At 37.0% G+C, this 72,089-nt stretch overlaps 1 protein-coding gene and 1 pseudogene across 1 annotated transcript; both read right to left on the bottom strand.

Annotated features, from left to right (window-relative positions):
* Positions 1 to 21,442: 21,442 nt before the first annotated feature.
* Positions 21,443 to 22,084, bottom strand: LOC149153894 (cysteine-rich receptor-like protein kinase 10 pseudogene; annotated as a pseudogene).
* A 7,600-nt stretch (positions 22,085 to 29,684) lies between these two features.
* Positions 29,685 to 31,592, bottom strand: LOC149153893 (antimicrobial ginkbilobin-2-like protein). The gene is made up of 4 exons (XM_089443966.1): positions 30,929 to 31,592; positions 30,335 to 30,441; positions 30,036 to 30,164; positions 29,685 to 29,759 (listed from the first exon to the last, which is right to left on the bottom strand). The coding sequence occupies exons 1-4, from the start codon at positions 31,590 to 31,592 to the stop codon at positions 29,685 to 29,687; spliced, it is 975 nt and encodes a 324-aa protein (XP_089300092.1).
* Positions 31,593 to 72,089: the final 40,497 nt, after the last annotated feature.

Below are 72,089 nucleotides of genomic sequence, written 5' to 3'. Positions count from 1 at the left end.
GATAGGGATCACTAGAGAGGGTTGGGCACTCAGCCATAGCCTCAGTCATGTCCACCACCATGTGATTAACGATGAGGAGCAGAAAGCGGAGCATGACGGGGACCAACCCTTGGTCACCATGAATACCATATGCCCATGGTGAGGGCTCGGTGGAGAGGGCAGGTTTGCAGGCTCTGTCCCGTGATCGTAATGGTGACCATATGACCCTACGCGCAATTGGGAGGTGCTACCGAAGTGGGGCAAGGATTAATCCCCAACCCCCAGTGTTATGGTGTTGAAAATGCAACAAGATGATGGAGCTTAGTGGAAAGGAGTCACCTTCACTAAGTGGGTCCGCAGGCTATTTTTGGCGTAAAGTCTATTTTTAGACTATGTCTATTTTTAGACATATGGATCATGGTCTATGAGTTGTAGGATGTTGTTTATGGATGATTGGTCATGTTGGGAAAAATAGATGGACTTCTATTTTTTGGTTCACAGCGGAGTGATCAGAGTCTATTTTTAGACTACCAGGCTAAAAATAGAAATAGTCAAATATTATTAGCCCTTAGTAATATTTGGACTCTAAACAGTATCTTATTCTCTTGGAGCACTTTAGTTCGAGCTACGGATGTGGCACATGTAGTTGACAAAAGGAATCACGTGGTTTCTTATGTGTTAGTTGACTTATTGCATGGAGGACTTCAGTTAGAACTCATGCGTGTGAGTTCTGTGGAGTTGGATGTGGAGTTGATGGAGTTGTGTTCAGTTTGACTTAGTTGAACTAGTTGTATTTAGTCTAACTAAAGAATACACTAGTGATGAGTTGTGTGAATTAAATATTAATTAATTCACTAATTATTAACTCATAAAAAAACTAAAGAATACATCAGTTAACTTAGTGCATGGACAGTTCAACAGAGACAAGTGTTAGAGGTAAATGAAAGGGTGAGTTGTGACTATCAGTTGTGCATGAGATTTTGCACATGCATGGATTGAGTAATTCCAATGAGGATTGCGTAGTGTGGGCCAATATCAAGGCAATTGTAGCATGTGCTCACATGATTCTCTTGCAGGATTGTGCAGTGGAGGCAGGCAAAGCAGTGGAGGAGATTTGAACTGTGATTGATTAGATCTGAGCTAGTTTTGTGTGTAACATGTGGAGATAGTATTGAGTACTTGTGAAGAGTATTGTACTATGTATTGTTACATGTTCTCAATCATTATAATATACAGATAGTGTGGGGTTTTCAGCTGTATGCTTTCCCCGGGTTACATACTGTGTTAATGTGTGCATGGGATTGATGTTTCATTGTTTTTGATACTGCTAAATTGATGATCAACGTAGAGGAGATTATGTATTGTGCATGTATTCCGCAATAGTGTATAATCAAGATAATCTCTATGAATAAGTGTTTATTATTCAAAATCTCTACATGGTATCAGAGGTGTTGATCGTCAAATCTATTATTCAGAAAGTGTTTACATCTTATTTCTTCAAGCAAAGTCTGTAATCGGGCCAGGTAGCCTCTGGATTCATCCTTCCTTTGGAAGGTGAGATATCTGGTAAAAGCCCATATAGTCAATCTCTGTAAGAGAAATAATTTGTTCTCACAAATTCTAGATCAAAGCGGTTGAGTTGTTGAGCTGGTGGAATTCGAATTTGCAGCAGTGTTTTCTTGGTGTCAAAGTTGAAATGTCTTTCAACGGATTGTGATTGGAGTATGCTCTTGAGGGCAGCTCAAATTATATTGCATGGAAAGACAGGATGGAGGCGGTGTTAGATGATAATGGGCTGAAGGAGTTCATAGAGGCTGAGGTCCCAAAGCCTACTGATGCTGCTGAAGCTGTGGCTTGGCAAAAGAAGACAACAAAGTGTCGAAGGATTTTGTTGGAGGGTGTGAAGGATCACATTGTGTCCACCCTGCATGGAAAGGCTTCTCCATACTTGATGTGGAAAGTGTTGATAGATTTATTCCAAAGCAAGAGCGACCAGAGGAAGTTGGCGCTCAAGGATAAACTTAGAAACATTAAGTGTGAGAATGGAGACAGTATGCCCAAGTATCTCACGAAGTTCACCCAGTTTCGGGATGAGCTGGGAAGTGTGGGGGTGACTGTCGATGATGAGGACTTGGTGAGCTTGGATCTCCTTGGTATTCTGAAGAGTTGGCATTCCTATCAGGAATCTGTCAATGGTCGGCAGAAATTCCCAAGATGGGAGAGACTTTGGTCGGATCTTGTGCAAGAGGATATCAAATAGAGCACCATAGACAGTTCTTCATCCATGCATGATGAGGAGAATTGTGCCTTAGCGAGTAAGGTGAAGAAGGAGAAGGAGGAGGGTTCTCTTTCTGAATCCAGTTCTTCCAATGATGGGAAGAAGGTTGACAAGTCGAAGGCGAGATGCTTTCGTTGTCATGAGTTGGGCCATTATGCTACTAATTACCCAAAGAAGAAATCCAAGAAGGGATCTGGGGAAGGATCTGAAGGTGAGGCACTTGCTTCACAGTTCGAGTTGCATTTCACACTCTTCGCATGCATGGTTTCATCCATAGTGGGAAGTGGTTGGTTTCTTGATAGTGGAGCTTCTTTCCACATGACTGGTGACAAAATTTTGTTCAGTACTTTGGAGGAGAAAGATCTCCAAATACTTGTAGTGATGGGTAATGATGAGAAGTATAATGTCTCAGGTGTAGGCACCGTTATTTTTCAGAGGAAGCATGGAGCTCGCCTTACCTTGACCAATGTCAAGTATGTACCAGGACTGAAGAGAAACTTGGTGTCGAACGTAATGCTGGAAGACAGAGGCTATGACGTAGTCTTCAGTAAGGGAAAGGTTTTCCTTAGACACATCATCACCTAGACAGGTGAAGCAGATTGGTTCATGGGTCAAGAACCTGTATGCTCTTAAGGTTCAAGATGCATGCAAAGCCTTGATTAGCGAGGCAACTGATGGAGACTTGTTGGTTGAGAGGGAGTGTATATTACCTCCCAACATGCAGAGACAGAAGAAGTCTCAGACGATTGTGGAAGAGCCATGATTGGTGCAGCTGCTTCAGGAGGTTGTGGAGCAGCCACAACAAGGGAAGCTAAGAGGAGATCGAGTAGAGACATCTACTCATGCAGAGACCTCCAGTAGGGGGAAACTTCGAGCCAGGTGGGCAGAGGGATCGCATGCATCCATACCTCCAGGTAGGAGGTGGGGTGATGTGGATTGATCGTCCCAAGGAGGAGGGGCAGGATCCTTGAGGTACCCAACCTCTTGGATGTCGTAGCCTTGATGTGGGGTAGCAGGAAATGACTGATTGGGTAGAGACAGATGCGGATGGAGCGACAGAGAGATCGACAATGTAGAGAATCCCAGGACAGCACATAGCTAGCAAGCTACAACAATGCGAGAGTTACAAGTGTTTTGCACAGTGCTAGGTGGCACAGAGAAGTGTGCAATGGTGCGAGATGCATGGAGATGTTGCAGTAGCGCAGATGTCAGAGAGGGAGCACTTGTCAGCAACAAGTAGAGCTTCAGCATCAGAGTATGTTCCTAGCCCAACGGAGTGGTCAGTTGGGAGTGTTTTTGTTCCAAGTGTTGTTGGAGCAAGTGGACCGGGAAAATGTGTTGCATGCAGAACATTCCAGAGTTGCAGGATAGGGGTTGCAGATAATCCATATCTTGTTGAGAGGGAGTGTTGAAAACGCAACAAGATGATGGAGCTTAGTGGAAAGGAGTCACCTTCACTAAGTGGGTCCGCAGGCTATTTTTAGCGTAAAGTTTATTTTTAGACATATGGATCATGGTCTATGAGTTGCAGGATGCTGTTTATGGATGATTGGTCATGTTGGGAAAAATAGATGGACTTCTAATTTTTGGTTCATAGCGGAGTGATCAAAGTCTATTTTTAGAATGCCAGGCTAAAAATAGAAACAATCAAATATTATTAGCCCTTAGTAATATTTGGACTCTAAACATTATCTTATTCTCTTGGAGCACTTCAGTTCGAGCTATGGATGTGGCACATGCAACTAAAAAAAGGAATCACGTGGTTTCTTATGTGTTAGTTGAGCTATTGCATGGAGCACTTCAGTTAGAACTCATGCATGTGAGTTCTGTGGAGTTGGATGTGGAGTTGATGGAGTTGTGTTCAGTTTGACTTAGTTGAACTAGTTGTATTTAGTCTAACTAAAGAATACACTAGTGATGAGTTGTGTGAATTAAATATTAATTAATTCACTAATTATTAACTCATAAAGAAACTAAAGAATACATCAGTTAGCTTAGTGCATGGACAGTTCAACAGAGACAGGTGTTAGAGGTAAGTGAAAGGGTGAGTTGTGACTATCAGTTGTGCATGAGATTTTGCACATGCATGGATTGAGTAATGCCAATGAGGATTGCACAATGTGGGCCAATATCAAGGCAATTGTAGCTTGTGCTCACGTGATTGTCTTGCAGGATTGTGCAGTGGAGGCAGGCAAAGTAGTGGAGGAGATTTGAGCTGTGATTGATCAGATCTGAGCTAGTTTTGTGTGTAACAGGTGGAGATAGTACTGAGTACTTGTGAGGAGTATTGTACTATGTATTGTTACATGTTATCAATCATTATAATATACAGATAGTGTGGGGTTTTCAGCTGTATGCTTTCCCCGAGTTACATACTATGTTAATGTGTGCATGCGATTGATGTTTCATTGTTTTTGATACTGCTAAATTGATGATCAACGTAGAGGAGATTATGTATTGTGCATGTATTCCGCAATAGTATATAATCGGGATAATCTCTACGAATAAGTGTTTATTATTCAAAATTTCTACATATGGAACACCATATGACCGATGTGGAGTCGAGTTCGACGAGGGTGTAGTTTAAGGGTTGGCCCCCGGTCATGATACCAGCACGTAACTGACAACCAAGTCTAGTAACTAGATTGGCGGGGGCACACGATTAGCCCCAGCATCTGGACACATCACACTCCATGCGACCACATGCCCAATGGAAAAGGTGCCAAGGCTGGCAGGGGTGGGCCATTTCCCTCAGCCCTTGGCCTTATGGTAGGCCATGTGGACCTACTTTTGTACCTACAGGGTTATTGGGAAAATTGATGAAGCCACAAAATGCATAGATGACGAGCAAAATTGTTGCCTCCTGAACTATTTAAATGGTGAAAATGTCACACAGTTAGAAGGTTCAGCCAAATTAAGTGACGGATAACAAAAAAACTTGGGAGAGTCATAACTTGATCATTTTTTGGTCTTTTTTAGCCCAAGAAGAGCCCAGATAGGGGTTTTTGGGCATTTTGACTCCATTGGAAACCTCTATTTACTGTTTGGAGTAATTCTGAAAGGACTTTTTGTAGGTTTGAGTCTTTGGGTGTCAGGGACAATCAGTGGTTTGAAGCAGTTTTGAAGGCCTTTTGAGCATGGAGAGAACCTTGCCTTCATATTTTATTTCCAGCAATTGTGACTTCTATGGTGCATCTCTTATTTACCTTTTCTCATTATATGTTTTGAGTAAAGTTATTTTTAGTACTTCAATGTGGAGTTGTTGTACATTTTATGCTCAATTTTCATGTGGAGTATAGGGATTTGATGTGAGAGCCCTTTTCATGTTAATTTTTTTACAACTTACTATAGGTGGTCATACTTTCTAGAGTAAGAGTTATTTGTAGGAGAATGTTTCCTTGAAGGGGAAACAAGCCACTCATTTTTTCAACAAATTTCATGTACTATTTTACCACTGAAATGTATGGTGCGGTTTAGCCATGTTAGTAGGCCGAGAGATGTAACCCAGGAGGGGTGAACTCCGTCTTCAAATTTGTTTTGCCTCTCTTCATGTTTGCCATTTTAGTTACATATGTATATGTTGCTTGTTTAAATTTCATATGAAAACTAACTCATCATCCTTGAAGAGAACATAAAACTTGTTTACATGAGACCCATTTTTGTTTACTTACAAAGTGTCGGAGGGCGGCCAATTTTTAGGAAGGAGAAGTTCTCCTCCAATTTCATATCAATGTGACATCAAAACTAGGAAACCATGGAATAGTAGATAAACCATCCCTACCTGAAAACAACGGTCCTTCATTCTGAACAAAATGCAAGTTCTTTTGTGTTTCAAATTGGACTAAGAAAAAACATTTAGAACATAGAAAAATGTCACATTTTGGTGTCCAAGAGGTGAATACCCATTGAAGTCATAAAGTTTAGGTCAGTAATCATCAAATCTATAGATAGTGGCTTTCAGTTGAAGACTAGAAACATGGAAGATACCTTGGAGTTATTTATCTCCATGGATGGAGCTTGCTCCATTTTGTCAGCGATGTAGGTTCCTAAAATATTTTGGCCCTGATTTGTAGGAGTCGTAGTCTTTCTTTGTATTGCATCTTTAAAGGCTACTAGAGTGTCGTTTGTTGTATTGGCACTAAGAGCACCTCCATGAAACCTTGAATTCAGAATGATAGTTGTTTTTTTGTGTGATGTTGTAGTGTTTTACCTAAGCAGGTTCTTGAAGCATCTTCCCAAAAAAATTTAATCATTGAAATTACATGAGTATTCCCCCTTTCGGCTTGATATATTCCTTTAAAGAGGAGACATATTTTTGTTTCTGATTCAAAATTAAAGATATTTCCTATTGAAGTTTTTAATAAAATTCTGAATATTTTCATTCTCTGTCCTCTTTGTGTCAAGAAAATGAGAAACACCACAAGGGAGTGGAGAAGAGACTGAAATACCAGTGAAAGTGTTGGGTGTGTGTTATATTGATTCCACGACTAGTCGCATGTAAAGGGGGGCGTAACGGGGGGTTTTAGCCTCAGAGGAGCGGTAGCCCCTCATATGGGGTCCAGGGCAGCGCCCAAGGATTTTTTTTTTTGATCTAGATCCGAAGGATTGAAAGATCGACTTTTGATTGACCATTGGTGCAAGAAAAAACTAACTCATAATCTTGGGCAATTTGAAGGGTTTTATTAGAATAGGAGGAATCTTATTTCTCCAATGACTCTCGCCAGTAAACCACGTCTGGGTGTGCGGGTTTAAGACTCAAATTTATTCCATTGTGAACAACTACTTGACTAGATTTAATGGCCGATACGTATTTTATATGCGATTGAGGAGATTCAATCTATTGAATTTTCATTCCTGGGAATCCAGATTGAAAAAGTTCCCTGATGTGAGAAATAAAGAGAGCACCATTGAGGCTGTGGATTCCTATTGACTTGAGGGACGAGCATTTCATGGTTAGATTCTTTTGTTATTAATGCAAGCCTATCATCTCTTGCAATAGATTAGGAGTCAGACTTGGATCCAGGTCAGGATTTCGGGACATTATATTGTTTACCGGCCGGTCACATCCAACAATAGTACTGGTATTCTTGTAGGTCAGATTCAGAATTGAAATAAGTTTTCACTTGTATAGGTTTCAGAGAGACCAAACACCTATTAGTGACCCACCTTCTTGGTTCCCAATGCATGAGTTCAAAACATAGTTCAACAAATTTCACACTATTGTTGTGATCTCTCACATCACCAAATTTCCAAATGTTGTTGTTATCTCCAATATCACAATCATTTAATAATTATGGATTATTTATACAGAAAAGGATGGATATATATTCTTATTTTATTTTAACGATATTTTTTCTTGTCTATTGATCTTGTGAAATTAATTTTTATGGGTGAATCGCGGGGATAATGAGTCCGCCTGGCATAACAAAACAATTTGTAAGAAGCATTAATGATGTGATGCTAACTCAGAAGGTTGATTGTCTATTTCCAGTGAAAACAATTTTTCAAACACCGTCTTATGGAATGGACTCATCCCTGCATGGGATGAAGGGGTTTTAGTTAAAAGGGTAATGTACTTGTCAATTCAAAGCATTGAATTTACAAAATAAGGTTTATCTATGTGGATTCTCTCGAGATATCATAAACCACTAGAAATTTAATAATGTTATTTGAAACAACGATTGTCCGCCGTGTAGACTTTATGCACCGAAATTTAACATCAATTGATTTTCTGCCGAAAGAACCTTTGAAAAATTTATGGTTCCTCCTACCCTACTTGTCATTTCAAAGTTAAAGGTTGACAGTCCTACAGGGTGGATAGATATACAATTCCTTACGCTATGTGCCGTAAATTTTCTCATTCAATTGCAATTGAATTTGATTACAACAAGTAGAAGACGTTGTGTATGTGACTCATATATTGAACAACCCCTGTCCACCACCATAGCGTCTCTCGACTACACGTTTGAACCGAATATGGTCGGAGTTCCTCAGCCTACGTGACCTTTACGTCAAAACTTTAGTGAAGAGGCCAAACTTAATTTTCCTAAAAAGAAATAAAATATTAATCTCAAAGTTATAGCACAACAACCCCTTCATGAAGTGTGCCACCACTTATTTGATGAATCAAAACCCTGATGGGGTTATAACATTACCTTAATTTATTATTTGAAAAAACCGTGTGAACTTAAATAAGTGAGATTATTACTACACCAAAACTCTCATCCATTTTGTCAGTGAAAGCAACACATGTTGGTGTAGAACCAACCAAATTACCTAAAAACAAGGGTAACAACCATTGGAACCAATCTCTTGAGATACCCATGGTATTATGTTCTACATAAACTAGATAACACAATACATGATTTTCAACGTCCAACTTTACTTATCGTTAGAACTTTAACAAAGATGAAATTTTAAACGTAAATCTAAAATCTTTGAAGTAAAAAAACAAGCCCAAACTTACAAATAAGTAAATCTATAACTTGAAAGAAGTAAAAAGACACAAATATTCTGAACTTAGAAGACAATAGAGTCCATGCTGAAGCCCATGATCTTAGTGACTTACATTAAAGGCGTAGGCCATGGTAATCCAAACAAAAATCACTACAAAAATTTATGACTCGACATTGATGCCAATCCACACTAAAGAAAATTTCATCACGTATTTTATGGGCTTCATTTTATATTTCAAGGTATAAAATATATCAACATTGGTGAGATGGAAAATGGATAAACACAATAGTTGGAGGAATCCCTAATGAGTTCAATATACATTACAGCTTGTCCAAAACTCCAAAAAGGAGGCCACTTAAAAAAGGCTATCCAACAACATAACTAAATTTATGCCTTTGCACAACTCAAAAAATGCTTATAAAGGATTTTTCGGCGAAGATCACATGAGACATCATTTGTCGACGCGTTTCGAACCAACTAGTGTGGTTCATCGTCACGACAAGCTGAAGAAACAGATCCAGCTTAGCAGGTTAAATAAACAGAGCAAAGCCTCCAACGGCTAAAAAGACAATAGCTACTTTTGACCAGGTCCAGGGATCAAAAACCCTATTATTAACCTGGGGCTAGACCAATAAATAAAATAATAATATGATAAAAAATATTAATAAATAATAAAAATAATTAAACAGTTATGTACGATTAGTACCTAAAAATAATTCCTAATAATAGTTAGTTAAAGATAAATAATAAAAATTATATCTAGGAAAAAATAAATAAATAATAATTAATTAATTAATAAAAATTAATCTAGAGAGGGACCAGTCCCTTAAAAATAATATTATGATAATAGTTAAGTACCAATATTAATAAATAAATAAATAAAATTTAATAAATAATTAAAAAGCAAATAGGTCCCATCAATAACTAAAATTAATTCAGAATTAAAATTCTATTCAATTATTAAATATAATTAAAATTATATAAAGTTATAATATATTTATTTAGTTATAAATAAATAATAATAAATAAAATTTAATCTAGAGAGGGACCACTCCCTTAAAAATAATATTATGATAATAGTTAAATACCAATATTAATAGATAATTAAAATTTTTAATAAATAATTAAAAAGCAAATAGGTCCCATCAGTAACTAAAATTAATAAATATAATTAAAATTACATATAATTAATATAATTTTAATTAATATAATATATATAATTAAAATTATTTTAATTAATATAATATAATTAAAATAACTTTAATTATATTATATTAATTAACCTTATTATATTATTTAAAATTATATGAAGTTATATTAAAATTAAAATATAATTAAAATTATATTTAAAATAATATTTATATTAAAATTATGTTTTAGAATTAAAGTTATATTATCCTAAGGGGACCAACCCCTAAAAATGATTTAAAAAAAAATAATAATAATAAATAAATAAAATAAAAATAAAAATAATAAAAATAAATAAATAAATAAATAAAATAAAATAATACTAATGATAATAATAATTCAGAATAATAATAGATATAAAAAAAAAGAAAGAGAGAGACTAGGACGAGAGTGTTGGGACCCAACACCGACTGATTTTCCAGCCATCATCTCTATTGAGATTACTCGGCCTCTTTTCAATCTCAAGCGCCTCCCTAAATTTCTGATGATGGAAGTGCGAAACCTTCGCAATAACACTAGCTTCCTCAATACAAACATGATGCTTGGTTTTCTCGACGTGCTCAGCTAAAGCGGAAGACTTAGTACGCCTATGCTTGAGATCTGCTACATGCTCACTAATCCGTTGATTAATGGAGCGACCAGTTTCCCCAATGTAGGGGGTCCCACAGGAACAGGGGATCAAGTACACACCTTTCATATCTTTAGGGTCGATAGGATCCTTCGCTGATCTGAGGGACATGCCAATAGTGTTCAGGGGCCTAAAGGTCACAGGGACATCATGTGACCTGAGAATCCTACCAATCTTATCAGTAGTCCCTTGAACATACGGAAGAAGGACGCCAAGAACTCGCTCCTTAGGTTCACGATGAGACAATGAATTCTTTGAAGCTTTAAGGAAAGCCCTCTTACCCAGGAATCTACTATAACCATTCTCAACAAAGACATCAAGGAGATGGGATTTCTCCTTCTCAAAACTCTCCTTATCCGAGATCCTTAGGGCCCGCGTGGCCAGGGTATTGAGAACACCCATCTTTTGAGCTAGGAAATGATGGGAGCTGGCATGAAGGTATTGCTCTGTATGCGTTTTCTTCCGAAAAACTTGGTGGCCGAGGGAACCATCACTATTCTTAGAAATTAGAATATCGTGGAACGGTAGGCAACCATCGACCTCCTGCTCCATGGTGAACTTAATGGAAGTAAAAATACACTTGAAAAATATCATGGTTTAAGCCAGATTGGTTCTTCAACTTGTCCTGACGATGAACCACACTAGTTGGTTCGAAACACGTCGACAAAAGATTGGTTATGTGATTTTGCCGAAGACTATCTTAACAATGTTATGGATCACAGAAGTCTAAATTCCTAAATATCATGGTTGTTGTAACTATAAGCAAACAGAGCTTTAATTAAACATTTCGAGCTACAAAATTTAACAGGAATTAATGATGAACTTTGACGGGCGACTACAATGGTCACAATAACGCTATCAGGTAACATACATCAACAGGTTTTTACAACATCACTCAACAAAGATGCTACATAGGAAAACGTTACAGAGAAAGAATATATCTATATGCATCTTGTACGCAGTATACCCCTCCAAGGAAAGGTTACTAAGGTTGTGGGAACCTAAATATCATATGGATGGTGCAATTGTACCATGGAAATTTACAATCCCTTTAAACTCCTCAAATGATAAATAAACAAGCCCATTTTTTACAACTCAAAACCAAGAAACCTTGACTGCTCGAGCTTCACCATATCAAAGTATAAGCATGCAATCCCTACCAAGCCTTCAAATAGAGAGTATGGATGATCTCCACCATGCATCTAACCAGATGCAATAAGTCTCCTCCTATTGTTATAAAGGAATCCAACGAATTCCTTTGCTCAATTAAGATATAGTTCTTATTTTGTTAAACGGTAAAGGGCAAGAAATGTGTAAGCATTTCCACTAACGTCATGGCATAGTCCAAATTTTTTGAGAAGACCCTTCTTCCACTCCGATTCAGTAGCCTCAATTGTAGCTTGACGAAAGACAGGTTCCCCTGGAAGTACCTGATAAAAAGAAAAGGCCTTTTAATACTGAATACAGAAAGAGAAAAAGCTAAAAATGAACCTTTAACTCTTTCTCAATGTAAAATCCTATCAAAATGCCAGAGGTAGATAAAAGGTAGACTACATCTTTTATGAGTAACATACACATCCTTAACTAATCATGTAGTCTTAACCATGAAATTTCAAGTCCTACCTATGTTGCCTTGCAAAGAGACATTGCAATACCAGCTGCACCATGGCACCATTGCACAAGCTTGTCCCTCGTATTACCTTCACTTGATGGGAAGTTTCCTGACTTTGGGAAACATTTTCTAATCATGTAAAGCAATGTTCCGTTAACATCATCTGCATCTTCTTTATTTCGTGGAAAATGAAGAAGGACATGCATTATTCCAACCAACCCATGTGCATCCCCCCAGTACCTCGTCGCATGCCATTGATACATCAGGGGGCAATGTGAATGGGATGCACCCGTTCTTCCACCAGCTAAAACAAAATCCACAATTGGGTTGTGAAACCAAACAATTGAACATTGGTAAATCAGACCGAGTAGAGACAATGAGAAGGTCCCACAGATTATACAAGGTGCATGTGTCCTTTTCATATCTATTTACTTTTGATATAAGCCTCTAGGTCTATACAGTGTGGCTAAGTGAAACTCCTCAGTGGCTCGGGAGAATGTGACCTAGTAAGCATTTTCAACTCACTAACCTATTTCAAAATAATTCACCATGAGATTGAGCTCTATGATTTCACAATTGAAAACTGAATGAATAAAATACTGACCAACACACTCCAAGGTATTGTTTCATCACCAAGATATGTGTTAATGAATAATGTAGCCCATAGAAATCATGCACGCCCATACATCAATTCATATGGCATGCCAAAACCCCATCCTCTGGTCCCACTAAAAGTGCCCTCCTGTGTTATCTGTTGAAATTTGAAATTAAAAAATGTTACAGAATGTTTATCAATTACCTTTCCTTTTTGCACTCTTCATAGCTTTCACATTTTAAGAAATGATGGTAACAACACAGAAAATGACATTCTTTTTAGATTATCAAACCTTCAACAATAGAGAGGATTAACACAAATAGTGTTATCTTATTTGGTTCTTGTACCTCCCATAAATGATTTAAAAAGAAGTCCTTTCGCTGATTATCACCCTTGTATTTGGCAACAACAACACCGAGAGCATAGATACCAGCCTTGTTGTAGAGAAATGTTACGTGGCTTACATACAACAAAACATAAAATCAGTCCCAGAAATTGAATACTAGAATCAACATTTTAAGAAATTTTGACAAGGAAACAAAGGATTGGCTTCTCTTTGTTACCTAAGGGCTTATAAGAATATGGAGGGTTTATAATTGGCTAACATTACTTAATGTCTTAAACTCCTTGCCATTGTTGCACAAGAATCAATAATATCACTGCATAATGCAAGATCCTCCTTATTCCCAATTATCTTATGTGATCTAAAACACATGAATGCAGTTCCCAATAACCCTTTATACACGATTGAGTCTGTGCACCGGAAAACTCGATGTGTCCATGTTGAATGACCACCTTAACAAAAGAAATATCAAACTATACAGTAAGCTACCACACATCTTGCTCAGAAAGACAACAAATCAAATAAGAAGATAAGATGCTATCAAATTTCAATTTTTCTTAATAAAACAAGTGTTTTTAAGTTTAAAAATACCTAGGCTACATTAGTAATCCAGCTGACCATAAAGCCATAGTTGTAAAACTCAAAACTAAAAAGGTGTCAATTTCAGCAATATTGGTTTAAATCATCTTGGTGTAAGGATTATTATTTCACATTTGGTCATGTTATGAACATATATTAAAATTGCAAATATTTTGGAACTACAACAAAAGTGTTATACTAAGAAAAATAGAGACTGAAGAAATCTCGTGAACTTACAGGATGAAGAGAGAAAATTTCACAAATATATCAACCTATAATGAAAAGTGATACCTCACCCGAATTTTAAGTTTAGTCACAATTTACAAAGATCGGCCTTATTTTTGGTCATGGAACAAGCACATGGAAACAAACCAAATAGGATTTTAGTGAACTATGATACTATCCGCGAAGTAAAATGAGGAGATACAAGCCATTTGTTTCAAAAAACCTAAGGACATAAACTAATTGAAAGCAAACAGTGAGTACAGGTGAAATTTATGAGTTTTTCCACAAAACAAAGAACATTCACAGTAAAACTGCTTAAAATAATATCTTCACTATGAAAGTCTGACCACTGCAATTGACCACTGCAATTTAATCGATGTGTTGGGGATTTTTCTGGCAAAATCCCAAAAACACACAAATAAAACTAAAACTCCACACACAGAGACAATGCTCTGTTTTCTCTCCAAAGGATCTTTTGTGCATAGGGAAGCTTTTTAAAATAAAATGACTGAAGACAGAATATTGCACTACCATAAAATGATTTCTATTCAAAAATATATTGCCTCATACATATTCATCCTCTTTTACTGAGAGGGATTTACCAAAAACAATATTTAACCAATAAAAACAAACTCTGTCTCCTCCTGAGAATTTACTGTGCTGGGTAAAATTCTCATTTACATTCACTGCTGTGAAAACATTTTACTTACTAGTGTAAAAATCTTCTTTTACATACTGCCGTAAAAAGAATTTACACATGCTTACAAAAGGAAATTATATGCCTCCCCTGCTTGCGTTGTTTTACTTTTCTTCATCACCAGTTAACAAAAACACATGCATATTTCATATGCGCTCCTCTGCTTTTCCTTTATGCACTGTTGTGCATTCATATCTTTTCAAAAACAATCTTTCGCTGTAGCGAGCTTTTGGTTCCTCCCATGTATAAAATGTATTACAATGCTATGTTAAACACGCGATTTTTCTTCACTCAAAAAAAAGTCAACTCCTTCATTACATAACGCACGAGCTATTACTTTGCGTATACATTATATCAAAATGACCATACCTCCGTGCATATAAAAAAAAATTAAAATTTAAAACTCCTACCTATTCTCTACGGTAACAATTAATGCATTAAGTTATTATTGGCGGTCAACCAACATTGAACTTTACTCCACGCAAGCCTTTTAATGCACCTCGTATGCAGGTTTGATTGATGAACGGTGGAGAGTGAAGGATTAAATCGGATGGCTGGAATGGATATCGGGAGGCCTTACATGTCTGAACGATAGCACCCGAGATTGTCAGACTTGCTTACGTATGGGGAGAGCCACGCGTCTGCACCATATTGTATCGGGCTCAAATATACGGAAAATCCCTTTGCTGGAAAGTGGTCCGAGAAATCTCAGGTGGGTTTGCTGAACGATTTCTGGCGATGTACGTCTGCGTTGAAATTACATATTCAACACTCCCCTTTAATTTCAACTGTTGGCCATTCGGTCATACCCAGACACTTTCTCAAAAATTCAAAGCTTTTCTTATCCAAAGGCTTTGTCAAGATGTCTGCTACCTGTTCTTGATTCCTCCAATGTTCTAAGACAATTTCTCCATTGTTCACCAATTCTCTGATGTAGTGAAACCTTGTATCAATGTGTTTCGTTCTCTTATGAAACACTGAATTCTTTGACAATGCAATAGCTGAGCTATTGTCACAAAAAATCACTGTCGCTTTTGCCTGCTCTTGGCCTAAGCTTTTCAACATTCTTCTCATCCACACTGCTTGACATGCTGCTGTTGTAGCTGCCACATATTCAGCCTCTGCTGTAGACAATGCTACAATGGACTGCTTCTTAGAAGCCCATGAAATGGCTCCTGAACCCATATGAAAAACATAACCGCAAGTGCTTTTCCGATCATCTACACTTCCAGCCCAATCACTATCAGTGTATCCAACCAAATCTGAATGTTCTGAGACATTATATAAAATTCCAAACATTTTGGTACCTTTGACATACCTCAAAATTATTTTTGCTGCCTGCCAATGTGCCTCCTTTGGCCTCTCCATGAATCTGGAAATTAAGCTAACAGCATACATAATGTCAGGCCTAGTTGTTGTTAAATACATAAGGCTGCCTACAATACTCTTGTACAAACTAGTATCAAAATCCTTGCTGCTGTCCTCTCTGCTGAGTTTTAATCCCATTACCGTGGGAGTGATCGCTGCTTTGCATTCTTGCATGTTAAATCTGCCCAACACTTGATTTACATATCTAGCTTGTGAGATAAAAATTCCTTTTTCATTTTGATCTACTTCTATGCCTAAGAAGTATCTCAAGAAACCCATGTCAGTCATTTCAAATTCCTCCTTCATGACTAATTTAAAATTCTCAATAAGATAAACATCATTGCCTGTGAAAATAACATCATCAACATATAAGACAACAATTAAAATTTTACCATCTTTTTCTTTGATGTAGACGGTGGGTTCTCCTTCACACTTATCGAATTCATTATCCAATAGATAATAATCTATCCTGTTGTACCATGCTCTTGGCGCTTGCTTCAGCCCATAAAGAGCCTTCTTCAATCTGCACACTTTGTGCTCTTCACCTTTCTTCTCATAGCCTAGAGGTTGTTCAACATAAACCTCTTCTTTTAACACTCCATTTAGGAATGTTGACTTCACGTCCATTTGGTAGACTTTCCATTTGTTTTGAGCTGCTATGGACATCACTTATCTCACGGTTTCCATTCTTGCAACCAGTGTGAAAGTCTCCTCATAATCTCTTCCATACTGTTGCTTGTACCCTTTGACAACCAGCCTTGCCTTGTGTCTTTCTATCTTGCCTTCAGCATTGCTTTTGGTCTTGTAAACCCATTTCACTCCAATAACTTCTTTACCTTTTGGTAGCTCAACCAAATCCCATGTTTTGTTTCTCTCTATGGCATTCATCTCCTCATCCATAGCTTCTATCCATTTCCTATCTTTAATTGCATCCTCGAAATGAATAGGATCATCAACATGACAATACAAGGAAAATAAGGAATTCATTCCTTCATCATAAATATCACTTAGATTTCTAAACTTCTTACATCTTTCATTTGGTGTGCAAGTGCTTGAAGATGCACTTGAATTTCCTCCTTGTGGTGTGCTTGGAGAAGCACTTTCATTTATCCTTAATGGTGTCCCTTGTTGTCCTTGTGTTGGCGCTGTTGTTTGGGGATGCATTTCAGCCACCTCCTCTTCATCTTCATCATGAGACAAACAGTTCTTGACATTCACTGTTTTCTCTATGCTTCCATCCCAAGCTTCCTCTTCAATGAATTGAACATCTCTGCTGACAAAAAACTTCTTGGTGGATGGGATATACAACCTGTAAGCTTTGGATTCCTCACTGTATCCAATGAAGATGCATTTCTCCCCTTTGCTGTCCAACTTCCTCCTTAGATGATCTAGTATGTGTGCATAGGCCACACATCCAAAAACTTTCAAGTGGGTGACACCTTGTTTTCTCCCACTCCATGCTTCTTCCGGCACTTTGTTCAACACTGCTTTTGTAGGACACCTATTCAAAATATACACTGCACAATTTACAGCTTCAGCCCAATAATCATTTGGCAAATGCTTTGCCTTCAACATGCTCCTCGCCATATCCATGATGGTCCTGTTCTTCCTTTCAGCAACTCCATTTTGTTGTGGGGTGTACCATGCTGTAAACTGTTTATGAATTCCATTTTCTCTACAAAATCGTAGGAATTCCTTGGAGATATACTCACCTCCTCTATCAGTTCTCAAAACTTTTATATGCAGCCCGCTTTGGTTCTCCACAAATGCCTTGAAATTTTGGAATTTCTCAAACACTTCACTTTTGTTTTTAAGGAAATATACCCAAGTTTTTCTTGTAAATTCATCAATGAATGTTAGGAAATATTGGCTGCCTGCTAATGATGGAGCTTGCATCGGTCCACATAAATCTGAGTGGATGATCTCTAAGGGTGCCTTTGCCCTTATGCTCTTCCCTGATGGAAAACTTTCTCTATGTTGTTTTCCCAAAATGCAACCTTCACAAAGGCTGTCCGGTTTCTCTATCAGTGGTAATCCTCTTACCATTCCTTTTCTGCTTAACAAGTTTAGACCTCCAAAATTGAGATGTCCAAATCTCAAGTGCCACAACCAATTTTCATCCTTTGGCACACTTTGGAAAGCCTCTTGGGTAACTGCTGCAATTTCAATTTTGTTTTTCAAATCTGCCCTTATCCTGAGAGGGAACATCCTGTTCCTTCTCATTTTTACTTCAGCAATGCATCTTTTGCTGGGTGCTATATCCATGATGGTGCATACATCATTTTTAAAGAAAACATTGTACCCCTTATGGACAAGCTGTCCAATTCTCAAGAGGTTACATCTCATTCCAGGGACATAGTAGACATCTGCTATGGTTTTCCTTTCTCTTTGCTTTGTAAATATTTTTACCTCTCCTTCTCCCATATCAGAAATTTTTCTATCAGTTCCTAGTGTGACTTCTGATTTCATATTTTTATCTAGGGCAGAAAAGAGGGCTATGTTTCCTGTCATATGGTTGCTGCATCCTGAGTCTAAAAACCATATGTCTTCACTATTTGTTTCAGCCATGTTACAAGCTAACAACACATTATTTTGGCTGATGTTTTCTCTAGTAACATTTGCATTTTGTCTATCACTCATATCATGCTGCTTCTTCCTACATTCACTGGCATAATGCCCATATTTTTTACAATAATAGCATTGGACATTGGATTTTTCATACCTTTGTCCTTGAGCATGATGTTGTCCTCTTTGTTGGTTGCTGCCTTGGCCTTGGTTCTGATTTGGATTGTTGCCTCTTCCTTGAGCATTTGCTGGGCTGTTCCTTCCACCTCTGTTTTGACTTCTACCTCTTCCTCTCTTGTTTCCTCTGCCTTGACCTCTTCCTCTTCCAAAGGACATCTGGGTCTTGAAGGCTTGCTCTAGAGATGAGTTTTCATTTCTACTCAACCTCTGCTCATGTGTTATCAGTGATGCATGAAGCTCATCAACTGAAAAGTTTGAGAGATCCTTTGACTCCTCTATGGTGGTGACAATCGCATCAAACTTTGAGGGTAAGACCCTCAATATTTTCTCCACAATCCTCCTTTCTTCAATGGTTTCTCCATGAGTCCTCATCTGTGTGACCAAGCCAATCACATGTGTGAAGAATGAGTCAATGGTGTCTGACTCCTTCATGTTCAGATTCTCAAAATCTTTTCTTAGCAATTGTAGTTTTGTTGTCTTCACTCTCTCCATGCCTTGATAGGCTGTCTTGAGGGTTTTCCATGCTTCATTTGTTGTCTTAGCTGCTGCTAACCTTGGAAACACACTCTGGTCTACTGCTAGATACAACAACATACGGGCTTTTGAATCCTTCTTCCTATTGCTCTTCAGGAGATCTCTCTCTCCCTGAGTTAATGCATTGAACTCATCTTCATCTGCTAGTTCTTCAAAACCATCTTCAACTATTTCCCATAAATCTTGAGAGGCAAACAGGGTTGTCATAGTTATTGACCAGTAGTCATAGTTCTTCTCATTAAACTGTGGGAGCTGGGTATTAAACATACCCATACTAGTGCTTGTGTTGTCCATTCCTTGCATATTTAACTATGCTTTAAATTCTTGACTGTGTATTTTAAAACAACTAGCTGCTTCTTCAGCAACACATAAAAAAAACTTTGTGAAATACCTGAGTATTTTCTTGACTGAGCCTTCACTCTGCTGGAGAAGATTTACTACTGCAACAAAATACGCCTCCTTTCAGCTTCTTGAACACTTTCAAAGAGCCTAAGCCTGCCCTGATACCACTGTTGGGGATTTTTCTGGCAAAATCCCAAAAACACACAAATAAAACTAAAACTCCACACACAGAGACAATGCTCTGTTTTCTCTCCACAGGATCTTTTGTGCACAGGGAAGCTTTTTAAAATAAAATGACTGAAGACAGAGTATTGCACTACCATAAAATGATTTCTATTCAAAAATATATTGCCTCATACATATTCATCCTCTTTTACTGAGAGGGATTTACCAAAAACAATATTTAACCAATAAAAACAAACTTTGTCTCCTCCTGAGAATTTACTGTGCTGGGTAAAATTCTCATTTACATTCACTGTTGTGAAAACATTTTACTTACTAGTGTAAAAATCTTCTTTTACATACTGCCGTAAAAGGAATTTACACATGCTTACAAAAGGAAATTATATGCCTCCCCTGCTTGCGGTGTTTTACTTTTCTTCATCACCAGTTAACAAAAACACATGCATATTTCATATGCGCTCCTCTGCTTTTCCTTTATGCACTGCTGTGCATTCATATCTTTTCAAAAACAATCTTTCGCTGCAGCGAGCTTCTGGTTCCTCCCATGTATAAAATGTATTACAATGCTATGTAAAACACGCGATTTTTCTTCACTCAAAAAAAAGTCAACTCCTTCATTACATAACGCACGAGCTATTACTTTGCATATACATTATATCAAAATGACCATACCTCCGTGCATATAAAAAAAAATTAAAATTTAAAACTCCTACCTATTCTCTACGGTAACAATTAATGCATTAAGTTATTATTGGCGGTCAACCAACATTGAACTTTACTCCACGCAAGCCTTTTAATGCACCTTGTATGCATGTTTGATTGATGAACGGCGGAGAGTGAAGGATTAAATCAGACGGCTGGAATGGATATCGGGAGGCCTTACTTGTCTGAACGATAGCACCCGAGATTGTCAGACTTGCTTACATATGGGGAGAGCCACGCGTCTGCACCATATTGTATCAGGCTCAAATATACGGAAAATCCCTTTGCCGGAAAGTGGTCCGAGAAATCTCAGGTGGGTTTGCTGAACGGTTTCTGGCGATGTACGTCTGCGTTGAAATTACATATTCAACACCATGATCTTTTGTAAGAAGAGCTAGTGGACAAGAAGAAGGCTTTAACGGGAATATATTTAGCATGTTCTTAATTCTGGACTCCACTTATAGACTCACGGATCACATCAACGCCTAATTTTTTCTCTTCCACAGAGTCGGTCTAGTCGACCTTGTCTATGGTCGGGAACAAAGGCCAAAATCTAACACAGCAAACCTGCAACAGGTTTCAAAACAGAAAAGAAAGTGAAGGAATCATAAAACACGACAATTCAGTGTAACAAATCTGACAAGCAAACTCCATTAACTTTCCCAACATAACCTGAATTTCCATAACTTAAAGACAAAAAAACATAATGCTTAGATTAAGGCTTAAAAAAATCACATGTTAGCTCCAATAGAAATACGTCCAACAAATACATCAATCAGTGCATCTAGCTTCAGTAGAAATACGTCCAGCAAATACATTAAATGCATCAAAAATTACGTGGAGAGAAACATTCAGAGGGCGCAATAAAGCAACACCAACACAAAAAGGAATAAACTACAGCAAAACTCACATAGCTGAAGCGGAAGCTGAAGGAGCGAGCGGATGGAAGAATTACCTGGATACCGACTTAGTGATGGAGGCATCAGCATTAGATAGAACTTGGGCGAGAGCACAATTCAGCGACAGAATTGGTGGAATTGATGTTTTGGTTAACAGGAATCACTAATGGAGGTTTTGTGGGATCAGGTAAGCCCACAAATTGAGGTGAAAGCATCATGGTGATTTCAGGCATTAATGGCCGAAGTGATGGGTCGGCCTGTGTACACAAAAGACCAACATGAAGGCACCTGAAAGCTTGTTCCCTATCGCAGGTTTCAATGAGAGCTGGGTCAACCATTTGAACAATATTTCCTTGTTGATATGATGTCCATGCCTGCATTTTCATAAATTACAAACATTATAAAGAGATACAGAAGATCGGCCTGAACTTAGTTTTGTGGTGAATTAGTACAGAAGTCAGTGTATGAGGAATTCATATCTACATAGATCAGTGAAACCCTTCTTTTTATACTTCTGCTAACTGTATTATGGATGTCAAACTAATTAACATGGTTTAGATGAAAAAATTATCAAAGTATCTCACCCATCCTAAAAGCGTCTGCATTTCAGATGAGCCGGAATTATAATCAGTGTTATTTCTTCCAGTCACAAGTTCCAAGAGAACGACACCAAAGCTATAGACATCAAATTTTACAGATAATTGTCCGTGCAGAGCATATTCTGGTGCCATATACCCGTTGTAGATTCAGATTACAATGTCAAACATAAAAAGTTGAATAATAATATAGCGAAAGATATCTGCAAAGGAAACTGCAGTCTTAGATCCCAGAAGGTAGAACATGAACCTGAGCGTAATTTGCAGTTTACTTAAAGATAGTTGTAATGTAATTTTAAGAAATTTATTGAGGGTTAGGGGTATTTGTATGTCTTTTGCAATAATATTGGAAATATGAGCGAAATAAAATATTTGATTCTTTTCATGTCTATATAGATTTCCAATATGATTCAGTTTCACAATATTGTCCATCCTCTTAAAATCAAACAAACATACCCAAAAACTTTTCCTTTCATAATTGTTAAAAAAATGGTTTTAACAGTGAGTCATGATTTTCTTGAGATCTTACTAAGTTCCAGCAACTGCTCCTGTGCAGACGTGAGTCACATTTTCAGGAAAAAGTCTGGCTAAGCCAAAATCTGCTATTTTGGGATTCAGGTTCTCATCCAACAATATATTGCTTGCTTTAATATCACGATGAATAATACGCAGGTGAGAATCCTGGTGAAGATAAAGAAGCCCTCAAGCTACTCCCAGTATGATGTTATAATGTTTCGACCAATCAAGGGGTTTGTTTGGGTCTGTATCCATGCATTCAGATCATTAATCAATTTCATGACCGAAGTAACTAGATTAAAGTATTAAGGTTCTTTTTGTCTGTATAACATAATAAAATGCATTAGGTTCTTTTCGTGTTTATAACATAATGAAAAGTGTTGAAAATATAATTTCAACTGTTGAACCGTGCGAGTTAATTCACCAAAACCGCCGCAGCGAAACCATAAACCACTTGATACATATCGGACCGCCTTCGATCAAAAGGTAGTTTCCGTATAATCGAGCCCGATACAATGTAATGCAGCCACGTGGTCCTCTACATACGTCAGCAGAACTGACCTTTTGGACACTAAAGTTCAGGAGCAAAAGGCCTCCCGATATTCTTGTCCACCGTCCGATCGCCTTCGTCATTCTCCACCGTCCATTAATCCAACTTGCATTCGAGCCTGCATCAAATGAATACTACGTGGAGTAAACGTTTTGTTTGACCAGCACTTCAAAAAATATTTAATGAAAAGTTAATGCTAGCCGGAGAAAGTAGATAAGAGTTTTAATTTTAATGTTTCTTTTATGCTGGAGGTATGGGCAAGTCAACGATGTTTAAAAAAAATCATTTTGTATATGTTTTGTTGGTGTGTGTTCATTTTCGAAATAACGAGCCAAATGAAAAAGAGTTGCGTGTGAAGCAGTGAGCATATACCGCACAGCAGTGCGAACCCAAAGAAAAATTAGGGTTGTAATGTAAATTTTTATATTGTCCAAACGAAGGGGAGCAGGCATATAATTTTTCTTGGCAAGCATGTGTAAATTTCTTTTTCAGGAGTATGTAAAAGAAGATTTTTACACCAGTAAGTGAAAAATGATTTTTATAGCAGTTTATGTAAAATCTTTTCATAGCAGTAAATGTAAATGAGTTTTTACACACCAGCAGTGTAAATACTCAAGAGGAGACAGAGTAAATTTTTTTATTGAATGTTTTTTTTGGTGAATCCCTCTCAGCAAAAGAGGATGAATATGTATCAGGCATTTTGTTTTAATGAATAGAAATCCTTTTATGGTGATGTAATACTCTGTTCTCAATCATTTTTTTTAAAGCTTCCCTGTGCACAAAAGATCCTGTGGAGTAAAGGAAACAGAGCATTTCCTCTGTGTGTTTGATTTTTTTTGTTTTTGGGATTTTACCAGAAAAATCCCCAACAGTGGTATCATAGCAGGCTTAGGCTCTTTGAAGGTGTTCAAGAAGCTGAAGGGAGGAGTCTTTTGTTGCAGCAGTAAACCTTCTCCAGCAAAGTGAAGTCTCAGGCAAAAGATTCAGGTATTCCTCAAAGTTTTCTTTTTGTTACTGTTGTAACAGTCAATGTTTTAAAATACACAGTCAAGAATTTAAAGCATAGCTGAGAATGCAAGGAATGGCTAGCACCAGCACTAGCATGGGTATGTTTAACACCCAGTTCCCACAGTTTAATTGGAAGAACTATGACTACTGGTCAATAACCATGAGAGCTTTATTTATCTCTCAAGATTTATGGGAATTAGTTGAATCTGGGTTTCAAGAACCAGGAGATGAAAATGAGTTCAATGCGTTAACTCAGGGAGAGAGAGATCTGCTGAAGAGCAATAGGAAGAAGGATGCAAAATCCATTGTATTGTTGTATCAAGCAGGGGACCAGAGTGTGTTTCTAAGGATATCAGTAGCTAGGACATCCAATGAAGCATGGAAAACCCTCAAAACAACCTATCAAGGCATGGAGAAAGTAAAGACAGCAAAACTACAATTGCAGAGGAAAGATTTTGAGAATCTGAGCATGAAGGAGTCAGACACCATTGACTCATTTTTCACACATGTAATTGGTCTGGTCACACAGATAAGGAATCATGGAGAAACCCTTGAAGAAAGTAGAATTGTGGAGAAATTGTTGAGGGTCCTACCCTCAAAGTTTGATGTGATTGTCACCACCATAGAAGAGACAAAGGATCTCTCAAACTTTTCAGTTGATGAGCTTCATGCATCACTGATAACACATGAGCAGAGGTTGAGTAGAAATGAAAACTCATCTCTAGAGCAAGCCTTCAAGACCCAGATGTCTTTTGGAAGAGGAAGAGGTCAAGGCAGAGGAAACAAGAGAGGAAGAGGCAGAAGCCAGAACAGAGGTGGAAGGAACAGTCCAGCAAATGCTCAAGGAAGAGGCAGCAATCCAAATCAGAACCAAGGCCAAGGCAATAGCCAACAAAGAGGACAACATCATGCTAAGGAAAAAGGTATGAAAAATCCAATGTCCAATGCTATTATTGTAAAAAAATATGGGCATTATTCCAGTGAATGTAGGAAGAAGCAATATGATATGAGTAATAGACAAAATGCAAATGTCACTAGAGAAAACATCAGCCAAGATAATGTGTTGTTAGCTTGTAACATGGCTGAAACAAAAAGTGAGGACATATGGTTTTTAGACTCAGGTTGCAGCAACCATATGACAGGAAACATAGCCCTCTTTTCTGCCCTAGATAAAAATATGAAATCAGAAGTCACACTAGGAACTGATAGCAAAATTTCTGTTATGGGAAAAGGAGAGGTAAAAATATTTACAAAGCAAGGAGAAAGGAAAACCATAGCAGATGTCTACTATGTCCCTGGAATGAGATGTAACCTCTTGAGTATTGGACAGCTTGTTCAAAAGGGTTACAATGTTTTCTTTGTGAATGATGTGTGTACCATCATGGATATAGCACCCAGAAAAAGATGCATTGCTGAAGTGAAGATGACAAGGAACAGGTTGTTCCCTCTCAGGATAAGGGCAGATTTGAAAAACAAAGGAGAAATTGCAGCAGTCACCCAAGAGGCTTTCCAAAGCGTGCCAAAGGATGAAAATTGGTTGTGGCACTTGAGATTTGGACATCTCAATTTTGGAGGTCTAAACTTGTTAAGCAGAAAAGGAATGGTAAGAGGATTACCATTGATAGAGAAACCGGACAGCCTTTGTGAAGGCTGCATATTGGGAAAACAACACAGAGAAAGTTTTCCATCAGGTAAAAGCATAAGGGCAAAGGCACCCTTAGAGATCATCCACTCAGATTTATGTGGACCGATGCAAGCTCCATCATTAGCAGGCAACTAATATTTCCTAACATTTATTGATGACTCTACAAGAAAAACTTGGGTATATTTTCTTAAAACCAAAAGTGAAGTGTTTGAAAAATTTTGAAATTTCAAAGCACTTGTGGAGAACCAAAGCGGGCTGCATATAAAAGTTTTGAGAACTGGCAGAGGAGGTGAGTATATCTCCAAGGAATTCCTACGATTTTGTAGAGAAAATGGAATTCACAAACAGTTTACAGCTAGGTACACCCCACATCAAAATGGAGTTGCTGAAAGGAAAAATAGGACCATCATGGATATGGCGAGGAGCATGCTGAAGGCAAAGCATTTGCCAAATGATTATTGGGCTGAAGCTGTAAATTGTGCAGTGTATATTTTGAACAGGTGTCCTACAAAAGCAGTGTTGAACAAAGTGCCGGAAGAAGCATGGAGTGGGAGAAAGAAAGGAGTCATCGACATGAGAGTTTTTGGATGTTTGGCCTATGCACACATACCAGATTAGCTAAGGAGGAAGTTGGAAAGCAAAGGGGAGAAATGTATCTTCATTGGATACAGTGAGGAATCCAAAGCTTACAGGTTGTATATCCCATCTACCAAGAAATTTTTTGTCAGCAGAGATGTTCAATTCATTGAAGAGGAAGCTTGGGATGGGAGCATAAAGAAAACAGTGAATGCTAAAAACTGTTTGTCTCATGATGAAGATGATGAGGAGGTGGCTGAAATGCATCTCCAAACAGCAGCGCCAACACAAGGACAACAAGGGACACCATTGAGGATAAATGAAAGTGCTTCTTCAAGCACACCACAAGGACGAAATTCAAGTGCATCTTCAAGCACTTGCACACCAAATGAAAGAGGTAATAAGTTTAGAAATTTAAGTGACATTTATGATGAAGGAATGAATTCCTTATTTGCCATGTATTGTCATGTTGATGATCCTATTCATTTCGAAGATGCAATTAAAGATAAGAAATGGATAGAAGCTATGGATGAGGAGATTAATGCCATAGAGAGAAACAAAACATGGGATTTGGTTGAGCTACCAAAAGGCAAAGAAGTCATTGGAGTTAAATGGGTCTACAAGACCAAAAGCAATGTTGAAGGTAAGATAGAAAGGCACAAGGCAATGCTGGTTGTCAAAGGATACAAGCAGCAGTATGGGAGAGATTATGAGGAGACTTTCGCACCGGTTGCAAGAATGGAAACCGCGATAGCAGTGTTGTCCATAGCAGCTCAAAACAAGTGGAAATTTTACCAAATGGACGTGAAGTCAGCATTCCTAAATGGAGTGTTAATGGAAGAGGTTTACATTGAACAACCTCTAGGCTATGAGAAGAAAGGTGAAGAGCACAAAGTGTGCAAATTGAATAAAACTCTTTATGGGCTGAAGCAAGCGCCAAGAGCATGGTACAGTAGGATAGATTCTTATCTATTGGATAATGAATTTGACAAGTGTGAAGGAGAATCCACCGTCTACATCAAAGAAAAAGATGGTAAAATTTTAATTGTTGTCTTATATGTTGATGATGTTATTTTCACAGGTAATGATGATCAGCTCATTGAAAATTTTAAATCAGTCATGAAAGAGGAATTTGAAATGACTGACATGGGTTTTTGAGATACTTCTTAGGCATAGAAGTAGATCAAAATGAAAAAGGAATTTTTATCTCACAAGATAGATATGTAAATCAAGTGTTTGGCAGATTTAACATGCAAGAATGCAAAGCAGCGATCACTCCCACAGTAATGGGATTAAAACTCAACAGAGAGGACAGCAGCAAGGATTTTGATCCTAGTTTGTACAAGAGTATTGTTGGCAGCCTTATGTATTTAACAGCTACTAGGCCTGACATTATGTTTGCTGTTAGTTTAATTTCCAGATTTATGGAGAGGCCAAAGGAGGCACATTGGCAGGCAGCAAAAAGAATTTTAAGGTATGTCAAAGGTACCAAAATGTTTGGCATATTATATAGTGTCTCAGAAAGTTCAGATTTAATTGGATACACTGATAGTGATTGGGCTGGAAGTATAGATGATCGGAAAAGCACTTCCGGTTATGTTTTTCATATGGGTTCAGGAGCCATTTCATGGGTTTCTAAGAAGCAGTCCAATGTAGCATTGTCTACAGCAGAGGCTGAATATGTGGCAGCTACAGCAACAGCATGTCAAGCAGTTTGGATGAGAAGAATGTTGAGGAGCTTAGGCCAAGAGCAGGCAAAAACGACAGTGATTTTTTGTGACAATAGCTCAGCTATTGCATTGTCAAAGAATTCAGTGTTTCATAAGAGAACGAAACACATTGATAAAATGTTTCACTACATCAGAGAATTGGTGAACAATGGAGAAATTGTCCTAGAACATTGCAGGACTCAGGAACAGGTAGCAGACATTTTGACAAAGCCATTGGATCAGAAAAGCTTTGAATTTTTGAGGAAGTGTCTGGGTATGACTGAATGCCCAGCAGTTGAAATTAAAGGGAAGTGTTGAAAATATAATTTCAACTGTTGAACCGTGCGAGTTAATTCACCAAAACCGCCGCAGCGAAACCATAAACCACTTGATACATATCGGACCGCCTTCGATCAAAAGGTAGTTTCTGTATAATCGAGCCCGATACAATGTAATGCAGCCACGTGGTCCTCTACATACGTCAGCAGAACTGACTTTTCGAACGCTAAAGTTCAGCAGCAAAAGGCCTCCCGATATTCTTGTCCACCGTCCGATCGCCTTCGTCATTCTCCGCCGTCCATTAATCCAACTTGCATTCGAGCCTGCATCAAATGAATACTACGTGGATTAAACGTTTTGTTTGACCAGCACTTCAGAAAATATTTGATGAAAAGTTAATGCTAGCCGTAGAAAGTAGATAAGAGTTTTAATTTTAATGATTCTTTTATGCTGGAGGTATGGGCAAGTCAACGATGTTTAAAAAAAATCATTTTGTATATGTTTCGTTGGTGTGTGTTCATTTTCGAAATAACGAACCAAATAAAAAAGAGCTGCGTGTGAAGTAGTGAGCATATACCGCACATCAGTGCGAACCCAAAGAAAAATCAGCGAACCCAAAGAAAAATGAGGGTTGTAATGTAAATTTTTATATTGTCCAAACGAAGGGGAGAAGGCATATAATTTTTCTTGGCAAGCATGTGTAAATTTCTTTTTCAGGAGTATGTAAAAGAAGATTTTTACACGCGTAAGTGAAAAAGGATTTTTACAGCAGTTTATGTAAAATCTTTTCATAGCAGTAAATGTAAATGAGTTTTTACACACGAGCAGTGTAAATACTCAGGAGGAGACAGAGTAAATTTTTTTATTGAATGTTTTTTTGGTAGACAGAGTAAATTTTTTTATTGAATGTTTTTTTGGTGAATCTCTCTCAGCAAAAGAGGATGAATATGTATCAGGCATTTTGTTTTAATGAATAGAAATCATTTTATGGTGATGTAATACTCTCTCAGTCATTTTTTTTAAAGCTTCCCTATGCACAAAAAATCTTGTGGAGTAAAGGAAACATAGCATTGCCTCTGTGTGTTTGATTTTTTTTGTTTTTGAGATTTTACCAGAAAAATCCCCAACAAAAAGAAAATTACCCACTAAGCAGAATTTTATCAAAGCTCCTATTTGGTAAATAATCATAAACAAGCAACATTTTTGATCCCTCTGCACAACATTGGGATGCCGAATTTTGGCCACAAGCTTAACTTCATTCAAAAATTCTTTCCTCCCTTGCCAAGATGTTAAAGATAAAATCCCCAACAAAAAGGAAGTTACCCACTAAGCAGAATTTTATCAAGGCTCCTATTTGGTAAATAATCATAAACAAGCAACATTTCTGATCCCTCCGCACAACATTGGGATGCCGAATTTTGGCCACATGCTTAACTTCATTCAAAAATAACTTCATTCAAAAATTCTTTCCTCCCTTGCCAAGATGTTAAAGATAACTTCTTCACGGCTATTTCTTTTCCATCTTCCCTGAGATTCAGACAAAAGACCGGTGTAAAAGAATTTGTGAAGTAATTAAGTTTAATTGTTTTTTTTAATGTATTTGTAATCATTATCTTGATTGTAGATTTCAAAAGATTTTGAAAATCTGATAAACGAAGTCTGTAAAATATCCAAGAATCTACAATCCAAAGTTTGTATTTGTTCTCAAGCTAACAATCTGCACCTAACCGTCAAGTTTTAGGTGAAAGCAGCCCTCCGATTTTTATATTAAGTAGCAAAATCTTTCTAATTAACTTATGTTACCTTGTATACAGGGCCAAATCCTCCCTGGCCAAGCTTGTTATTATCATGAAAGTTTTCCTTAGCGGCTAGTAATGTTTTCATCTTAAACATCACTATTTGCTGATCCTGAATGATTAACTTGCCCCTGACCTATACAATGAAAATGAACAGCTATATCAGCAAAAATTGAATGATGTTCTCTTTATATGAAAGATCTCTTCGAAAATGCCTGTGAAAATTTTGTTCTCAAAATAACTGTGAACATTCTGCATCTCTATTGTATTGTAACTGTGATGATTCATCATAGCATATTTTCGCACCCACAAAGGATAGATCCATTCCACAGCCCCATAAGGGCTGGGCTGATCCCCCGACTCTATGCGTGTGCGAGTATCTAACAATTCTACAGCATGTACTGACTGTGGAACTGACAAATACATCATTAAACCCGTGTTAGATATGAACCTCTGCACATAATGATCAAGACTCAAGTTTAGATGGGTATTTGCTAGTGAAGAAGAAAAATAAAAAATCAATTAAGAGAATTCATAAGAAACAGGGTATGGCATTTTATCTAAACTGTAGATATCATCATATGCTCAGTACCTTCGCATGGCCGTCCAAATATGGCAGACTTCAATATTTTCCAGGTTGCGAAGAGGCATACGAATAAAATGAGCAGGAAGCCGCCCACGACACCTAAAGTTATGGGTATTTTGCGTGACTAGTTGATATGTGGACTGTTATATTTATTCAGTGGTGTATGAGCCGGTGCTTCAGCGGGGCTACTGGAAGCGCAGTTAAATTAAAGAAACTATATGTTTCATAACGAACTATGCAGCTTGACATTAAACCCTGAAGGCTTTGACTTCCTGGATAATTTGACAAACTATTATTGATTGTATTCGACAAACATGTTCCGCAGTCGTTTGTAGAAATATCTCTGGTGCACTGGGCCTGACCATAAATATTCCGAGACAAGGAATCTACAGTTCTATTGAAAGCACATCGTTTCATTGCAGATGCCGCTTCATCTGACAGTTTGGACCAGAGCATGTCGACAATCGGGATAGACACAGAAGGGTTCATGGCATTGCCCGTTACGTTAATGTATATTCCATTATCTCCCATTTGTCCGATGAAACTATAGTTTTCATAACGCAAATAGCAGAAATCAGACCAAACTCTAGCGCCAACGCCATTCCCACAAAAAAATTTAATGCTCGAAGTTACAAATTTCGCACAATTGGAGCACTGGTCCACTGTTGTATCACCCCTGCATTGGAGCAGGCCTGATACTCGGTCGGGGCTTTGGCCATACACAATAGTATTGAACCCGGTTTGGGGCGTGCGTTGAACAAGATTATTGAAGACCGTCTTCAGATTGCTCTCAAATTTACTGCCACTCGTATACTGAGCGGCGTAATTGCAAAGAGATCCATGTGCCTTGTACATCTCTCCATGAACAGTAGTGACCAAGACGTGAACGACAGTTATGTAGAGCAGCCTGATAAGGATCATGAAAGTGCATCCAGAATCCCTTTCATGGTGGAAGTTGATACTTCTTAGAATCGCCATAGCCTCTGAACAATGGATAACCTAGAGTGTTCGAATGGACAGCATTGTTCCCCAATATTCTGTTATGAGCAGATATAAAAACGATATCGCGTGCAAGGAAGGCATTCGAAAGTCAATTAAAGAGATCAACGCATTAATCACCACGCAAGACACCTCACGGTGACCTTCCTTATCTGTTAAATTATCAACTATGTAACTTCTAAGTTCCTGCCATCCATTCACGAATGGAATCCGGTGGATATGGCACTTTCCAAGACCCAGACGATGATTCTCATGTTCTAAACTGAGTGGGAGGCAGACATGGGCGAGACTCTCGCATCATTCGTGTCGTGAGGTTGAAGGAGATCCAGATTTTAATGCCAATAGCCGTCATGGAAAATGTACACCATACACAGATCCCGACGAAGTCAGAGTCATTAAACATCCAGACGACCAATAATTTAGGGAAGACAATGACACCCAACCACTTTAGGGACAGTAAACATATCAACCACAACTTCTTCACAACTTCTATGGAAAGTAAACATGAAAATAGCAACTATTAGCAATTGTTTCAAAAGCAAAGAGAGGCCGATAGGATTATTAAATTAGAATTGTTGAATTTCTATAAAAGAGATGTTGGTTCAAGCCTACAAGGAGCAATGAGCAAAGAGATTTGATGTTTGGAGTTCTATGTTTTTTGGACACCATATTTCTTTAAATACAACTTAATTTTAGAAAAGTTCAAGCTTAATGCAGTTCTGCCATGCAGACATACACTTAAATCACTATTGGGCTTATGATATTGACAAATTCAAAGTAAACTGGTATACAAGAGAATGTACCAAGCTAAACCACAAGTTACACATCTTCAGACTTGAAAAAGTACATAACAATGGTTTGGCAAATCAATAGCGATATCATAATTGTTTTTCTTTCCACATACATACAATTGCTCCAAAGGCAAGGACAAGAAAATTTTCAGCTCTAGTGAGCACCAGTGGGTCACTACAACGAGTGACCACTAATGGCTTTCACATTTATACAAGGAATTGGCAAGGGATTTTACATGGACTACACTCAACTTCAGACACAGCTTCAGCCAATATGCAGAGTGATTGAAATTCAACACAGCTAAGTAGTGACAATGGCTCATAGTAATACACCAAGTATAAAATATTGAAGCTTTTACAGAAGCAAGGAGTAAGAAAAATTATGAAGCTCAGAGAAGTAGATTTAAATCAATCAAAGCTTGTTGAACGGCTATAACGTCCATAGAAATAATCTTCCAAGGTTCTGCTCTCATGTACAAGATCTACACTTTGATCTGGACTACTGTTTGATACCAAATCATCATCAACTCCAAGCATTGCAAGTGATAGATGAGTTTGGATGTCACAACTCCCAGAGTTTGCTCTAGATTCATCCTCAATCAATTCATCTAATTCCATGGAGATTGTCAATTGCCTCTTGGTCCAATAAGGTAGGTCATCTCCTTCTCCTCGTAGTAATTTCAAAATCTGCAATAATAAGTTACAAACAAACAACGAGGAAGAATAAGTTCACGTTCTTACATTAACATTTATCCATTGTTTGAAATTTGACAAAGCCAGTTTAATGCAAAGGTAAGCCACTTTATTTGGGGAAACCAAAGCTTTCAATTCAAATCTTGCAATCCAGATTTCAGCTAGGATAGTGATTCTCAGGAAAGATATATACTCTCTTGATATTGGAGTATGCTGGCTCTTCTTGCCTATTCAGGGAGGGGTAATTTGCATACTGAAGCTTTGGTTTGAGATATGATGTAATCTCTTTTGCTAATATTCAAAGAATATTATATTTCATTAATGGAAAAAGAGGTTATTGGCAATTGAGGCTTTGAATATTTTGCCATAATCCACCATCAACATTTAGGGCTAACCTGTTTAAGGGTGATGATTTTACAAATTGAACTACTGAACAAATGCTTAGATACAACTCTAAACACTAGATCTAAACACCCTTAACTCTATGTCAGAAGGATATCAAACTCGATATTTCATGTGCCATTCCTCGTTATGGGCAAAAACAATTCTAGCACTAACTCCTCACAGGAAAGGAAATGTCTTCAAGCAACTCAATTTGACATAAGATCAGAAACTGAAACATATATATGCAACTAAAGAGAATAAGAGTAATTACTCTATTCATTCGAGGTCGAAACTGAGCTGCTTGTCTCAGACAACATGTTGCACCAATGACCATTCTCTTCATCTTGCTCATGTCATAAGCATCTTCCAAAAGTGGATCTGCAAGTTCTTTTACAGAGCCAGCTGCCAATAATGGCCTTGCCTAAATTTTTAAATTTACAAGAGATTAAGATTCTGAACCAAGATAAAGAATCCAAAATTATCAAATACAAAATAAGCAAGGACACTAGAGCCGTACCCACATAACCAAGCTTTCTTGGCCTTTAGGATTCTTGTCATTGATTGGTTTTCTTCCAGTTATTAGTTCTAGAAGAACTACTCCAAAGGAATACACATCCGTCTTCTCATTAACCTTTCCATACATGAAATATTCTAGAGCCAGATACCTGAAATATGATAGCAGCTAGTTTTATGAAGTCTTGATTATAAATGACATTTATTTTCCTAAGGAAAGAGCTGGTGTAAAGAAAGAAATGGATATTTACCCAAATGTACCTACAACATCACTACATGTGATATATGCAGATGTTGTTGAAGCCCATTTGGCCAGCCCAAAATCTGACAACTATTCATAGAATATCTTTAGTTAACGATCTGATTTGCTAGTTAATGATCAAGCAAATCTTATTATAACATCTCCAACCAAAAAATACAAACAATTCAACAGAAGCTTGAGAACTTGTTTCTCTCACAAAGATCAAGATACCTGAGGTTCAAAGTCTTCAGAAAGCAAAATATTAGATGATTTCACATCTCTATGGATGATAGGATGAGAACAATCTTCATGTAGATAAGTCAAAGCTTCAGCAATTCCAATGGCCACTTTCAGCCTATCTTTCCAATGAGCCTGTGGCTTGTCCTTTCCTCCTGTAACCCAACTTTTTCTAAGAACTGGGAACAACACTTAACACTAAAAAATAATAAAAATCTCCAAGGACGTAACATGATAAATGCATGGAAATTGGCATACTCCATACCATAAAGAGTTTCTTCCAGACTTCCTCTCAGTAACAAGTTGTAGACCAAAAAGTACTCCTCCTCTTCAACACCAATTAATGAAACAATTTCTTCGTTATGGACAAAAACACTTCTAGCACTAAATCCACCACAAGTTTAATGGAGCTTTTATCTTTATGTCCATTTAAGAATGCCTCTCTAATATAAGTGAAGGCTTCTTGGTGCCAAACAAGCTTCATTATCAGTTATTTACAGAAAACTCTCTGTCATGTACTATGATATAATATTGTATTCTCTTAAAGAGTGGGCCCGTTTTTGTCCCAAAATAAAATTAAAAGACATGTATTTAATCCATGGCACTTATACTAGAAGTTAAAGCTTAAAATGTATTTCCCAGACCCTTGAACACTCTATAACATTGTTTCAAATATCATTTCAAGGGATATATTGCAGAAGGTCCAGAAAGTAACTTAGCAAAAATATGGAGGAACATATCATAAAAAATCAACAAGAATAAACTTAGACATGAAGAATTCTGAAACCATCAAACAAATTGGCAACCTAAAAAACTCAGGAGAAATTGGAGATATTTGCAATACTGCTCAACAGAAAAATTACACTGATCTAATCAACATTCAAGACTATGATATCCCATTACAGTCTTGTTAGATCTTTAAAAATATTTTCAATATTTGCATTTCACAGGAACAAAACACGACAAGAAAAGACAATAAAAAGGTTACTTGAAAGCTTCACTCACAAAACAGTAAATTGATACAGAAAATAAATACTGGGGGGGGGGGGGGCGGCGTGGGGGAGGGCTTGGGAGAAATCAACATATAGTATTTTACATACAAATTTCGTTAAATGATTTCTGCAACTTCATTATGTTGGAATTGGTGAATATCACTATACATGCTCATCACATCAATAAAAACTGATCAAATAGACGGCACAACATTGACATAAAATCTGGCATAAGTAATGTCCCTATGTATCATATGATATATGTTGTGTTTGTTGAATTATTTCTTACAGAACACCCACAATGCGAGAGGGAAGGGTATTTACATGCAGAGAATACTGCTTTAGGTGATTATGATGCAGGCATAAAAATATAGAGTTAACTTACAATTTAGGCACACGGATAATAATGCTCCCTCCTGAGCCTCCCCCACCCTTCAATCCTCCATCTCCTCCATCAGCACTAATAGTTCCATTGACATTCAAAATGCTCCTTGCAATAATCTTGACATGCCCACCTCCCCCACCACCAAATTCGCCTTCCCTACTTAATGTCCCACCCCTGCTTCCATGACTCCAGGGTTTCATAAGAGTAGACCAAGTATAAGCATCTCCACCCCAAGTATCTTCCGGATATTGTCCTTTCCTCATGTAACCCAACTTTTCCTGAGAACTGGGAACAACACTTAACACTAAAAAATAATAAAAATCTCCAAGGACGTAACATGATAAATGCATGGAAATTGGCATACTCCATACCATAAAGAGTTTCTTCCAGACTTCCTCTCAATAACAAGTTGTAGACCAAAAAGTTCTCCTTCTTTTCAACACCAATTAATGAAACAATTTCTTCGTTATGGGCAAAAACAATTCTAGCACTAAATCCACCACAAGTTTAATGGAGCTTTCATCTTTATGTCTATTTAAGAATGCCTCTCTAATATAAGTGAAGGCTTCTTAGTGCCAAACAAGCTTCATTATCAGTTATTTACAGAAAACTCTGTGTCATGTACTCTGATATAATATTGTATTCTCTTAAAGAGTAGCCCCTTTTTTGTCCCAAAAGAAAATTAAAAGACATTTATTTAATCCATGGCACTTATACTGGAAGTTAAAAGCTTAAAATGTATTTCCCGGATCCTTGAACACTCTATAGCATTGTTTCAAATATCATTTCAGGGGATATATCGCAGAAGGTCCAGAAAGTAACTTAGCAGAAATATGGAGGAACATATCATAAAAAATCAACAAGAATAAACTTAGACATGAAGAATTTTGAAACCATCAAACAAATTGGCAACCTGAAAAACTCAGTAGAAATTGGAGATATTTGCAATACTGCTCAACAGAAAAATTACACTGATCTAATCAAGATTCAAGACTATGATATCCCATCACAGTCTTGTTAGATCTTTAAAAATATTTTCAATATTTGCATTTCACAGGAACAAAACACGACAAGAAAAGACAATAAAAATGTTACTTGAAAGCTTCACTCACAAAACAGTAAATTGATATAGAAAATAAATACTGGGGGGGGCGAGGGGAAGGGCTTGGGAGAAATCAACATATAGTATTGTACATGCAAATTTCGTTAAATGATTTCTGCAACTTCATTATGTTGGAATTGGTGAATATCACTATACATACTCATCACATCAATAAAAACTGATCAAATAGACGGCACAACATTGACATAAAATCTGGCATAAGTAATGTCCCTATGTATCATATGTTATATGTTGTGTTTGTTGAATTATTTTTTACAGAACACCCACAATGCGAGAGGGAAAGGTATGTACATGCAGACAATATTGCTTTAGGTGATTCTGATGCAGGCATAAAAATATAGAGTTAACTTACAATTTAGGCACACGAATAATAATGCTCCCTCCTGAGCCTCCCCCACCCTTCAATCCTCCATCTCCTCCATCAACACTAATAGTTCCATTGACATTCAAAATGCTCCTTGCAATAATCTTGACACGCCCACCTCCCCCACCACCAAATTCGCCTTCCCTACTTAATGTCCCACCCCTGCTTCCATGACTCCAGGGTTTCGTAAGAGTAGACCAAGCATAAACATCTCCACCCCAAGTATCTTCCAGATCCTTGCCATCATTCTTAACGCCGCAAGCACCTCTACCTCCGTGACCTCCACCTACACCATCAACACTGAGTGGTGTTCCACTTGTTTGATGGGGTGGTGCACCACCTAATGCAGTTGTCTTCAGGAAAGAATTATTTTGTAAACACAAGTTTCCTGCACGTACGATCAATGTCCCTGCCAAAAGAGATGCATACTCACCCAATAATAAGTCCCCTGAGATATTAATACTAATCAGACAGCCTGCAGATGGACAGCCCACAGAAACATGCGATAGAATATCTAAATTGCCTTCTCGGGTGATCAGCACATCATTATCAAACTGCAAGCTAGTATTAAGCTGACAAGTCGTATTCAATGACCCAATCCCTTTCAATTCTTCTTCACATAAAACCGATTTCTTCATGTCATGAAAACCACAGGATGAATTTCCAATGTCACATTTACTTCCAGTTTTCCCATCATCAAGAATTCCAGAAAAATAGTTCAAGACAACAGATTCCTTCAATTCCATATCCTCAAGGTTAAAGACCTTGATAAGTGGACTACCAGAAGTAAGGCCAAGTAGAAAGATGATAATGAGCTCCAGAAAATATTCCCCATGTAAAATGGCCATACCACTAGTCCAAACACGTTAAAAACCATGAGTATAAAAGGGGGAATATCTACACCTTGATGGCAATTTGGAATGTTTCATGAATTTACTTCATGACATAATGAAAACCTGGTGAATATTATCATTTTACAACAAACCCACACTGGCAAATGTAGATCTTTCCTTACCCAGTTCATCTAACTTTTTCCAAGTTCACAGAAACAGGCATGAATAGAGCATGTCCTCCTGCAATTTTGTTTCGCACTTGTTCAATGCACCTAACCACAGGCAAAATCAAAGCAATTGAAATGCCATTCACTATCGCATCTCAACATCACCAAAAGCTGGTCCCACTGTCCTCACCCTTTCTGATTTCAGTAAACATTCTAGTTTTAGAGGCACTATTCATCCATGTATCGATGTTACCAAACGGTAGTTCCCAGTAAATCTCTGCAGTTTTGCAAACATAGAAACAGCTCTAAGTAGAATAACAATGACAGGGCTGTCTGTTTGTCGATGAAGTTTGATCCAAGGAGGCTGCCACTGCCGGTAAGGTCATGGAAGCACGAAACCGCAAAACAGGATTTCCAAAGCACAAATTTGTTGATCGTGCATCGCAGAACAGGATTTCCAAAGCACAAATTTGTTGATCGTGCATCGCAGAACAGGGGTTTCAAGCCACGAATGTGTGCACCACAAAGCGGGGACCACATAACTAGGTTTTCGAGAGCGTTGAGCATTAATGCCACCTAGCAATAATGCTACCAAACAAGGAGTTCTCGACGCTGTGAATAAACAGAAATGAGGACAGATGCTACCAAATGGACGGAAAGCAGGAAAGCAGGAAGTTCTCAGCGCTGAGAATAAACAGAAATCACGACAGAAGCCTGCTGAATATGGACGCTAGGTGTCAACCTGAGAATGAAAAGGACGACGAAAGTCTGTTTCAAAGGAAGACCTATCGGCCTAATTAGACATTGGGCATTAAAGCACTTTCCATAAAGTATAAAGTATTAGTTGATTTTGTTGGTAGGATGAGAATAATTTAGTATTCGTTGAATTTAGGTTTGTGTGATGTATAACAAGTTTATTTAAAGAGGTTTTGGGGAAAATCACATCATGATTTTCCCCCGAAAACTTCTCTCAATAAATTTAATATTTAATATAGAAAATGAAAACTAAACATAAAAAGTAGTAACTATTAGACACTGGGCATTAAAGCACTTTCTAGTAAGTATAAAATATTAGTTGACCTTGTTGGTCAAATGAGAATAATCTAGTACTTAATAGAGAAAATGAAAAGGTACTGATTTAATTATTAATTTATTTTATGATATTTGATATGGTTAATTAATAAAATTAATATAATTTGTATAATTATATTAGTAAATATAGTTGATATATATTGATGAGCATCATTTTCATATGTTAATTGGCAATATAAAAAGTGGAAAATGTCTCAATCAACTTATACCAACCATAAGGGGTGTATTTGTTGACCATGGTTGAAGAGGGTTGGTGAGTTTGATCATGTTTAACAAGGTTGAATGAAGTCGAAGAGGGTTGACCAAAGTTTATCAAGGTTGAGTAAGATCAACCATTAATGTTACATTAATCTAACAATGTTACATCAATGTTGACCATTGGTACATTGTTATAGGAGAGTCATCTACGGAGGCGGAGGAATTGCTCAGGGTTGACCAAAGTTTATCAAGGTTGAGTAAGATCAACCACTAATGTTAAATTAATCTAACAATGTTACATTAATGTTGACCATTGGTACATTGTTACAGGAGAGTAGTCTATGGAGATGGAGGAATTCCTCGGACGACCAAATGTGGCCAGAATTTGGGCAAAAATTTCAAAAATCTTGTAGATGCAGTGTTTGAATCATGTTTTTGATGGTGGAAATGGATTCAACACCATCAAAAACCTCTAGGGCACCTATTATGAAGTTTGACAGTTTTTACTTGGATTTACAAAAATCCCTCCCATATTTTTTCAAAATATGGCCGGAATTTCCACAACTTTTAGGCTTTTAGGGCAAAAAAGCATGATCGTTAGACTACACCCATTGTTACATTAATATTAACCATGGTTGCCAATGGTCGATGTTAAATTAATATTAATAGTAATGTTACATTAATGTTACAAAAATGGTTGCATTAATGGTTGAAGTGGGTTGACTATGTTAATGGTTTTGACCATGGTTGACAAGGTTGACCATGGTTGAAGAGGGTCAACCATTGTTGGTCAATGCAAGCCATGGTTAACCTAAGTTGACCATGATTGACAATGATTACCATAGGTGACCTTAGTGGAACATGATTGATAATGATTACCATGGATGACATCAATTGAGCATGATTTCCAGTGAATACCATGGTTTACCTTAGTTGACCATGATTAACAATGGTTACCATGGTTGACTAAGGATTAAGGGGAAGATTATAGTTGACCTTGGTTTACCATGGTTGACAAGGTTGATCGAGGATAAAAAATGTTGATTGTGGATGAAAATGGTTGACTAAGTTTGACCATGGTCAACCATAAATATAATAACATATTTATGTTACATTAATATAACAATATAATGTTAATGTTGTCATTTATTACATTGTTACATTAATTTTGACCATGGTTGATGTTACATTAATGTTACAAAAATGGTTTCATTAATGGTTGAAGAGGGTTAAACATCATTGATCGAGGTAATACATGGTTGATGGAGGCATCAGGGTCAACCTTATTAGCCAATGGTTGTTCGAGGTTGACCTTGGTCAATTATGGTTGGTTATGATTTCATGGTTGACCAAGGACAAGGAGGTAGGATTATAGTTTACCTTAGTTGATTATAGGGGAAGGAATGTAGTTGACTCTAGGTTGGGCATTATGACCATGGTTTGACAATATTGACCATGGATGAACATGGTTTGACATATTTCACCATGGTTGACCATACTTTTCTATGATAGATTATGGCTTCCCATGTTGACAATGGTTGACCATGTTTAACCATAGAGACATTAGTTGACCATGTTCAACCATGCTAACCATGGTTGACTATGGTTGGCCATCAAGAGTGGGTAGAGCATGGGTTGTTCTAGGTTAACTAACATAGAATAGAGATGACCATGGTTGACCATGGTTGAACAAGGTTGACCCTAGGTAACTAAGTTTGTGTATGATTGAACATGGGTGATAATGAGTGAAAATGTTTGACCATGTGTGACAATGAATGAGTTTTTTCAACCATGTTCGACAATAGCTCACTAGTTAAACATGGTTGAATATGGTCAACATGTGTTTGACTGTGGATATGCATGGTTGATCAAGGTTGTAGTTTTTACCATAGATGTATGTGGTGAACCATGGTTTATTGTGGTGCCCATGTTGACTATGGTTAACTATGTTCATCCGTGTTTCCCATGGGTGACCACTATTAACCATGCTAACTAATCCGAATCGAATCCTTAAACACTCTTAAAAGTTTCCTGAACTCCGTAAAACTCATGCCGAGGTTTCAAAGTCTTATGGATGTCGAGCTTATTAGAAATAACCTCTAAACAATGGCAATTTGTGATTAGCATGGAGCAACGAGGACCCTCGGTCAAAGCACGCAGACTGTTAGCCCATGGTAACTGTGCGCTGGCACAAATTGACAAACGGGAGGTCAAATCCATAAACAGGGGTAGTTGGCCCATGGTAACTACGTATCGCAAGGCGTCCCCCTGAGTGAATAAAAGACCCTAAGCGCTCGATCCCGAGGAAAGCATAAAACCGTACAGAAATCGTTGATTCCGTCAGAAGGCGGGTCCCACACTAAAACCGGCAGGATATCGAAAGGACTTCAAGAGGTAAGCGGGTTCGATCGAGTCCCGCCCGATGCCATACACTGGGTGACATGGATCCGGTGGATGAGAGAGAAAACCGCTCACATCGGACAGGTAAAATTCATGCTACTTACCCGCCCGATATGGACGGAGACCGTAAGATCTGGAGGCTCCAGATCAACAGCAGAGAAATGATCCGATGGATGACCGGATTCGACAGGGAAATAGGCCGAGTCGCATAAGATTTGAGGTCTGGCATGACCGATGAGTTGGCAGAGGAATCAATTTCGCGGGCAATCTTGGAGCAACGAAAATAACGATTGTTCAAAGAAAACTAACACTTAGTTCGTAAGGAAATAGGTGGCCACCTCTCTGTGAAGCATTACACAGTGATGATGACGCAGAGCAAGGGTTTTCAAATGGATAGAGGTAGGAGATCCAGACAGCCAGGAAGCAGAAACGAATAGTTAGGGAGTAGATTGGCTTTAAGCCATGAACTGATAGAGAGTAAGAGAAGGCAGAGAGGAAGCAGAAAGCCGAGAGGCCAGAGAGAAGTGAATTGCAGAGAACAGAGAAGAAGCCAAGCTGACCTACAAAGAAAAGGCAATATCGAGCCAGACAGAGACAGAGAGAGTCCGAGAGTCTATGAAATCCAAAGAAGGCTTGAGAGGTTCAAGCTAACTCCTCTGAGTAAACTTGTCAGGTATTAAGTCTCAGATTGGACTCATACCACTGTAACCAGTTGAGGTCGAGATTCAGTAAGGGGAGTCTGTGTACTCTAGAGACTTAGGGAATCCAAGTACAATCCTATTGATCATCCTCTGTTGAATGAGACTCAAATTGAGCTCATTATTGTAAAAACTCTGCTTTTTAAGACACAATAGAAAGGCCACCACTGAAGGCTAGACAAGGAGACGTAGCCCAAGAGGATGAAATCCTTATTAAACTTGTTGTGTTTGTGTGTTTGCTTATTGTGTTTCTCTTACTACTTCAGTGTCTGTGTGTTTCACAATCTTATCAATTTGTTGCATAAAATAATATAGGCATACCCCAACACATGAGTCTATAATACCTTCACTAATTCTCTGAGATCATTTACGAGTTATTTCAGATCAAGTGGTATCAGAGCTCTAGGTTGTTAAGGTTAGACAAGATTGTGATGGATTTTGTTGTTGAATGTTAACTAGATCAAAGCTTAAATTAGGAGAAGAAGAGTTGGTTGAAGCTAACCTAGAAATTGGAAGAGTCTATCCTAAGAAGAAAATGTCAGAAGAAAGTCCCTTGGGACCAGACCCCCAGTTCATGGACAGTTTCTTGGCCATGAGGTCCATGGTAGAGGAAATGTATAGGGAGTTTAAGAAAGGTAGAGATGCAGATTCATCACACTCCAAAGATAAAGGAGAAGAATAATCTCTCCTCCATGACCACTCTAAAGGCAAAGGGAAAGAAGAAAACTTTCTCACACCTCCTAATAGCCCTGAAAATAAGAAGAGGACATATTTGATTAAATTAGATGTTAAATTTGATTTTCCTATCTATGATGGAGAGTTGAATGTAGAGAAGCTGGATAATTGGATTAGACAGATTGATATGTATTGCAGGGTGCAGAATATTGACTCAGATAGAAGTAAGATTCAGTTGGCCAGCCTACGCCTTGGAGGAATTGCCTTGGTATGGTGGGAAGGTCAAACACAAGCTGACATGAAGAAGTATGGTAAAATCCTATCTGTCCGGAGTGAATTTGTTTCTGCAATTAAAAAGCAATTATATCCACTAGTTTATATGCAACAAGCCATGATGAGCTGGCAAAATCTTCAACAATTAAAAGGGCAAAGCATACAAGGTTATACTCAATAATTCAGAAAAAGGGCATTGATTCTAGGCATTTCTTTAGACTCACCTGAAACTCTGCTAAAGTATATAGGTGGTCTACATAGTTATTTAAGACATACCATTCTCATGTTTAACCCTACTAGCATAGATGAGGTCTTTGTTCAAGCCACCCATTTAGAGGTTAGAGGCAAGAATGTGGTCCCAGAAGTTGGGGGATCATCCAAACCCACTGCAAGCAAGAACAAGGAGAAGAGAAAACAGAAATGGAAAGAGAGGAAGGCCAATGTTGTACAAAAGACAAAGCCTTCATGCACTCACTGTAAAACGGATGGGCATGATGATGAACACTGCTGGAATTTGCATCCAAAGCTGAGACCTAAGAAGTTCGAGGGCAAAAAGAAGAAGACTGTTGCATCTATTCAAAGAGATTTGGGGTCAGACTCAGGAGATGAAACAAACATCGTAGCCACCGGTATAAAAGGTAAAAATTCTGAAGCATCTACTAGTAATTCTACACAATCTATTGATAATGAAGAAAATGAGAGGAAAAGACATGAGCTTTTTCATATTCGAGTTATTTCCAAGCATCAAAATATTGATACTTTGTTTGATAGTGGCTCATAAGTAAATTTAATTTCTGAAGCAATTGTAAAGAAGTTGGGATTACTAACTACACCCCACAAGAAGCCATATCCATTAGGTTCGTTATGTGATAAAGCACAACTACAAGTGACTAGACAATGCAAACTTAGGTTTTCTTTTGGGTCAGCATTTGTAGATGAGGTTGAGTTAGATATTATTCCTTTGGATATATGTGGAATTGTTTTAGGAAGTCCTTACTTGTATGATAGAAAGGTAGTTTTCTATAGAGCAGAAAACAAGTATCAACTCGTTAAAGATGGAATCGAATATATTGTAGGAGCTCACAAACTCAAAAATAATTATAGTCTCATAAACTCAGGGCAGATGAAAAGAATTGTAAATTCATGCAAGCAATTTTTACTGATGGTTGTAAAGGAAAAGAAATCTGATAAAACCAAAATATTTTAGGGTTGTAATGCTAAACAACAAGCTGATTTAGAAAAATTTGTTTTAGAATATGATATACTATTCCAAGAATCTAAAATTCTGCCACCCCAAAAGGAAATAGTACATGATATTAATTTGCAGCAAGATGCTCCATTGCCCAACATCGGAATGTACAGGTTGTCCGCTTTAGAGAATGCAAAAATCAAGAAGCAGGTACAAGAGTTGCTCGAGAAAGGGTTCATCAGACCTAGAACATCACCATGTGGGTCTCCAATTGTCATGGTGAGAAAGAAATATGGCTCGTGGAGACTATGCATAGATTTCTAAGCACTGAATAAGATAACGATAAAAAATCGTTATCCCCTTCCTCACATAGATGATCTGTTGGATCAGTTGAAAGAAGCTATTTATTTTTCCAAGTTGGACTTGCATAATGGCTATCATCAGGTCAGAGTTGTAGAACAAGATGCATGGAAGACTGCTTTCAAAACAAACCAGGGATTGTATGAGTGGTTGGTTATGCCTTTTGGCTTAACTAATGCCCTTGCTACTTTCATAAGAGTAATGAATGATGTACTTAGACCGTTTATTGATGATTTTGTAATTGTAAATTTGGATGACATTCTTATATTTAGTAAAACATGGGAAAAACATTTAAAGCATGTCAAGCAGACTCTAGATGTTTTAAGAAGAGAAAAACTTTATGTTAAACTCTCGAAATATGAATTTGGTAAAACATCTATGAATTATTTGGGTCATATAGTAGGGGGTGGTGAATTGAAGATAGATCCCTCTAAGGTTGCAGCCATATCCCCTATTGCTTGACTGATGAAGTAATTGATAAGCCCCTACCAATAGAAGTTACTTTTTCAAGAGAAAACATAACTCCATAGATCACTTGGTAATGAATTGACAAGCTCGGTCAGAGAAGGATACAAGGATTGAAAAGCCCAAGACCTTTAAGGTATCGTACTACTATACCCTCATTAAGGTAAGGATCTCTAGGGTAATGCTCGTAAATTGGCCTAAACCCAAATCTGCTACTGAAGTTAGAAGCTTCCTAGGGGCAGCACAATATTGGAGAAAGTTTATTGCTAAATTTTCCTTAATTGTAGCACCTTTACATGCTTTGAAAAGATTGAACAAGGTGTTTCAGTGGGGAGGCAAACAGCAAAAAACCTTTGACACCTTGAAAGAAAAGATTAGTACAGCACCAGTACTACCACTGCCTGATATTCAAAGACCATTTGAGATTGAAACAGATGCCAGTGACTATGCCATGGGAGCAGTGTTGATACAACACGGTAAACCCATATGTTATCATTATAAAACATTTAATTCTGTAGTAGTTAATTATCCCACATATGATAAATAATTGTATGAATTAGTACAGAGTGTGAAAAAGTGGAAACATTATTTAATGGGCAAAGAGACAGTTTTACATACTGATCATCAACCACTTCAATATTTACACTCCCAAACTAAGTTGCAGTAATCAAGACACTATAGGTGGATGGGTTTCCTACATCAATTTCAATTAGTCATCAGATATAAAAAGGGCATACACAATAAAGTTGCAGATATGTTTTCTAGACCAATCATCAATGCATCTACTATACTTAAGCATAATTATGTATTGCATGAAAGCTACATTGAATAATATGCTCAAGATATAGATTTTAAAGATGTATATGCAGCTACTTTAAGTCATGGCAAACAAATAGAAGAATTGGATTATCATATTAAGGACCAACTCTTGTATCATTTGGGAAAGTTATGCATTCTGCAAACTAAAAGAGTAAAGATAATTCAAGAAGCACACACTTCTCTAATATCAAGTCACTTTGGTGTAAGTAAAATAGTTGCACAGCTGCAAAGATTTTGTTATTGCCCTAAAATGAATGAGACAATTTCTAGATATGTAAGAGGGTGTACTATGTGTGCAAAAAGTAAGCCCAACAATAGAAAACTAGGCTTGTACACCCCACTACCAGTACCTTCTCATCCTTGGGAAAGTGTTTCCATGGACTTTGTTGGAGGACTACCCAAATCTAGAAAAGGTCATGACTATCTATATGTTGTTGTGGATAGGTTCAGTAAAATGTGTATTCTAATACCATGTAACAAACAGATTACAGCTGAACAAACAAAAAATTTGTTCTTCCAACATGTATGGGTTCATTTTGGATTACCCACTTCCATTGTATCTGATCGAGATTCCCGATTTGTTGGGAAGTTTTGGTCAAGTCTGTGGGAACTGATGGACACCAAACTGAAGAAGAGCACAGCCTTTCATCCACAAACAGATGGCCAAACAGAAGTGGTCAACAGGACAGTGATCTAGTTGCTCAAAGGCTATTGTAGCAAGCATCCCAAACTTTGGGATGAACATTTATGTTATGTGCAGCATGCTTACAACCATGCTAAACATTCTTCTACACAAAGATCTCATTTTGAGACCTGTTTTGGTTTCACACCAAGGTCTCCCTTGGATTTTGTCTTTGGTAAAGACACAACAGTTGATGGACACAATGATGTGGACAAAGCAACCAGGTTCATTGAAAAAATCCAAGAGATTCACCAAGTAGTACAGGAACAGCTGGAAAAGAGCCAAGCTAAGTACAAGGCAAGGCATGACAAGTATCGGATGGAGCACAGTTTTCAAGTTGGGGATCAAGTCTAGCTGTATATCAGCAAAGGCAAAATGCAAGGTGAAGGTAAGAAGCTGAAGCCAATAAGGTATGGACCTTTCAAGATACTTGAGAAAATTGGTGAGAATGCTTTTCGCCTTGATTTATCGACTTACATGCACATCTACTCAGTCGTTAATGTAGAAAGCTTGAGACTATTTGAACCTTCATTAATTGAAGATCCCGAAGAGAAAAGTCAGTTGGCTTCTATTGATGATTTGTTACCTGATTATCTAAATGAATTGTAGGAAGACACAGTTCTAGATAGGAAGGTGAGGACAACGCGTAGGGGAGATGTTGAGTACCTCAGGATTGGACTCAAGGGTTCAAAGCCAAGCAGTGCAAAATGGATAGAGATTGGACAAGTGAGACAGCTATACCCTCACTTAGTCGATGCTTGAAAACCAATTTTGGTTGTCCAAAAGCTTTTTTAGTGGGAAGTTCGTGATCCGAATTGGATCCTTAAACACTCTTAAAAGTTTCCTTAACTTTGTAAAACTCATGCCGAAGTTTCAAAGTCTTATGGATGTCGAGCTTATCAAAAATAACCTCTAAACAATGGAAATTAGTGATCAGCATGGAGCAATGAGGACCCTTGGTCAAAGCGCACAGATTTTTTGCCCATGGTAACTGCGCGTTGGCACAAATTGATAAACGGGAGGTCAAATCCAGAAACAGGGGTAGTTGGCCCATGGTAATCATGTATCGCAGGGCATCCCCCTCAGTGAAGGAAAGCTTCTAAGCACTTGGTCCTGAGGAAAGCATAAAACCGTACGGAAATCACCGATTCCGTCAGAAGGTAGGTCCCACAATAAAATCGGCAAGATATCGGAAGGACTTCAAGTGATAAGTGGGTTTGACCGAGTCCCACCCGATGTCATACACTGGGTGACACGTGTTTGGCGGATGAGAGAGAAAACTCTCACATCGGACAGGTAAAAGTCATGCTACTTACCTGCCTGATATGGACGAAGACCATAGGATATAGAGGCTCCAGATCAACGATGGAGAAATGATCCGATGGATGACCAGATTCGACGGGGAAATAGGCTGAGTCGCATAAGATTTGAGGTCCGACATGACCGATGAGTTGGTAGAGGAATTAGTTTCGTGGGAAATCTTGGAGCAATAGAAATAACAATTGTTCAAAGAGAACTAACACTCAGTTCGTAAGGAAACAAGTGGCCACCTCTCTGTGAAGCATTACACAGTGATGATGACGCAAATCAGGGGAATCCAAATGGACGGAGGTAGGAGATCTAGAAAGCCGGGAAGCGGAAGCAAAAAATTAGGAAGCGGATTGTCTTTAAGCCACAAATTGATAGAGAATAAGAGAAGGCAGAGAGGAAAAAAAAAGCTGAGAGGCCAGAGAGAAGTGAATTGCAGAGAACAGAGAAGAAGCCAAGTTGACCTGCAGAGAAAAGGCAATATCGAGCTAGACAGAGACATAGAGAGTCCGAGAGTCTGTGAACTCTAGAGAAGGCTTGAGAGGTTCAAGATAACTCCTCTAAGTAAACCTGTCAGGTATTGAGTCTTGGATTGGACTCGTACCACTATGACTAGTTGAGGTCGAGATTCAGTAAGGGGAGTCTATGTACTCTAGAGACTTGGGGAATCCAAGTACAAGCCTACTGATCATCCTCTGTTGAATGAGACTCAAATTGAGCTCATTATTGTAAAAACTCTGCTTTTTAAGACACAATAGAAAGGCCACCACTGAAGGCTAGACCAGGAGACGTAGCCCAAGAGGATTGGGTGAAATCCTTATTAAACTTGTTGTGTTTATGTGTTTGATTATTGTGTTTCTCTTACTGCTTCAGTGTCTGTGTATTTCACAATCTTATCGATCTGTTGCATAAAATAACATAGGCGCACCCCAACACATGAGTCTGTAATACCTTCATTAATTCTCTGAGATCATTTACGAGTGATTTCAGATCACTAACCATGGAGATCATTATTGAAAATAGTTTGACCATATTTGACCTTCGTTGACCATTATTTCCCAAGTTGCTTATGATGTATGATGGTTGACTATTACTAATTAAGGTTGATTTTGGTTTACTATGGTTGACTATGGTTAATTATGGTCAGGATATGGTTGAGTAAGGTTGATTAAAGTTAGTTGTTGTGGACTATGGATGACCTTGTTTAATGATGGTTAAACGGGATCAACCATGACTAACGATGGTTTATCATGGTTGGCCATGTTAATTTGGGGTAAAACTTTGTTGCTTTAGCATTGCACCTTTTATCCCTATACTACATAGAGACCTTTACAACAACACAAGAATCTCCTCAAGAGGAGTCTACATGTAAAAAATATGCGACTCGAAAGTTGGCCTTCCTATTTTCACCACCATAATTCAGGAGGATGCCATGTTAACCCCCATAACTCATGGAAAAGGGACTAGCCATGTCATTATGATGAAGAAAACTCTAGAAGAGTCCATATTGTAACTCTAGTTAAGAGTTGAGGGAGTCAAATCTAACCACTAGTAGGCTATCATGTTGTGTTATAACTAGGCCACTAGGAGAAAAAGGGGTCCCATTCTTTACAAGTGCATTTGTTCCATAGATGAGAAAAGTAGCCAAGAGTGATAGGGAGAGAGCACACTAAGAGGGTGAAGTAGCCTCACCTTCTAGTTGGGTTTTCTCCCAAAAGGGCTTCAGAAATTATATCTTATGTCAAATCATGGTGTGATATTTTTTAGTTCATTACTATCTAGTTTCTACATAATTATAATTTACATGCATACACAATAAATAGTAATTTATAGATCTAGAAATCTAAAGAGAAATAAACCCTCATAGTGTAGATTTCATATTTTTAAGTATAATTTATCATATTGGTTGTGATGAATTATCTAGTGGAATATCCATGATATTTTATAGATGTTAAATGCACACCATAGTAAAAAAAATAGTTTATATAAACTTGTGTGTTTTATTTCTTCTCATAAGATGTACATATTAATACATTGCCCTAGCCCTTGGTTTCATATTCCAATAGGTCTCTTGGACTTCCACGACATTTAACATTTGTCCATACCAACCCTAATGGATTAGGTGTCCAACATTTCACCCCTAATTGGAAGGGGTGTGTATGAATTCAAGAAGAAAGTTGTAATACAAAAATGCATGGTATCCAATGGTTGAATGTGCTCTCTAAAATGATGGATTTTAAGGAACACCACAAACCATATGTTAGGTCCCTATAATACTAGTATATTTCCCTTATTGTTATTGTTAGTGCAGTCCCATATTGCTATTTTTATGCCCATGTATCCCCCATGTTTTTATTATTGTGCCCTATAGAAGCCCACTATTGTAATTGTTGTGCTCTTACATTATTATTGTTATGTAAGCTATGATTATATTGTGACCCCTTAGACTCCTATATATACCAAGGGGGTCTTATCATTTGTATCATCCAAGAATTGTTCATTTATGTAATATAAAGGAGGTTTCCCCCTTGAAAATACTAATTTTTAAGTTGTTTATCTATCTTTTCTTCTATTATGTGAGTTGGTTGCCTAACATTTGGTATTAGAGCTTTGGATTCAAGGGTTTCGCTTCTTCAAACATGTCATATTGGAATTTTTGCTGTAAAATTTTTTATACGAGGCTTCAAATGCTGGAATTGAAAAAACGTGGAGCCAAAATATTAGTGAACTTCGTGGACAAATTTCAAATCTTGGTTTGCTATATTTCAGAGATATGATCCAAGGAAGTTAGGGTTTTTGCAAGCTCCAGAATTCTATCTCAAACAAGTGACCTAGGAAAAACCGTCATAACTTTCACTTCGAGTATCAGATTTGAATTTTATAAAATGTGGTTGAAAGTGCACAGGCTATAGTTTTTTGTGTATAATTTTTAGTGTCGAACGTCAAAACAGTGTCACATGGCACTCTGTGCAAGTTCGCTCTACTGAATTAGTATATAATCATGTCATAATGGGAGATTGGGCATAACCCATTCTTGAAGAATCCAATCTAGGTCTGAATTATGGGGTTGGAAAGAAGACTCATAAGGATATCAAAGGACTTAATTTCAGACCTTAGAGATCTGAAATTACAAATATACAACAAATTCATATCAAGCTCCTAAAAAGCAAGAAAAAGGTGTGTATTGTTTTAAATTTTGCATAAATTTTGTTTGAAAAATCAGTTTGAAGTGATTCAAAGGGAATATTGAAGCATAGATATTAGTAGTTAGTTCTAAAATTCCTCTCAAAGAAAAGAATTCTACACCCATTAATCCCTCAGAAAGCTCTACTATGATTCATGAAGAGGAAGAATTGCAACATGATATATCAAAATTATGGGACCAAGTGCCACAAATTTCACTTTCACAAAGAGCAACCAAAGATGAACTAAAAGGGGACATGGATGGCTCAAAAGGGGACATGGATGGCTTAAAAGGAAACATGGATGTTTTAAAATCATAAACAAAAGGCAACATGAATGGTTTAAAAGCATACATGGAAGGTTTTTAGGAAGGTTTGACAAAGTTACTACAACAAATGCTTCATAATGGTGAAAAGATATTCCATGAAAATCATCAGGAGAACAAAACAAATATGAATTATGATTTTAGAGACTCCATTGTTGGGTTTAAGACCCAACACATTTCAAATACCGATATGAGGAAGTTTGATGACAAGGATTTCGTAACATGGATACTACAAATGGAGCAATATTTTGATCTCCATGATGTGAAACACACAAAAAAGCTACGCATTGCGTCTTTATATTTAGAATCCAATCGATTTGTATGGTATTGATGGCTTTTTTGTCATAAACCACTTGTCACTTGGTCAATTTTTATGGAGGAAATGATAGCACATTATGAGGATACAAAGAGAAACACCTTTTTTAGCCAATTGATAAATCTCAAACAAAAAGTTTCAATGGTGGAGCACATTGAGGACTTCCAAAAATTGAATATCAAGATAATTAGTATTCCAGAGGAGCATAGGATTGATGTATTCATAGGGAATTTGAAGGATAACATTTAACATGAAGTTCTCCTTTGGGTAATTGATTCATTGGAGAAGGCATTCAAGGTGGCAAGAAAAGTTGAAAGAAAAATTATGGCAACAAGGAAGCCTACGACTCACAACTATAAATATGGAAGTGCTATTGCTCCTAGCCTTCCACAACCTACAATTTTGATGCCACAAAAATTGGAGGAAAAAATAAAAAAATGGATTTGTTACATTTGTGATAGAAAATACACTAAAGGTCATAAGTGTGTTGAGAAGAAATTATTCTACATAGATTATGAAGAGGAGGAACAAAAGGAACAAGAAACATCAAAAGAAGAGGATATACACCAAGAACCAACCCTTGAGAAATAAGAAATGAATTTTACCATATCTTGTAATGAATTGGCAAGAATTACCACTCAAACTCTCAAGATAGAAGGATATATTAAGAAGAAAAAGGTAATAGTGTTGATTAATTCAATTCGGGTAGTACCCATAATTTTATTCATTGTAAGATAGCCAAGGAATTGAATTGCTTCCTATATCTAACACCATAGTGTAGAGTGATGGTTGCAAATGGATGAACTATAAATTGCTCTAGAAAGTGTCATATCAAGCTAACCATGGGGGAATATGTATTGAATAGTCCAATGCTTTCCATTCCAATGGGTGGTGATGATATTGTACTAGGAGTCCAATGGTTACAATCTTTGGGGAAGATAACTTTTAATTTTCAAGAACTTTCCTTGAAATTTTTTTGGGAAGAGAAAGAAGTTGAATTAAGTGGTATCATAGGGAAACTAGGAAAGGTAATAAACTCTAATGGTATGAAAAAACTTTTAAAGAAATAACAATGGGGTGTAATTGCACAATTATGCTCACTGGAGGGTCAAACATCGAAATCATCCATTTCTCCAGATCTCCAAAAAGTCTTGAACAATCATTCCACCGATTCTTGATCATGATCATCCTATTCATTTGATTCCATGAAGTTTTCCTTCAAACATCATACCTTACATATATCCCTATGCCCAAAAGAGTGAAATTGAACGTGTGGTTGCAAAAATGTTAGAGGTTGGTATAATTCAAGCTAGTCAAAGTTCTTTCTCTGCTCTAGTAGATTTGGTGTATAAGAAGGATGGATCATGGCGTATGTGTCAAGATTATAGGGAGCTCAACAAGCTCACTATTAAAGATAAATTTCCCATCCCTGTCATTGATGAATTGTTGGATGAATTACATGGAGCAATTTACTTCACCAAGTTGGAATCTTTATTGAGGATATCATCAAATTAGAATGAATATTGAAGATGTTCCGAAAAAATCATTTAGAACTCATGACGGTCATTATGAATTTTTGGTCATGCTTTTTGGATTTATTAATGCACCTTCCACATTTCAAGGTTTGATGAATTCCATTTTCAAACCTTTCCTTCTAAAATTTGTTTTAGTATTTTTTGATTATATAATAATCCACAACAAGTCTTGGAAGGATCATGTTTAACATGTTGACAGGGTGCTCAAACTATTAGAGGAGAAATAATTATATGTGAAAACCTCCAAATATTTCTTTGGAGTACAAGAGGTGGAATATTTGGGTCATATTGTATCTCATGGTGGTGTTAAGGTAGACTCCAACAAAATTAAAGCCATTAAGTGGAAAATCCCGACAACCATAAAGCATCTTCGAGGATTTATTGGGTTGATAGGGTATTATCACAAGTTTGATAAGAATTATGGGAGAATATAAACACCTCTAAGAACATTATTGAAGAAATATGTATTTTATTGGACTCCATAACCAACTAAGGCCTTTGGACATCTTAAAGAGACAATGTTCCAAGCACTGGTCTTAGCTACGCCACACTTCACAAAAGCCTTTATTGTGGAATGTGATGCCTTAGGAAATGGAATTGATGTTGTTTTAATGCAAGAAGGAAGAGCCATTACTTTTTAAAATCGTCTAATCAAAGGAAAGTATTTACACAAACCTATTTATGAGAAGGAAATGTTGACCTTACCTAATGGGAAGACACTTTCAGTTAAAAATAAATCATGATAGTATTAAATGCTTTTTGGAACAAATATTATCTTCAGAAGTGTAGCAAAAATGGGTCACAAAGATGTTGGGTTATGACTATGAAATCATCTACAAAAAAGGGAAGAAAATTTTTGTTGTAGATGGACTCTCAAGTATAAAGGATGAGGATTTCGAAGCATTTTTTTGTTCCATTTCTATTATCCAACTTTATTGGATAACCGAATCAAGGGATGAAGGGAAGAATGAAAAAGAGGTGTGGACACTCATTAAAATGTTGCAACAATATCCCAGTACATCTGATACATTTAGCTGGAAAAATGATTCATTATGGTACACAAATTTTTTATATCCTTGTAATAATTTTCAACTCAATCAAAATATTATTTTTGAATTACACACCTCCCCCTTAGGAGAACACTTAGGATTTTCAAAAACTTAGCACAGGGTCAAGAAGGAATTTTTTTGGGATAGCCTTAAATATGATATTCAGAAGTTTGTGGTAGAATTTGAGACAATTAGGAAGGTTAGAGATTATTTCATATCTTGTTTCCTTAATGCATTTATTATGTAGGGTATAGAAAAAATTTGATGCAAATCACAAGAAATCTATTCTACAAAAAAATAAGGGATCTCCTCCCTCCTCCAGGATGTCCAAAACTCAGTTGGCTTAGAGTAGTCATTACTCTTCTTTGTAGTTGTGAAGTCACAGGGAACCAAATATTATTTTCCAATATAACTAGAGGGAAGCAGTCCTCTCTTCAAGGAGGTTGTCCGTCATCTATTTTTGTATAAATATGAGGCTTTAGTAGCCCATTGGATGAAAACTTTTGAAGATAGAATCACCAATAGTGAAGACATTCTCCCAACATTTTAGTTCTATAAGATTTCCTATATGGGGACTTTTTCTGGTTAAAGAGAAACACTCTTCAGTTTCTAGGCTAATTTTCTCTTACGGACATGAGTAACCTTAGGTTAAGGCCCAACCTAAGTTCTCAAGCCCCTTCTTGTATTTTTTCTTTGCATGCATTAGTTCATCTATATATGTTTCTATAATTCCAGTTCTTAATATTTTCTTTTATAGAATTGATAAATCAATTTGTTCATGAGATTTTTTTCTTATGCATATTGACTTAGTGAATTTAGCCATACTTGCTCCATGCAATTTAGTGTCCTTTTTTATGCACTAGACTATTTATATTGTTGGAATTTAATTGTTGTTCACATATTTCTACATTTTGTCATTACATAAATTCATGTGTTGCAGAGCTAAAGGAACCTCCATAATCAATATTTTTCTAAGAAACTTGTTTGTCATATGTGTAAGGACTTGGGAAGTACCCTCTAACCATCCTTTATCCTTTCCCCACATTCACTTCTCGAACTACAAGTGGAACGCATAAAATTGGTCTCAACTATTTCTTGTAGCAAAACAGGGCACCCTATAATTTTAGATAGATTACATAAAAAAACCTCCATATTAACTCAAGCCCTAAGGATGGAATTTGGAAGTTTGGAGATACCCTATAATTCTTGACCTAGTAGTTGTAGCAAAATTATCTTTATTTTCTACAAATTAGGGTTTATTGTTTGAACATTGTCTTTTGGCTATAAGTTGATTTATCATGCATCATATACTAGACATGATATTGCTCCATATTTCTTCAAATGATTTGATTTCCTTCACTAGAATTAGCATAGTTTTATTCATTATCCTTTACTTTCCGAAAAAATATAGTAGGTTTATTTTCAGTCATTTATTTTTCTACAAATATGGTAGGGGTACTTTTTTTTGTTTCCTTTCTTGCTATATAATATTAAAAGGGAAAATTTTCATAATTCAAGATTTAATACATTAAAACCCTCTTACTTAGAGAAATAAGAGATGAGTTGATTGCTCTCCTTAACCTAATGAGTAAATAGAATGTATCCCAATTACCATTTGAAGAGACATGTAAAATATGTAAGCACATATCAAGAGAAAGAGCATGATTGCCAACACCAAGGTCGGTAAGTCAAGTTGAGCTTTGTAATTTGCAAGATAACTTTCAAACAAATATTCTTAACAATATAAGTAAACAAATAGATATGTCAAAAATGAAAAATAAGAAAGAAGAGAATGTTAAAATTTGTGGCATTTGTACCACAAACACACGCTACAAGAGATTGTCCATCATTACCAGGATTGAGAGAAGTTTACCAAGAAGATAGTGGAGCAAATTAAACACCTAAACATGTGGCTCCAAGGACACTTTAGCAACGTCATGAGTCAAGTATGGTGCAATATCCTTCCCTAAAATCCCCAGGTTAAAATAGGGCACATAGGCCAAACCTACTGGCCAAAAACCTCTATGAGGCAGCTGTTGGGTCTTAAGAAAAAAAAGAGAAAAAATAAGAAAAATAAAAATAAAACAAAACAAAATTGATAAAATTTGTGTTCTTTTTACCCTGGTGAATTTGCAGGAACAACAAAAATTCAAGAGGTAAGATAGATAGACCATCATGTAATCATAAGCACATGAACCTCTAGAAAATCCATGGAGCCTTCCCACACCATTTCCATCCATTATCCCACCATTCGAAAGCTTCCACTCATCATTCCCAAGCCTTTCCGATTCGCTTTCCTTATTGTCTTGAGTTGTTATAGGAAGCGTCTGTAATGTTACAGGAAGTCACAAAATTAATTAAAAAAAGGGAAGAATTTTTTTTTGACCATATCCTTCAAACCATGCATCCATTGGTTGAGAATTTTTATAGTTAGATGCATAAGATTGATGGTAACATGTTTGAACAATTTTAGGAAATTGTAGTGTATATATTTTTAAGAAATTGGCCACCGTCACCTATATCTATTTATCATGTTTCTCGATATTTGTGCATTCATTGGCTGAGATCTTTTATGGGGAAATTCATAAGGGTGATGGAAACATGTTAAAAAAAATATAGACATTTTATTTCAAGAAATTTGTTGTCATCACTTACAACTATTGCTCATTTTTCTATATATTCATGCATCCATTAGTTCATATTTTTTATGGGGAGATGCATAAGATTCATGGTAACATGCTCAAAACATTTAAGGAGAATACAATCTATTGTTTGATGGATATTGGCTAAATAAGTATGCTACAATCAGTGGACACATTCTATAGCCCATATTTGGAAAAAATACATAAATCAAATATTTTCTTCACCTACAAGCAAGAGGAAGGCACCTAAGGCTTCCTAGCATTCATTCACTCCAATAACACCTTCCACCCCTAATTTTCCCCTTATTATCCATCACTTTTCACATACTTCAATCCAATATTTCCACTCTTTCCCATCAGTCACAAGTACAAAATACCTCCCCATCACCACCAACAGCGTCCTTCAAAATTATGAAAAAAATTTGAAGGATCCAACAAGAAAAAATTATGATTCTGAGGAGCTTTTGTGGCCACTACAGGAAAAAACACAGTCTTTTAGAAATATTCAAAATCCATACAAGCCCAATTATCCATTATATGTAAAGCCACAAACCCATCATATTCAAAGGACCTTTTGTAGGATGATATAATATCTCATGTCCACCTACAACATCAGCACTTTATCCACCTAGAGTAGCATCACTTCAACCTCTTGTATCAGAGTTATTTAGACCAGTAGTATCAACACTAAAAAGACTCTAGGGCTCTAGAAGTAGTAGGAGTAACGTCAAAATCTCCAGTACGATCATCAAAGGAAGCGAAAACATCTTAGTCTTTAGAAAGATCCTCAAAGGTAGCCTCAACATCTACACCACAAACATCCATGAAACCTACAAAAAGCATATATGGTAAGGCACATGTATGCACATCTCTAACCTCATGCTTCAAACCTATTCTAGCTTGAGAAAACATTAAAGTGTGACAAGGAAACATTTTTTTATAGCCATATTTAGTTAGCAGGAAGCATCATCCATATCTAGTAGTGGAATTTACTTTTCCACCAAGACACCCACACATGTGGGAGAGGAACAAGAAAAAAGTGGAAAAGACTCAAGAAAGTGGGCTGTTATTGTAAAGTACAAAGTAGGTGGGGGCCAGCTCACTTAACTCAAAGCACTCTAAGCTTATTTTGCATGCAATATTGTTTAAAAAAAATTAAGACTTGTCATTACCATGGGAGTAAATTACAACTCTTGATCTACATGTTGATTACTATAGGATCCTATAGGCACTACTATAGGAGGTAGACAAACTGCTACAAGATCCTACAGATTGCTACAAGAAATGGATAACTTACTACAAGAGGCTAAACGTTTTCCAGAACATCCAAAAGAGCTTCAAATGAATTTAAAGGAAAGGGGATATTCAAAATAAATGTAATTCACAATATTTTTTTCCATCTACATTTGACAAAATTATTTAAAATTTCCTTAAAGGAAATTCCTTACATTTTATAGTCTAAATTTACATAGTGCAATAGTGAGTGGTATGCTTGTTTTCCTTTTCTTAAAAGAACTATAGACTAAAAAAATTATGGTGAAGAAATACATAAAATAGTTGGATGAACATACTCTATTGTCTTTAAGAAGCAAGACTATACGTTTTCCATCTACTACAAGGTGCCAAACTCCATGTGGGTCATTTTATTTATGGCGGCAGATATTTTTCTTAGATCCCTCTCATCTAGAGGTGTAGGATTGATCTAAAGATCATTCAATTCTAATGAGTATTCATGGAGATATGAATTTATTTGTGTTATGGGAAAATTCATCAGGGTCAACCAGTAACCAAGTAACCCCCACATGTGCTCAACGTTTTAGTATAAAAGGAGGTGACTTGTTAATCATTTGTACACACACATAACTCTTGATTGCTCTCCACTTATTTTTAGGTTTTAGTGGAAGAGAATTCTAAGAGGAGGAAGCCCTAAATGCAAGAGGAAAGGAGACTAAACAAGGATCTCTAGCCACATTCTGGCAGAAATCATGAAGAGTTTCAATATTTCCCTTGCTACAGTCCTAAATAGGGTGGTTTAGCTGCAATCCAAGAGAGGATATCCTTGCTCCTATACGTTTCCCAAACCTTCCCTAATACATTGCCTAAAGGGATACCCTAACTGTAGTGAAGAAGGCCTTTACACATTGCCCTAACCTACTCCTATACACTGCCCTAGCCTTTCCCTATACGTTGTCTAAAGGATGCCCTAACTGCAGTCAACAGAGGTTACTTAACCACAACAAAGGGAGTTGTTTAGAGGATCATTTTGGAAGAATTTACAACAGCCCTTAGACATAGAAAAAAGGATACTTAGCCGCAGTCTCTACATATCTAAACAAAACAACAAAGATGATGGCAGAATGCCCTAGCTGCAGCAAGAAGAGACAACAAGGTAAGGTCACTTCAGGACAGCATGGATCAGAGGCCAAGTTGCACTGGGAGTGCAGATTAGTTTGAGGGTTGTTTGAGGGTGCAAACAGGCCCATAACACGGTTGTCTCAAGGATCAAGGAGTTGTGTGAAGGGCTATTGAGGCCTAGCCTAATCAAAATTGTTTGGACTTCTATCAAGGGGTTTTGGAGTGAGTTGTAGATGACAATTGTACTGTGATAGGAAGCATGCCTAATCACCTCAGAACAAGTGACAACATGGATAGGCTTGGGGCAGATCTATCGAAGAGAAATCTCCCTTGCCTAGGCTGCTGATTATAAGTGTTTCTTGATGATATGTTAGGGTTGTCATTGGCATTGCTATGTGCTAGGCTGCAGGTCATAGCACCATATCAAGCAACCTTGGTATCTTAGGATGAAGGTTGGAAGTATATGACAGTGGTATGATAATGCAGTAGTATGAAAGATGTAGCACATTGACACAAATTAATGGTGCAACACAATGCAATATAGAACAGAAATAAGTACAACATTGTTTTAATGGGCATATTGTAGCAACAAGATGATGAGGTATTGCAACATGCATTTGGATGCATCATAGTACAATGAAGAGCTCAGCATAGTGCAACATGAGGAGATGTAGTACAATTATGGATATAGTCATGATTAGTGAAGCATGATGAGATGCAACTTAGTTATGATGGGTGCAGCACAATGAGGTGCAACATGATGATGAGGTGCAACACAAGGATAGGTGTAGCATGGTGCAGCACAGTGAGGTGCAGCACAAGGATAGGTGCAGCTTGATGATGGAGTCACCTTGGAGAATCAGTTGAACTAGCATGCCTTCAACTGAATTCAACCACCTCATGTATCGTCTTCTTAGAGATGATCTCTGCTCTTATTTAGATATGTCAAAGTGTTGACTTCTCTTGTATATGTAATATCTCTCTCTCTACTAAACTATTGAAGAAGGTGTAAGAAGAATTGATCAAGGGTTTCCCCACATTGAGTTCTGTACCTAGCTAGCACAACATCTTGTGTACCCTTGTCTTAGCTTGTCTTCTATGATTTATGTTTATGTTATATCTGCAATTTATTATCAAGAGTTCAATGAAACACCAATAGAACCACCAAATAAAAGGAATAAAGAAGAGACAATGGATCCCATGATCTACAAGGAAGAAGTGGTTGCATTTACGAGAACCCATTTCAACAACAAAATTTTCCAGCAACTTGGGGCACATTGGATTGGGATTAGATTCAGTCCTCCACTACTATTAGGATTAAAAGAACCTCAACATGAACAAAAGGAGGCAAAGGAGTGTAAATACATTAAGGAATATGCAAAATTCCATCAGATAGGGGCATCTAAATTAGGTAGGGGCGTATTGTGGGACTCCATATTATAGACAAATTGAGGCCCATATAACCTTTCCTTATGCGCTTAATAATGTAATTTTTAGCTTTAATATGTTCTTAGGAAGGTTAGACATGATTGTCATAGCTTTTGTACCTAATGCATTTATTGTGAAATATATTAAGAATATTTAATACAAATCATAGGATATCTAGTCTAGAGAAAAATAAGGGACCTACTTCCTAATGCAGGATGACTAAAATTCAACTCTCTTAAAGAATTCATTACTCTTTCCTATAACTGTGAAGTCACAAGGAACCAGAGCCTATTTTCAAGGATTTTTGGAGGGAAGCAACGTTCTTTTCAAGGAGGTTTCCCTTAACTATTTTTGTATAAAGAAGAAGCTTGAGAAGCCCATTGGAATAGAAATTTTGGAGATTAGAGTTAGCAATAATGAAGGATTTTTCCTTACAGTTGAATTCTATAATATTTCCTATATGAGCATATTTTTTGGTTAATGAGAAGCACTCTTCAGTTTCTAGTCTAATTTTCTCTCACTGAACTAAGTCTCCTTGGTTTAGGGCCCAACCTAGGTGATCAGGTTGCTTCTTGTATTATTACTTTGCATGCATTAGTTCAATTATATATATTTCTACAATTTCAATTCTTAGTATTGTCTTCTGTAGGGTTAATAAATCAGTTTGTTTATGAGTTTTATTTATGTATCTTGACTTATTTAATTTATTCATAGTTCTTCCAATCAATTTAGTGTCCTTTCTCATGCACTAGCCTATTTAGATTGTTGTTATTTAATTCTTGTTCACATATTTCTACATTTCGTCATTACATATATTTATATGTTGTGGAGTTATAAGAACCTCCGTAATCATTTTTTTTCTAAAACCATTTTTTTCCATATGTTTAAGGACATGGGAAATACCCATTGACCATATTTTATCCTTTCCCTGCCTTATTCACCTCTCAAACCGCAATTAGAATGCATAAAACCACTCTCAATTGTTTCCTGTAGAAAAATAGGGGCATCTTGTAGTAGTCCAAATATTGCATCAAAACACCTCCATATTTACACTAAAAACATGTTAAACCTTCTTAGCATATTACAGTGTACATCAAGCCCTAAGGATGGAATTTGGAAGTTAAAATATCCCCTAGAATTCTTGACCTGGTAGTTGTAGCAAAATTGTCTTTATTTTCTGCAAATTAGGGTTTGTTGTTTGAACATTCTCTTTCAATTGTAGGTTGACTTATCATGCATCCAGGAATGGAATTTCATCTTGTTGTAGCTTTCTTGAAATTATTTTCTTTCCTTTCATAAAGTTAGCATAGGTTTATTTTCAATCCTTTATGTTCTCGAAATATAGTGTAGATTTATTTTCTATCATTTACTTTTCTACAAATAGAATGGGGTTACTTTATGTTGTTTCTTTTATTGCAAACTATGTTAGGTCTATTTGTTGTTCCTAATTTTTCTTATCATTTCTTGTAGCCTATATAGAAAAATTGGTCTTTTCACATTTTATCTTCCCTTCAATTGCATCTGATCAACAAAAGAAAGACACATTACATGTTACACACATAGTGTTGGCACCACTTATGTTTGTAAAATCCTCGGTTGATAATTAAAGATGATACCCTTAGGATTTTCAACATTCTTACTATAATACCACGGGCCATCAATTATGCAGCATGAACTTATGTCTTTCCCTAGGAGTGAAAACAAATCACTTAGTACCTAAATAAGTTTTCTTCAACTCGAAAAATATGAGTGAGGCTTCAAAACACTACATATTGTAACAATAGTGGATATTTGACCTCCAAATGAAAATACCTAAGAATAGTTAGGAGGTATTTCACAAAATGTATGATATATACCAATTGCTTCAAAATGTCAGGGAATGAAAGTAGGGATGTTCGACCCTAAATAATGATTCACAATCTCAATGGTCTGGGAATATATCTTATCCCACTAAACATTACCTATGTAAACCTCAATGATAGAAATATAAGAAGAATGTTTTTGGTACATATTCTAAGACATGATGCAACCTTTGAGTTGATATCATATACCCTCTTTTTACAAGCCTGATTTTCTATAATGTTGGTTTATGGGAGCTCCTTGGATGAAATATGTCCAAAGTGGCCATTATTTTTCAAGCATTATGGCAACCTTAAGTTATGGTTTCAACAAAGGGTAAAAGAAAAGCTCAGCTTCTTAGCTAAAACACTAGTCCATAAGAGAAAATGAAATTTGCATCTCTCAACACATAAATTTTTAAAATACCCATGGATTTCATTAATTCTTTTATAACCACTATAAATATTAATGTTGAGTGAAGTAGAAAATGATGCAAAAAAGGTAAACAACACAATTAAAATTGTGATGAAGATTGGACATGTGAAATAAAAGAGGAAAATATGGAAAAGAATTGAATTCAACATATAAAAACAACTTATGACCTATGCATATCATTGAAGAAAATTAAATAGTACTAAATTCATCATTAAAAGAGTTGTTTTTGAAACCATAAGAGAGCATTTATCCGATCGTGAGTTGGTGATGTCTAAATATATCAATTTCTTAGTACTTATGTGTTGTAGATCCATTTTATCTAAATTTAGTGCATAAAAGGCCAAATATTATAATATTCAAAAGATAATAAGAGAAAACCATTGAAATTCCAAACTTATAAACTTTAAATAAGAATAACTAAATTGAAAATAACAACATATTGGTTGCATCTCTCACTTGAGTAAGCTATTTGATTTTTCTATGTAGCTAATAGTATCAATCAATTTATCATGCTTATAATGACGAATGAACTAGCATATCTATGACATTTTTTTCTTTTTTGGAAATTGATTTCAACTTGATTTTTGTAGTGGCTATTAAGTTACTGATGTGGTAGACAACAATACCTACTTTGTAATCTTGAAACACATACCCATCCTTTTTTTTTATGGGGTAGGTAGTGCCAAGTATCCACCTTAACTAACCTTTGACCCAATTCAAAATTATTCATAGATTGGTTTTCCTTCTTCTATACTCTCCCATCGTTGACATGCACCATTGTACTATAGTCCCATCATCTTGATGGAGACCAAGTGTTGTGAGGTTCAACTCTTTCCTATGTAGAGTAGTTGTTATGCATGTACTAGCACCATCATGCTGCTATTTTCCATGTATAGTTTCAACATATTTCCATGCATGTGGTATCCTATATCTTATATGAAATACACATAAACATGCATTTTTGAACTAGCCTACACAATCATCCTATCAAATCCAACTATTTCTTTTGTTTAACACTCAACTTTATAGTACTGATGAAAAACATTACAAAGAGATTGCCTTTATGTTATGGGACACCCTGTAGGGAAACCGACCAAAAAAAAAATAGGTTTACCTGCTTCAAATTACAATATTTTTCTTAATAAGCCTATATGACATAACAACGACATCAGCAGATCCAATAAGGAAGACATGAGTCCTAATCAAGAAGCCATGAAATATCAGAGTCATGAGCTTCTACCTTACCAGCAATTGTGGAGCTATGAACCACGAGCCACTATGAAGCTACAAACCACGAACCACCATTTAGGGAGAAGCCACGAACCACATACCTTGAAGAAGTTGGCAACAACAGAATTTTGAAAATCCACAAACCAAAATTCATCAAGCTACTTCTGGCCTTAGAGAAAAGTCCACGAGGAGAAAATCTTTGAGTCCCTGACCATAGAAAGCACTGCTTGAAATAATGTCCCAATTCATTTGTTACACTTGACTGCCAACACATGAAATATTTCACAAACACTCAACTCGTAACCATGGTGGCCTATGAGCCAGTTGACAAACAGATACCATGTTGGTAGTTTATGCTATATAATCACCCCATAATTCAAAATTACAAAACATTTTTGATTGAACAACATTATGAACCCAAACCCATTGGTCTAAGCTTGAATATGAGCATGCCACTAAGATTTTCACTACCAAATAATAATGGACGACTCCATGAGCTTTTGTCAACAAGAAGAGTAGGTTATATAGCCTGATATAGTTATACCAAGCATTGAATTGAGCTTGAGCATCTAGAGTTGATGGATTATGATGAAGCAAAGGATTCTCTATGAAGGTCACACCATAACCACAAAGCTAATGGGCCACTAGAGGTGCCAGAGCCATCTTGCAATCAAAGGAGGTCGAGGGTGGCCAAACATAAATCTGACTATGAGACATAAAGACTAGTTGCGATAATGCAAAATTAGACCTAGAAGTAGTCCAATTAAGGATTTTTATGACAGAGAAAAGTATCATCGACATAACTACTCTATAATAACAAGATATATTTCATATTTTACCCTGATGAATGCTCCTTAGAAAAGAATACCAATAACTAAAATAGGTCGAAGGGAGGAGCCATGATGTCACTATCACTAGAATTACAACGCACCATTGAAAACCATTATGAATTTCCATAATTTTCCCACGATCGAAACTAGAGCTAGTTTATGATTACCAAGGTGAGGTTGAAGTGGGTATCATATCAAGATAGACGCTCTCATGTTGGTGGATTTAACAATCATCCAAGTGGTCGATCCCACTTAACCTTGATCGTCCGTCAAAAAGCATCAAATTTAGACACCCACTCTGGAGACTAATCAAATCCAACATTGATAAAGTGGTAATATCCCTAACAATCAAGTGAACATAAAAACAAAAACAAAAAAATTGAACATAAGCATCAAATTTAGACACCCACTCTGGAGACTAATCAAATCCAACATTGATAAAGTGGTAATATCCCTAACAATCAAGTGAACATAAAAAAAAAAAAAAAAAAAAAAAAATTGAACATAAGCATCAAATTTAGACACCCACTCTGGAGACTAATCAAATCCAACATTGATAAAGTGGTAATATCCCTAACAATCAAGTGAACATAAAAAAAAAAAAAAAAAAACAATTGAACATAATTGATGTTGTGAGTACAATCATCACTTGCGCAGAAGTGACACCTTTTCATTGTCACTTACATCTCCTCGCTACAACCTAGAACATGCATATAAGTTATATAGACCATTATACCCTCCTAATCCAACATGTAATATTGGATTTGTATCTCATTTTGTGAGTGTAAGGTAAATATTTGGGAAAATCAAGCATGGATTATAAAGTTTAAAGGTGAAATGTATCTCTAGATAATTTGAATTGCATGTCCTGTCACTAAGTCATACCCACATGATGAACACAATGTTTCATGCTTTAATGAATTCATATATAAAAATTTAGACTTACACTTGGTGGAATAAAAAATTATGTGTCATATGCATGTGTGCATGAACATCCATGGACATATCTAGAACAAATGATGGATAAAACAATTTCCTTATGTCCCATATGAGTTCTTGCACATGAATGATGCATCCAACCACCACTCATAATATTTGTAGGGGATATTTCGTCTCTAGATGGGAATAAAAATATTGTTATAAGTTATTGTGTACCCTTGACATGTATCAAGATCATAAAGTTGGTAATTGAATGAAATAAACAACCTGAGGCCCTAAGTGAGGCTTCTTGAGCTTCATGTCGATGAATAAGGCCATAAACCACCATGCACAACTATTGTAGAGGATAATTTTTCTCCAAATAGCATATTGTAATTTTTAGGAGGTATTATGCACCACGAACTTATCTCTTGGCCAAGAAATGAAAACAAGTGATTTGGTACCTAAATGAGTGTTAGGGTCCAACCCTAACCCCCTTATTTATGTAATAGGATCGGGTCATAGTTATAGTTAAGTAAAGAGTCAATAAAGCCCATATTAATCATTACAAGTGGTTAAACCGCATTTAATGAAGGGACCACAGTTAGTTGCAAATGGGTCGTGGTATTAGATAGATGTTATTAATAAGAACCATGGTATTGCTCCATGTTATTGCATGTATGAATCCTATATAAAGGATAGAGACTCCCCTCGAGGAGCATCATGTCTTATTTTTTAATTGAGCTCAACTCTATTAGAGGTTGCCCACTCGAAGAGGCAAGTGAACATTGCTTTCTGAATAATAAAATACTTGATGTTATTTCTCATTGTTCTATGTTCTGGGTATATTTTTCGCATATTTGGTATTCTGGTATTGTCTTGCAGGTTAAGAGCATAACAATGAGGCATATTTGACTTGACATCCATGAGTTATTCCTTAAAGAATCACACATGATATAAATAAGGTGTATTTGAGATCCAAATGCAAATGTATGAGAACCACTAGGAGGTATGTTATATGGAAAATTCACTTCTGCGGAAAAAGAAAATGAACTCCCTAGATCTAGCGGTATGATCTAGAAATAACAAAAACCTAGGGGATGAACATCCTATCTATTATTTGAGTCAAAATTTAAATGACGCTGAATTCAAATACACTCATATCAAAAGGTTAGCTTTGGTAGTTCTGCAAGTTGTCTAGAGATTTTACCACTACATTCTGCTTCAAAAGACTATGGAAGTTTCCAATTGCAACCCAATGACATACATTTTGTTTTGTCAATTGTTGGGGGTGGAAATTAACTATAAGTGGATTGTTATTTTCTAGGAGTTTGATTTGGAATTCATCAAATCCAAATATAAGAAATCCCAAGTCTTCGTTGAATTAATATGCGACCTTCCCTCACCTCAAACCGAGTCTAAATCTGATGATTATATTCCCCATGAGTCATTTTTTATGATTGATTCATCAAATCCTTGGTATGGAGATATCATTATCTATCTCTAAAACCAAACTTTCCAGCCTAATACCTCTCACTCTGATTAGCGACGCATCCAATACCAATATTGAAATTACATTATACTTGGTGACACTCATTATCGTCGTGGTGTCGATACGATATTTAGATGGCGCCCCACTCATGAGGAGGTTGATAAATATTTGAACGATTGTCACGTTGAAGCATGTGGAACACATATGTCTAGCTATGCCACCGCCTAAAATATTTTGTGATCTGATTACTTTTGGCTAACCATGTTTCAATATTGCATCCTTGCATTCCAAAAGTGTCATGCTTGCCATATTTATAATCATAAAGCTCATGCTACACCTACTCCTATGCATCATGCTATCGTTGTTGGACCCTTTTTGAAATGGTACACTGACTTCATGACCTGTAAGCCTCATCCGATAGGGGGCATGGATACATTTTTGTGGCTATAGATTATTTTACCAAATGGGCTGAACTGATGCCTACATACAACAATAACGGTGAAATAACTACATTATTTCTTTCCAAACATGTTATTTCTAGATTTGGTGACATTCCATAAGCTATCGTTATAGACCATAGTAAACATCTATGAAACTAAATGATGTTTGAACTTAAAGCCAAGTTGGGTCTTCAGTTCCTAGACTAATATGTTTATGCATCAGTGTGGAACTGTGGGTTTTAGTGTTCCTGAGTTCCTTGAAGCGGTTCTGCAAGTCATATAACTTCTTGAGTGAAACCACACCCTTGAGGATGAGGTTGCCTTTAATTTCATTAACTATGTCTTGCAGAGACTGCTCATGCACATTTTCATTTATTGCTGCATCCTTGAAGACATCAGCGTTGGCCATCAAATGCACTATCTGTTCATCATCACCAAAAAAGCATAAATTAGTGATTTTTTTAGGGATATATGGCTTATACAAAATCTCAACAGAAAATATGTTCCTAAGTGGTGTCATCCTAGCAGCTAAATTTGTTAGAGCATTTGAACCTATATTACACATTCTTGGTACAGAGATGATATTGAAAGCTTAGAAATTAGAGATAAGATGGCATATGTCTTGTTGGTAACTCTTAAGATGAGTTGAAACACGTGCATGGTGTTACATACTTGATGTAACACAATCTCTGAATCACCTACCAGTTTCAACACAGCAACGTTGAGGCTGATGGCTTTCTGTAAACTCAAAATGAGTGCTTCATATTTAGAAGTATTGTTTGTGCATTTGAACTTAAAGTAGCTTGAGACTAAGTGCTTCCTTTGCCTTGGGTCTATCAAAACACACTTGGCTCCATAGCCATCATATGTTTTGGATCCGTTGAAATACAAGGTACACAAGTCGTTTGTACAAGGATTTCTTGCCACGCTAGTACAGCTACTACTATTTTGTACAGGTTTCATTTCCGTCAGTTGGGTAAGGAAGGAGACCCAACTATGTGTCTGGTGGGGTGGGCCTTGGTTGTGCATGATAACACCCCAGCTACGTTTCCAGTAAGAAATTGTTGAACAAAAATTATGTGAAAGTGAACAGTTCATTTTGACCATCCAAGGGAGTAACGTTATGTTTCATATATCTCTCTGACAACACCTAGATCTGGTTGTTTGTTCCCTTGTACGAAAGCCATAAGTCTGGCCAGTCTATAGAAAAGTATCCTTGCAACTTTTTGAACCAGTTTCTACTGAGAAAAAATCCATATGCTTACAGGATGTCGACAATCACAATGTTGATGCACAGATGAACTCACTCATCAGACGATAACCAGATGATCACATCCCGGAGTTTACCAATGGCTGGTACACATGTTTGGTAAAGTTGATTTATTTGCACAGTTGTACTTCTCCATTGCACATTGATCTGTTTGGCGATGGAGAGTGGCATGGAATTGATTAATGTACCAGAATCAACCAACAAGTTGTGGACATTGAAGTTGAATATTTCAAATGATAACAAAAATGGCGAGTAGAGTGAGTTCTCTTATTCCATGCGAAGCACATTGAGCATATTAGATGTGAGTGATCTAGGAGACTTTCTTGATCACTTGCTAGAAGAGGCAACACTATTTGTAGAGGTTTTCCCTAGTGCACCCAAAAGAATATCCCACTAACCTATGAGCTTGGTTAACTCATAAAGAGAGATGTTCACAGGGGTCTTTTTCATATCTTCAACAACATTGTAATCAAGAGCAGGAAGGTTCATCGATTTGTTCATGGGTAGACTTGTGTTCATGTTGTTCGGTGGGTTGCTTTTGTCTTTCCTCCTCACGGACATACTTTTGGTTGTAGTTGTCTTCTGAACTTGCCTTTTGTTTTATGTATCGAGATGACCAATGGATACACTATTTTGAGAAGATGCTCTATTACCTTTTCTCTCAGGATCTCAAAAACAATGGGGGCCACTTGACTCCTCAAACTGTATCGATTGTTCTACTTTGGGCCAAGACAATCACTTGAAGATTCCTTCTTAGTGGTTGTTTTCTTCTGGACAACATTAAGACATTGATACATGTTGATCGCATGCCCAACACTTGGAGCTTCATTAAATGCAGTAGCTACCTCTTCATCTTCATCCTCACGCTAAACCTTCTCACTATCTTCAAAATGATCAATCAACCTTGTAGCCATGGTGCTCATTAAACAATTCTGTTTTGGACAAGTCTTTTCTGAAAGTCTGTCTTTGTGGATCATGCAGAAGTGATCCATTGTAATCTCGTCTAGGTGGATCAAAACGTTAGAGCTCTGCGCAGATTTAGTTGAGTGACTATTGTTGATGCCTAATGTCACATTCTTCTTCTATGCAAATATGAAAGGCCTGCTGCTCACAGATGCCTCAATCATCTGTTTCTTGAGTTCGGACACTTCGGTTGTCAGCGACTTAATCTGACAAGTAAGGTTCTCAATTTCACTTGCTTCCTTTTCTTTTACCTTACTCATAGGAGTCTGAGACCTCCTACCCCAATATTTGGAGTCGTTAGTTGGTTTGTCATCTACAATGACTCCAATAGTGTGCAGGTATTCTCCACATCTATCACCTCTTAGCAATCTTCTAAAAGTGTTGGTTTCGCAGCTTGCTTGATGAACTATGCAATGTTGGTTGGTAGTGAAGATGTGTAGTAGTCAAATGTGACAAATTCATGAGGTTTGGTGTCTGTAGTGAACTTGTTCAAGATAAGGTGAAACCTCTGGTTAAATTCTTTCACATTTCTTTCTGCTCCATCTTCAAAATACCCAACTCTTTCAACAACATGGTGGGGGTTTTGTCGTCAGCAAAATTCTCAAGGAGAATTCCCTTGAACATCCCCCAGTTTTGAACGAAGTTGACAAGAAGTCTATGGTACCATATAGCTGCTATGCCATCCAAGGTACATGGAAATAGTCTACATGCAACATTGTCATAACATACCTTGAGTCTCTATAGATGTAGGTAGAAAATGCATAGATGGTCTTCCACCTTCACTACTCTGTTAGGGTCATACTTTGTTAATAGTTTCTATACATGTCTTTGCATCTTGTGAAGACACTCGGGAGTGCCAATAGACACCGTGTCATTCATTCCATATTTGTATCAGCCATATTTTCATCTTCTCCTCCCTCCTCCTCTTCTTCTAAATCTGATGGTTCAAGATCTAAATTTTTGGTTCGTCTTCACCTCCACCTCCTCCACTCCCTTCCCCTTCGTTGCCTCCACCTAAAACTAAGCCTAAGAGTAAGTTGTTAAATTATTATCCTTCCAAGAAAAAAGGAGGTTCATCTTCTTTCTCAACAACTTCTGCCAGCTTTTCAAGAGTGTTGAGGATAACTTCTTCAACATATGAGACTACCACTCCTATGGGTGTAGTCTTTTGCTTCCTCTGTGAAGGGGAAATAGTGTGTACTCCTGGAATTAGTCCAATAGCGTTAGAAAACTGACATGTGATGGAATAGACAACATGGATGTGATGATATGAAATTTCATGTTTGGGCCTAGGAGGTGAGGAGTAACCAACTTCATATTTGCGCGTGAGAGAGAGGGTTTTCA

Source organism: Pinus tabuliformis, chromosome 9 (genome assembly GCF_031772625.1).
Source record: "Pinus tabuliformis cultivar Carrire ecotype Pingquan chromosome 9, CPIR1, whole genome shotgun sequence".
Classification (NCBI taxonomy): domain Eukaryota; kingdom Viridiplantae; phylum Streptophyta; class Pinopsida; order Pinales; family Pinaceae; genus Pinus; species Pinus tabuliformis.
This window is presented reverse-complemented; position numbering and strand designations above follow the sequence as displayed.

Coding starts and splice junctions, on each gene's coding strand:
- LOC149153893 (XM_089443966.1), bottom strand. CDS start 31,592: ATGGCGATTCTAAGAAGTATCAACTTCCACCATGAAAGGGATTCTGGA. Junction 30,165..30,334: donor AATGGATCTATCCTTTGTGG/GTGCGAAAATAT, acceptor TTCATTGTATAG/GTCAGGGGCAAGTTAATCAT. Junction 29,760..30,035: donor GATTTGGCCCTGTATACAAG/GTAACATAAGTT, acceptor TCTGAATCTCAG/GGAAGATGGAAAAGAAATAG.